This window comes from Apium graveolens, chromosome 6 (genome assembly GCF_009905375.1).
Source record: "Apium graveolens cultivar Ventura chromosome 6, ASM990537v1, whole genome shotgun sequence".
Classification (NCBI taxonomy): domain Eukaryota; kingdom Viridiplantae; phylum Streptophyta; class Magnoliopsida; order Apiales; family Apiaceae; genus Apium; species Apium graveolens.
The window spans coordinates 302,749,811-302,821,899 of record NC_133652.1 but is presented as its reverse complement, the minus strand read 5'-3'; the positions used below and the strand labels follow the sequence as shown (position 1 = coordinate 302,821,899).

The following is a 72,089-nucleotide window of genomic DNA, read 5'->3' as shown; positions in this document are numbered from 1 at the left end:
CATTTTTTAAATATTTCTAAATCCCGAATGGGAAATTGTTAAATCATAAAATATTAAATATGGTATATGTTTAAATAATAAAATATTGAATAAATATTTAAATTTTCAATGATAAATACTCCTCTATCAGTGAAGTATCAGTCCTGATATTTATTCAATATGATTTAAATTGTTAAATCATAAAATATTAAAGGGCATCTAAAAAGAGGTATTTTAATCATTTTTCTTAATGCAATGATAAATTATTTTAAATAAAAATGAACAGGAAATTGGGTCTGAAATTAGACCAGACCGAAGACTAGAGTTTTTCAGAATTACAGATCCAGGACTGAACCGGCTATATCCAATCTCGGGACCGGACCAATCATGAACGGACCGGGACCAGACCGATGTAGAACGGTTTAATTTATTTGTATATAAAATTTTAATTTACACAATTTATTTTTTATTTTTCTTTCAAATTTACAGACATAAAATAGTTATGTTACTTGATAAGCCACTACAAATTTAAAAGTAAGTATATAACTTATTTTTAAAGAACTAAATATTAATTTTTAAATAGATAAATATCGATACTTTATCACATGAAGTAGGAAGTTTATTAATTTGGAGTGTAGTGTCGTCTATTTTATTACATTAACTTATGAGCTATTTTGAAAAAATACCCAAGGCCAAAAATATTTATACAAAAATACTAACATTTTTTTAAAAAATTCAGAAATACTATTTTTTTCAATTTTTTTTGTAAAATACGATTTTCTGCAGCTTCATTCAACTAGATGCAACATTTGACGAATTTGTGCAACTACATACAACCTCAAATGCAACCAAAAAACTCAATTCAACTAGACGTAGCTCTTATCCAGTTTTGAGTACATATCAGGGCTTGTACCATAGAAGGACTCAAAGAACTACAAAAAGAATCAAGTACCCTCTCTCCGGTACTAAAAGCAGATTCTGAAGCAACTGTTGAAACATGATTTGCAAGAACATCACGAGCCATCTATGACAATACAGGAAATTTGATCGCATTCATTTTCCATCAGGCCAGAATATCAAAATCCTTGTTCTTCTGATGTGTTACTTTATATCTAACCGCAAACGCACGGTGTCTATTGCTAGTACAAAGTGGCAAGTCCAGGTCGTATCCACAAGGAGATAAAGTTTTAAGAATTTCAATTTAACTGTTATGAATTATTTCCAAGAGAAGAACGAATATTGAAGGTTTTTAACTAGCTTAATAATGCAAATTATATATGTTTTTAAATCAATTAACTAAAGGTCTAGGGCGATGCAGGTTCACCATGTTTACACCAAGCTAATCATAAAAGTATAACAATTCAGCGGGTCAAGTAATTAAAGTAAAAGTTAATCTTTCCCAAGCATTAACACTTTCAGAAATCCAGTGATGCTCCCGCTCTCACTTTCAATTCTGTTATCGTATGTGTGCCTCTAGTGAGTAAAATCTCCCGATCTATTACCCCTATTGCATAAAGATAATCTATGATATTGGCCAATTACACAGATTAAGTATTAAAACATATCAACTAGAATTACTTTTTACCCATTAAACTACTAATCAAATTAAAGCATATTCATAGTGCAAACATGGCTTCCCTTTGCGCCCTAGAATGAAACTACTCACTCATGCCAGATGTAAAAGCAATAAAAATAATGATGAACGCCATATAAAACATATACTAATGAAAACAAGATAATGAGGAATACCTTGAACTTTATACTAATGGAGAATAATGAACCCAAGCTAAAACAAGTGTATCCAATAAAGAGATGAAGAAAAACCCTAGTTCTCTATGTATCTCTCCACGTATATATCTATCTCCCCTAGTTTATAATAAAATCTGATGTCTTGTCTAATAATAAAAGTATTTTTTTATTCTAATCAAATTACAAGTGAGAATTCTAGACCGAGTAGGATTCTGTAATTAAAATTCATAGCCGCCTGTTCTCTGCAGTTTCTGGGATTCTCCAACTGGATTATCCTTATTGGACCATCTCTGAATTAAAGAAAATCTCTAGGCTTCGCGTGGACTATAAAATCATCAAAATCGGACTTCTGGATCTCTATATACGGCCTAATCGGTATTTGCAGCCCGTGTAGTCCAATATTACGAATTTTCTTCTATTTCCACTCCAAAATAGGAATTTTTGCTCCAAATCCTTCCAAGTATAGAATTTTCTTGTAACCTACAATAAAACATCAAAACCTATTAAGTAAATATCCAAATCAGTGCAAAACAGAATTAATGTGAGAATAAAATCATATAAAATATATATAAAAATATACTCTATCATCTTTCTATCCTCATTTCTTTCTAGAAAGTACCTGTCCAACTCATTTTTGGTATCCAAAGCATCATCTTCGTCGCACTCTTTATCAAATTCTGATTCAAACATATTAGAATCATCATCTGAATCAACAATTTTAACAACATCTTGATTAGATACTCAACTTTGAGAATTATTACTCTCTAGATTTTTCAGCTTTTGCTCATTTGAGTAGTGAGCAACAAGCTTTGGCAAACAATCTTTGACATAAGAAATCATACCATCAACTTCTTTCTCGGTATATAATTTATTCAAACATAGGAGTACAAATTTTAGCTTATACCGAGGATCCAAAATGACTGCAACATAAAGCAACATATTCTGTTTTGCAATGTTGCCCCAATATTTGTAAAATTTTAGCTTCATTCGAACAACCATTTCCTGTAAAACTGATTTATCACTTGAACACCATTTTATCAGCTTCCCACGAATTGCACATACTTCATGAAAATATGAATTTGATGTTACAAATAAAGATGCACTGAATCTCAAAGTGGCTTCATAGAATACCCTCAAAAACCTACAAAAAGTGACACACTTCTCCCAATCTATAGTATCGGTGGCCCCACTATACTCTTTCCATTTATATCTTCATCAAGAAAGTACTGCATATAAAAACCATCTTCTTCCTCTAGCAATTTGAAACCCTCAACAAATTTTAGTGCAGGTTCCAACATAAAAAACGTTGAGTTCCACCTTGCCGCCACATCCAAACAAACAAGTGTCTTTTCCTGTTTAGTAGTATTCTTAACACAACTTTGGAATCTTGCTAATTAAGACGGAGATGCTCTAACATATCTGATTGCATTTCGAACAGCTGCAATGGAATCATCTACTTCTTTCAACCCATCATTAACAACTAAATTAAGATTGTGAGCCGAGCACCTCATATGCAAATATTTTCCATTACAAACAGCGGTTTTTCAACTATGCAACCTTTTTTTAATGTGAGAAATAGCCAGGGCATTAGAGGCTGCATTATCCACTGTAATAGTAAACAACTTATCAATACCCCAATCTTTCAAACATGCCTCAATTGTTTTACATATTGTCTCTCCTTTGTGATTAGCAATTTGGATAAAATTCAAAATTCTTTTTGCATTTCCACTCACAATCTATAAAATGTGATGTCAATACCATATAACAAATATTCTGAATAGATGTCCAAGTATCAGTAGTTAATGAAACTCTCTGCGAACTTTTTACAAGATAATCTCTTAATTGCCTCTTCTCATCATAATACAATTTCATGATATCTCTTGCAATTGTAATACGTGAGGGAATAACAAACCTAGAACATGCCACACTGTAAAATAATTTAAAATCCTCTTGCTCTACAAATCTAAAAGATAATTCATCTATGATAATCATTTTTGTGCACGCAAGCCTGCAAGCACTTTGATTAAATCCCACAGCCACCAAATTACTACTCCCCCCACTTTCAGATCCAACACCAGCAGAACTTGTCTTTTTAAAACACAAAATTTTCTGTTTTTTATCCTCTAGCCTATACGGATACTTAGGACATTGAGTCATCAAGTGATTTCTAAGAGTACTGGTTCTCTGTCTCCTAGTACCACCCGTATAATATTTGCCTCAATAATTGCAAGTAGCCCTTGAATTATTTTGATTATTAGTATATTTCGTAAAATGATCCCATACATCAGATATATTTCTACCTGTTTTTTACCCTGTGAAGGCCCTTCTACCGTATTTGAATCCTTGGTAGGCAACTCAGTCTGACCTTTACTCACTGGAGTTGTGTCAGTTCCCACTGACGGAGAGTGTGAATCATGTTTCATCCTAAAAAGAGAAGTCATAAGATGAGAAACAAAAAATAAGAAAGTAATTAAAAGAACCTAATATTCATTCATAATATTTGATTAGTGATTACCTTTCACAATTGATTGAAGCAATTAATCGAACACCAATGAATTGCAAAAGTAGAAAAAAAATCAGTATATATTATTCTATATTATGAAGGGTTTGTGCAAAGATACGAATTTTAGAAGAGGTGGAGTAAGCTAAAGCTACACTTGATAGTTGAGATTAGGGTTAAAAATGAACAGTGATGAAATGGGCTGGCCCAAAACTTACTCAGGGTAAATATAATATATAAATATATTATATATATATAATAATATATATTATAATAATATGCGGTGCGGTGCAGTTTAAACCACTAGAGTAAAGTTTCAAACCGCAAACTGCATCGCACCGTGCGGTTTAGAATAAATGTAAACCACGACCGCGGCACGTACTAATTAAACCGCGAGGGGCGGTGTGGGGCGGGCGGTTTATGCGGGTTGTGCGGTTTGATGAACAACCCTACAACAATTAGTTGCATATCTGCTTGATTTTGGTTGCACCGTATTTTCAAAAATATTTCCAGAATTTAGTAAAATCGCAAAAAAAACTTGGGAAGTTAGTATTTTTGATAATTTCTCTTAATTTAAAACAAATTAGTTTCGATCATTAAAATATGATATGTATAAATGTTTAATTTTTATATATAACCTTTAAATATTTAAAGTAAAGTTTAAATAATAATACATAAAATTTAGGTCTAGACCAGATTTTTTCAAGTATTGTACCGAATCAAACTGAAAACCGGATTTTTTTAACTTTAAAGACCTGAAATCGAATCGGATATATTCAGTTCGATCTAGGTCTTGAATCAGTAAATTCAAACTCTGAGCTAATTTACATGTCCAAACTGAAATTATGTGCACCCAAAAAGTATTAAATTCAAACTCTCAGCTAATTTACATGTCCAAACCAGTATTATGTGCACCCGGAAAGTATCATTCGTTATATTTTAACGTGAGGGTTTAAAAAGAGAATATATAGTAACTTATAAATCTTTCAAATAGTTTTGACCTTTTAGTTTTGGGTCCTCTTACCCGGTAATAGTGAAAAAAAATTTAGTCTTCCTCGAATATTTTCTTTGGAAGGGTTTACTTAAATCTGAACTCTTGAAATAATAATATAAGGATTCACAGTTTGTTAAATATGTCTTATATAAGACACGATTTTTAGGGATTAGCGTCAGTTATTTTTTACACCTGATCCAAGTTTTTGTATAGAAAAACGTTTTTACGTGTTTTTTCAGTTTTTCCGAATCAAAGTTAATCTTCTTCTTTTTCTTTTTCTTTTTGGACAAAAGTGAATCTTCTGTTTAACTAAAGATTATCTTGGATTTGGATATAATCATGTATATAATTGTTTATTATATATCTGTGTGCCTTCCCTCTTTAGGGTTATCAGATATAAAAAACGATCACCGCGAATCTGGTATCAGAGTTAGAAAATAGGCCGGAAAAAATGAACAGTAAATTACTGTAGCAAAATTTCGGAATGAATAGCAACCGATGAATAGTAAAAAATGAATAGTAATTATGAATAGTAAAAATTAAAAATTAAATGAGACCTCCAGCAAAATTACTAAAAAATAAGAATAAAAGTTATAAATCTAAAATAATAGCAAATCTATTAATTTATTTTATAGTAGAGAATAAAGAAACAAAACAAATGTGTAAGAAAAATCTGTATAGACAATTAATATATTTATATAAATAAAATAAATATTATATGGAAGACTATAAGTTAGAAAGTATTAAACTAATAGCAGATAAAAACTTTACTTTTAATAAAGATATAAATCAACATATTGAAAGTTGTAAAATAAGTATGCAAATAATAAATGAAAAATTAGATATTATAGATAGGTTACGAACAATGTTGAAAGAGAGAGATGAAAAAATTAGAAGACTGGAAGAAGAAAAACTTTTAATAAAACGAGAAAAATTTATTAAAGAAACTAATTTAGAAATTCAAATAAAAGAATTAAAAGAAGTATTAACTGAACAATATAAATTAATAGATGATTTAAGGCAAAAAAATTTAAAAAAAAATGAATTGGATAGATCCAAATGCAATAACTAGAAATAATAGAAAAATAAAAGAATTAATAAAAAATCAAGAAAAACTAGAAATAGAACTAGATAAATTGCAAGAAAGAAAAAATGAAATTGAATGGACAAGAGAAAATACGGATGAAATAATAAGATGTTATCAACAACTTGGAAATATGATAATAACATTTAGAAATAATAAACTAAGAATTCAAGGACTTAAAAGAATAATTTTATCGAGTAATATAACTGGATAATAATACAGTTTGAAAAAATGTCATTAGAGAAATCAAGTGAAACACAAGATGTATATTATCAAATGGATGAATACGAAGAAGGAACATCACAAACTCTAAGTTTTAAACCAGATATATATAATCAAATCCAAGGTGAAACAGAAGAACTAACAATAAAAAAGATATTCAAAACATCATATTTTGAAAGAAATAAAGAAGTTAGATATATAGCTCAAAAACATGAAAATATAATAGACATAGATACAATAAATGGAAAAGCAAAAATAAATTTAATAACAGATGGTTTGATAAAAAAAGAACTGTCTAAATTAAAACAAAAAGAAGCAAATAAACTAAAAAATATTTATTTTGGAGCAATAGAATTTACAATAAAAGCATATTTTCAGAAAAATATTGATACTCCCATACAAATATATGTACTAGACGATAGAATAATAGGAAATATACAAGATTCATTAATAGCAGTAGTAAAAGGAAACTTAATATATCAGAAATTAAAATTTATAATACAACCTGATTTCAGCATATCATTAAGAGATGAAAATAAAGAAAGATCTTTAACATTATATTATAAATTAGATGGAATAAAAATGCAAAAGGGAAGTAAGGTAATTAGTATAGAAACTAAAATAGTATATGCTATGACTGGAAACCATCATGTAAAGAAACAAACGGAATTAGGAATAATAGTACCAAAATTATATAATGATATATTAGAAAAAATTGAACATAAAGAAGAATCTCAAATAACAATCCCAGAAGAATTTACAATAGACTTTAGTAATAGACAAATAATTCCAACACAAAGAATTAAACCAATATTAGAAGGATCTAGATTAAGTTTTAGAAGAGAACACAACCCTATAAATTTAGTTAGATCAATGAGTATGACCAGTAGAAAATTAGATTTAATAAAATTACCGTGTTACGAATCAGATAAATTAAGAATAAAAACAATAATATTTAATGGAATATTTGCCAAAGAAGTTATAACAGAAATAAATACCGGAGCAACAAAAAGTCAAATACATATAACTGAAGTTGACTCAAACAAATGTGAGGAAATAGAACCTCAAATAATAACTGAACCAAATAGCTCGAGAGAAACAATAATAACAAAAAGTATAAAATTGAGATTAAAAATTTTAGACTTAGAATATAATATAAGCCTAGGAGTAATAGAAAATAACGTTAGTTATCAACTATTATTAGGAATGGATTTCTTAAATGAAATAAAATATAATATAACCAATGAAGGAATAGAAATAAATGATCAGAATAAATTAAGATTTATAGACAGAATATGAACCCTGAAAAGGAAATAAATGAAAAGAAAGATGAAATAGAAACTATTAATAGGATAATAAAAGAAACATTAATTATGTCTCAGAAAAAAGAACTACAATACTTAAAAGAAAAAGAAAAACTAGAGGAAGAAATAAAAGAATTAGAGAAAATAAAAGGTAAGAAAAGAAAAATATGGATAATTAAAGGAGAATGGAGAAAACGAGCCTATAAATATGAATAATACTGAAAACCAAATAAAAGATATTTGGAACGAAATATTTATAAAGGAAAGTTTAAACGCTATATTAAAAAAGATGGAAGAAAATCAAGAAATTAGTAGAAAGATAATTAAGGAAGAAATAACAGCGTTATGGAATATATCAGAAATCCCAATCTTTAAACAAATATTAGATAAATTAACCATTATACAAAATAGTTTAGAACAAAATAAAGAAAAGAAAGTAATTAAAGATGAAACAGAAGAACCAGAACTAGTACCTATAACAGTAATAGGAAGAACTAAAGAACCTATATTAATGGATATAAGCAAAGCAAAACCGAAAATAACTATAGGCGTTAAAAGAACAATAAATGGTTTAGCAGAGCTTCATAAATCAGGAAAATTTTAGGAAAATGTCTATAACAGAACATAGTGCTATAACATTTCTTAAAAAACATGGAAAAGAGTTACTGGAAAAAGAAAGACAAAAATATGAACCTATAAAACAAGAAATAAGAGAAGATGAACTAAAAGAATTAAGAAAAGAAAATGCTAAATTAAAAACTAAAACTAATATAGAATGGTTAAATAAATATAAATTTTATAAAAAAAATATAAAACCCAAAAGAAAGAATTAAAAGAAACAAAGTTAGAAGTAATAAGTGTATTAAAAGAAATAGATAATTTAAAAAATGAGATTAATCAATTAAAAATAGAATTAAAAGGAAAGGAAATTATTAAGTCTGACGATAGTAATCCAGAAACGAACAAAGAACAAGATGAGAGCAGTAATACAAGTACATCAGATAGTAATCTAGGAGAAGAAGGATTAATTTACTTAGAGGAATCAGATAATGAGGAAAAGGAAATAGTAATAAAAGAAAATAAAGAAATATTAGAAGCCCTCGGAAAAACCGTAAATGCAATAATAACAAATGAAGAGAAAAGCGATGAAAGTGATATAGAAGAAAGAGAAACTTCACATAAACAAACAAATTATGAAACCGAATCAGATAATATAATGGATAACGATGCATACCCAGAAGAAGAAATAGAAGATCATATAATAACTAAAAATAATATTAAAATGCCAGGAAATATACCTATAGGACAACAAAATGAAGTACAAGATTTCATAGGATCAATACACCAAGGAATAAATATAAATGGATATTTTCTAGATTTAGATAATGTCTACGACGATCAAGAAATAGGTAGAAGAATAAAAGACTGGAATTTAGGGATGTATATAGCCTTAATGAATTCAAAAAATATAGAAGATCTGGATTATGTTTTTGAACTAATATCAAAAACAATTATAGGAAAAGCAGCATTTTGGTTAGAAAATATTATTTATGAATTAAAGGGACAAGTAAGAACGTATGCTAGAAGCTGGAAAGATACGTTAAACGCATTTGATATATTATTAAAAAGAGAATTTCTAGGAGAAAGATGGTTTGTAGCTCAAGAAAATATAGCAGTAGAAAGAAAATTAGAAATAACAATGTATCTAAATAATATGAAATGTTGTAGGATTAGTAAATTACCAGAATATACTATAAGTTTTACTAAATTCTTTTATGAAGCTAAGTTTTTACCTAATGAAAGCTTAGTATATCAACAACTGTATTATGATCATCTACCTTCACCTTATAATACCGAAATAACTAAAGAATATAATAATCTAGAACCTAAAGAAAATACATTAGGAGAAAGAATTAGATTATTAAGAGTATATTTAACTCGAAAATGTGAAGAATATAGAATTCAACAGAAAATTAAAAAGGATAAAAAACAAGGATTAAGAGAAATCTGTAATTTTACGGAGAAAAAATTAATATTTGGATGTGATAATCAAAATTATAAAACTAGAAAGAAGTATAGGAAATATAGGAAACTAGATTATAATAATCAAAATGAATATTATAGAAAACAAAATAAAACCTATAGACCTTATAAACCATTTAATCGAAGATTTAAAAGAAGAAAATTTAAAAAATATAGAAATACTCCTGAAAATAGAAAGAGATTTAGATATAAGAGAAAGTTTAGAAAAAGAAATAAAACAAAAATAGCAGATTGTAAATGTTGGAATTGTAATGAAAAGGGACATTATGCAAATAAGTGTCCTAAATTACAGCAAAAAGGAGTAAAATACATAGATACCACCGAATTAATAATGAAACTAGAATACATAAGAGAAGATAATAATAATTGGTATGATGAAGAAGTATTCTATATAAGTGAAACAGAACCAGAAGAAATAAATTATATAAATGAAAATGATAGTAATAATGAAAGTTTAACTACTGAATAGAATAAAATGGTAGCTATATATATTGAAGCACAGGTAGAATATAAACCTACGAAATATATAAAACAAAAGATATTTATAGATAGTGGAGCAGATATTTGTTTAGCTAAAGAAGAAGTATTTACTCAACACAAATGGAAGCATACAAAAAATAGAATAATAGTAACAGGATTCAATAACCATAAAAAAGAGATAGATATAATAGCAGAAAATGTAAGATTTATATTAGGAAAAATAAGATTTAGGTTACCTATAATATACCAAGAAAATAATATGAAACAACAAATGTTACTAGGAAATAACTTTTTAGATTCTTTTAAAACTCAAATAATAAAACAAGATAGGATAAGTTTGTTAACACCTTGCGAAAAATGGATAGTATTAAAAAGAATAATACCTGTAAAATCAATAGAAATAAGTAAAATTAAAGCAGAAAGAAAAATAAATTTAGAACTATTAAAACAAAAATATTTAAAGGCCTTAAAGATAAATTTTGGAGAACATCCAATGAAGTTATGGGAAAAAGAAAAAATATATGCTGAAATAAAACTAATAAACCCTAATGATATAATTAGAAACAGACCAATAAGATATAGTCCAACAGATCAAAAGGAGTTAGGAGTTCAAATAAAAGAATTATTAGACTTAGGACTAATACAAGAAAGTAAAAGTCCGCATAGTAGCCCAGCGTTTTTAGTAAGAAATCATAATGAAGTAAAAAGAGGAAAAGCTAGAATGGTAATAGACTATCGGGAACTAAATAAAAAGACTATATTTGATGGATATTTTTTACCATATAAAAGAAATTTAATCAACCAAACAAGTAATAAAAAATGGTTTAGTAAATTTGATTGTAAAAGTGGATACTGGCAAATAAAATTAACTAAGGAATCTAGATGTTTAACAGCATTTAGCGTTCCACAAGGACATTATGAATGGATAGTACTACCATTTGGATTAAGAACAGCTCCACAAATATTCCAAAGAAGAATGGATAAAATATTTAGAGAAATGAATGATTTTATTCTAGTATATATAGATGATATATTAATATTTAGTGATAATTTAACAGATCATTCAAAACATCTAGATATATTTATTCAGACTATTAGAAAACATGGAATATTATTATCAGAAAAGAAATCAGAAATATTTAAACACAAAATAGAATATTTAGGATATATTATAGACTCTGAAGGAATTCAATTACAAGAACATATATCAACAAAAATAAAGAATTTTAAAGAAATTTTAGAAAATAAAAAAGAAGTACAACAATTCTTAGGAATAGTAAATTACGCTTCAGATTATATAAAAGATTTACCAAAATTAAGAAAACCACTACAAGATTTAATAAAGAAAAATAAAACTTTTGAGTGGAAGGAAGATCATACAAATGCAATAAGAGCATTAAAAACAAAGGTAGAAAATTTACATAAACTACGATTACCCAAAGATAGTGATCAGTTAGAACTATTTACAGATGCTAGTGATATAGGATGGGGAGCAGTATTAGTAGCTTTTGAAAAAGATGATATTGATAAAGAAAACCCTTTAATATGTGGATATGCAGCTGGAACATGGAAACCCAATGAAAAGAATTATCATATTAATGAAAAGGAACTATTAGCTGTAAAATTAGGGATTAAAAGATTTCATTATCATTTACTACCTGTAAAATTTGTTGTTAGAACAGATAATACTCAAGTAAGATCATTTATATTCAATAAAATTGACCCTTTACCAGAATTAAATAAAAGAAGAAATTGGCAAGCATTTTTTAGTTATTATGATTTTATTGTAAAAAACATATCAGGTACTAAAAATATTCTTGCAGACTATCTTAGCAGGGAAAATGGAAAGTATTAGCAGTATTATGATACAGGTGGGAGAAGTAATTCAGAAGATAAAGGAAAAGAATGACCAGATAAACTTTATTAACGAGGAAATCAGCCAACTCACTACTACTTTAGAAGGAAAACTCAGAATATTAAACAACCTACAAAAAACCCCAGAAACCTTTGTATCAAGATTAGCCAATACTCCTACTATCAAAACAATAACCATACCAGAAAATACTATCAACACCATTACCCTAAAAGATCGTGTAACCTTTACCAAAGAATATACCGAGTCCTTTGAAAAAATACAAAAGTACTATGATTATAAAACCAATACTACAATCCTGAGAAATGGGAAATTTGGAAAATACCCAAGGTATATCTGTAGGGAAAACGCAGATTCAACTGTAGTAAAAAACCTATTACTCTTAGGATTTATTGACAAAATAATGGTAGATGAAACCTTATCAAGTATAGCACAACTACCATCAACTATAACACAAAGCCTTCAATCTTACATGAATTCATACGGACCAGGAGGAATTTATGGTATACAGGTTTTTGATGCCTGTACTGACTTAACAGGAAAACCCATATTACTCTGTCAAATATTTAAGTATGGCAGGAATACTACTATAGAAGGTGAAAATACTAGCCTAAAGACGGACATGGCATGTACAATAGAGCAATTTGGCGACTGGTTGTGTAACAAAAGAGCAATCGGCATAGCAACATTGAAGTCTAAACTTGAAGATATGATACGAGGAGGAAAGGCATGTGTCATTGGCACAAGTAAAGGTGGATTAGCAGAAGAAATACTAACCATTTATTATAATAATGATATAATTAGCAGGGATACTACAGCTTTGAACGAAATGCATGCAAGATTATCAGATTTAAAGCACAATCATGCTCAGAAGACAAAGGAAATTTATCAGAATTTATTATCAGGCCAAAGACGGAGACCAGTGGCAACTCTAAAGAATATAGCAACAAAAGAAGAAGGATGTTCTGATCCCTTTGCATAAATATTTGTTAGGCCCTGAAAGGGTGACCTAACCATATAATACAATGTAATACTATTTGATGAAAGTTAGGCCCAATAGAATTTGGTGACCTAACAATGTAATAATAACGATGAATTGATAGGCCCAATAAGAATTGGTGACCTATGGATATTACAAATGATATTTCGGCCCAATGAGAATTGGTGACTGAAAGCATATTACAAATGATATTTCGGCCCAATAAGAATTGGTGACTGAAAACATATTACAAATGACGCTACGGCCCAAATTATATTGGTGACTGTAAAAAATAAAAAAAAAAAAAAAAATAATAATAATAATAATAATAATAATAATAATAATTTTCAGGAAAAAGAAAAAGACAGCAGCAACAAAGAAGAAAGGTTACTAGAAGAAAAAGACAGCAGCAGAAAAGACAAGGACATTTACCAGAAATTTTATTTCTAAAGTCAAAAAGAAGGTGGAATGGCAGACAAATTACAGAAAGTGGATTCAGCTTTTGAAAAAGAGGAAAGAAAAAGAACGGAGGAAATTAAAAGGGAATCTTAGAAATAGAAATTAGTAGAATCAACAGAGATTGAAAAACTCTATAAAAGCCATCTTGTAAATCATTAAGAGATATCAAAAATTTTCATCAATGGAAATAGTTGTTTATAAATTTTCTATGAGTAGCTAAACCTTTCTCTCTACAATCTCTATACAAGAAAATATTGTGAGATCGAAGTAAATATTATACTATGTCTATGTTTAGTAATTGTTAAGACATATATAATATTTTATTAAGTATTTTAGAGGATATCCCAGGCGATCCCAAGGTCAGGCTATATCCCAAAGCAAGGAAGCGAGAAGGGAAGGAGAGCCAAGACAGGTTGACAGCCATAGGTGATCTAGGATACTTATAAGGTATTATTCTGAATTTATGATTGCTAAATTATGATATTAGTAGAATGTTTATGGAACAGATCACAATATGAGTATTGTTATGAGGTTGTAGACATTTAAATGAAATATGCTGATATTTGGATATAATCATGTATATAATTGTTTATTATATATCTGTGTGTCTTCCCTCTTTAGGGTTATCAGATATAAAAAACGATCCCCGCGAATCTGGATCAAGAAATAGATAAAGTCAACTATCAGTCTATCATTACAAATGATATCCTCCTTGTCTTGTAGATCATCCTCACTCGCCAACTCACTCCACTTCTCACCAAAAAAACATCAAAGCCATGGCTGGTCCGACTCGAAACCCGAAATCCGATCCAGTTTGCGTCACCGGAGCCAACGGCTTCATCGGATCATGGCTAGTCCGAACCCTACTAGAATCCAACTACACCACCATCCATGCAACCATTTTCCCCGGCTCAAACGCCACACACCTCACCACACTCGCCACCACCTCACGCGCTACCGTGATCATCCACGAGGCCAATCTTCTCGACGCAACCGCGATATCGAAGGCCGTAGAAGGATGCATTGGCGTGTTTCACGTAGCATCGCCATGCACGTTGGAGGACCCGGTGGACCCGAAGAAGGAGCTAGTGGAGCCCGCCGTGCATGGGACTTTGAATGTTGTTGAGGCTGCTAAGAGGTTTAATGTGAGGCGCGTGGTGATCACTTCTTCGATATCGGCGATGGTTCCGAATCCGGGGTGGAGGAGTGGTAAGGTTGTTGATGAGGCTTCTTGGACTGATCTTAAGTACTGCATGTCTCATCAGGTATTTTTTTCGCCTTTTTTCGGTCAATAATTTTTTTCCGCAAACCAAATTATAATGATTTATCGGAGGTTTATCGGTCTACGGTTAGGATAAAAATGTTCATATGTTTCAGATACGTTACTCGAGTTGTGAACGATAAATTTATCATATTTTTATATAAAATTAGCAAAAATGACCAATTTCTGAAAAATTGACTAAAACGATGAATACCCAACTGTCAGTGGAATATTCACTTATATGACTAACTGGTAGACTGGTAGACTTTTTAAGTTTTTATTGTTAGTGATGAATATGATGTTGTGTTGTTGTCTTATTTAATACTAGCATTTATTTCTTGGGACCAACAGCAAGATATGCCTACATTCTTGATTGGAAATTAGTTGGGGATTGAGATAAAGACGATTTCTATGTACAGTTGGCCTCTGTCATGAATACTCTCGGAATCGGATAAGTTTATTCATTTATCGAGATTAAAATCATACTGTCTACGTTCATTTGACGAGATTATTTGTCTATCGAATATTAAACGTGGTTCTTCTGTAAATGCTTATTTGTAGTCTTTCATGTTATAAATGTAATTGGTACTACTAATAAAATCTGGATTTGATTAAACCTATAACTAGTTCTTGTTCAAATGATTCATTTGCATAGGCTGATGCCAACTGCTAAGCAATGTCAATAATGCAAGCATTTAAGTTTTTTTTTCTTAATTGTGAAATTTACGGTTTGTACAGAAGTGGTATCCAGTGTCGAAAACACTGGCAGAAAAAGCTGCATTTGAATTTGCTGCAGGAAACGAGCTTGATGTTGTGGCAATACATCCAGCTACCTGTCTTGGGCCACTTTTGCAACCTGGTTTAAACGCAAGCTGCGCTGTACTTAAACAGCTTTTGGAAGGATCGACGGATACTCAAGAATATCACTGGTTAGGGGCTGTTCATGTTAGAGATGTTGCAAGGGCACAAGTACTACTCTATGAAACCCCTGATGCTGCTGGTAGATACCTTTGCACTAATGGCATTTATCAGTTTCGCGATTTTGCTGACATGGTTTCCAAGCTCTATCCTGAGTTTCCGGTTCACAGGTCTGTATCTAGTAGTTTACATCAGTTCTTATAGAAAATTCATACTATAGTAATTATCATAGAGCAGATACGTAATCTCTAATACTGCATACTATAGTCGTACTAATTCAGGGGATAATGTAGATTGTAGAACATAATAGTCTAATCAACTAGTAGCTTCATCATGTATAGTGACTTATTAAGTAATGTTCCTTCTCCAGCACTAGACTGCCACAGCAATGAGAAAGACGCGTCTAATCATTCACAATCTAACGAATGTATAATCATACATCTTTGCTGTAGAAAACCATACTCAGCTTGCCTCTTCCCTTATAATAATGCAGTACCATTTCCTGAAACATTTGGTCCATAAGTCGGTGTCAAGCAACTCTCCCTATTTAAAGTGTCAATGGATGGAAGTGTAAAAGGCGCAGACTAGAAGTTGAAACTTTAACAAGTGGAGGAAAATAATTGGAAAAAATGCTTTCTTAGAATAGATGTGATGATTAAGTAGAATGACTTGTAGTAGAAACAGTTAGATGTCACTTGCAATTTTATGCAACCGATAAGTTTTTCTTTCTGTAATTGAGGAGACCCTCAAATCTATGCTCCATATAAGTCATCTATAATTGTATCAGTGGACGATACGTGCTGCACTACTCAACAGGACTCTTTGTTGAGACTAAGCTTTACGGTTAAATGTTAGTCTGGCGTCCCACTAAACTTTTGTGGAAAAAGCATATGTGAAGTGTGCTCATAGGCATCTTTCTTTATTTTTACAAGACTCTGAGATATCTAAAATGCCAGGCTAGTGATGGCAGAATATAAACTTATTTCAAATGATAATGAAATGTAAGAAGTTTTTGCGGGAGTGTAACAATAATGCCTTTTATGCACTAGTAGAAAAGCTATTCTTGGATGCTTTTTTCTATTTCAAGAACTTCAAATAGTTTGAACTTTAGTTAGGCTTTTGGTTATGTCCATCTGTTTGATCATTTTGCTCAGTTCTATTGATGCATTCTCTACACTGAACTATATACAGGTTTACAGAGGAAACACAGCCCGGATTAGTCTCTTGCAAAGATGCTGCGAAGAAATTGATTAATTTGGGACTAGTCTTTACGCCACTTGAGGATGCTATTAAGGAAACAGTGGAGAGTCTCAAGGAGAAAGGCTTCCTTCTGCAGAAAGCTTGAACCTTTTATTAGTTTATGTCTGTATCTGCCCCAAGAAAAAGAGTTTTCATCGATATGTAATTCTATCATAAAAATTCATCTACAGATTTTATGAAATTTTACCTATTTAGCGCAGTTGTAATATAACGTTAACCAGACTTGAGTATTCAAATTCTGAGCATCCATTTGAAGTTGATCTTAATATGAAACTGGAGACTATTTCTTGGCTTGTGTAAGACCATGTTCTGGGACTCGATATTAATTAACAGAATGCTTCAAGGACTCAGGTTATGATTGTTATGTAGATTTTGATCACCAAGTAACAAAATAGATCTTCTCAAAACAAAATCAGGATATGCAGGAGTAGCAGATTTGAATTTGCACTGCACTGGTAATTAGCACGCGATGAGGGACAGAATGCAGATATTCGATTATGTTCTTGTCATCCATAGCAAGACAAGTTTAGGTAACTTTTATGTTCTATAAACTACAATTTGGCTTCAACTATTAGTCTTTCTGTTTTGTAAGATATATTGAATGCAAAGTATTGGAATCCCCTGAGGTATTTTTTTCATTTTAGGCATACAAAAGCAATAAACTCTCGCATAAATTGCATTTGAATACTCACCTTCAAATCACTCTACAACAAGTAACAAATGCTAAAGTGTACTTCAGGTTTCTCACTATCTGTTGATTCATGCACACACATAAAAATCTTACATAATTACAGTAACTAAAGCACGGACAGACGTCTTACTTGGGCTCTAAATTTGAACTGAGATGAGAACCGCTATATGTAAAGAGACTCTCATTGCTGTACAGATTCTTGTCACCTTTTTCGACACCTTCATAACTTGCTGAAGTTGATGCTGATTCAGCATTCGGGTTTATACCAGCAAACTTCATGATGCTCTCGAGTTCTTTAACAGCATCGCTCATGTCTGGCCTGTTGGCTCCTACTTCTTCCACACAATTTAGTGCTAGCTCCACAAACCTCTCCAAACCTTTAAGTTCATGTCCGAAGGCAATTGCAGGATCGATCACTTCAGAAAGGTTGTACAAATCTTTTGTCTTGTCCATTGCTTGTTTCACTTCTCTTACGATATATTTCCCCTTCTCAATCGGGCTTTTTGCAGTCAACAGTTCTAGTAGTACCACTCCATAGCTGTAAACATCACTCTTCTCGGTCAACTGTTGAGTCATGTAGTATTCAGGATCCAAATAGCCCTACAACCAATATATGGAATTGTCAGACTTAATTTGAAATGAGCAGATAAATTGCAGTCCTTGCTTTTCAAAAATTATGCTGATATATTATCTCTACAAGTTTGAATCATCGATTATAAACTAATAGTGAAGTTCAGGACAAAATACGTTTAACAAAGAAGCGTTATTGTACCATTGTCCCTTTGACTTGAGTTGTTACATGACCTTTTTCTGCGTCACTCATTAGCTTGGAGAGTCCAAAATCAGCGACTTTAGCATTTAAGCTTCCGTCAAGTAAAATATTGTTGGTTTTGATGTCCCTGTGTATGATGGGAGGGTCGGCAAGGTCATGGAGATATTGCAAACCTCTAGCTGTTCCAAGTGCTATTCTGAGTCGTCGTGTCCAATCTAACCTGATGCCAGACTTTCCTGCAAAAAATGTTAGTTTCATTTGTTGCTAAGTTTATCTGTCTTTTGAAGTTAGGTTATCTGTACATGTCGAAATGATCTTAATACAGAAAGTAACAATTTTAGTTAATCTATTGAAAGATCTATCCGTCGTTAAGGAATTTGAAATATTTTGTTAAAGAATATGCCTGTTTAGTCTTTTAGCCGAAGTCAGGAATCTATTTAGCACTTCATCAACAGCTTCCACGAATATTTTTTACATTAGATTCTCCATCATGAAACCTCTCTATTTAGTACCGAATCTGTATTTTCATAGACAAACAATGGAGGAAACGCATACCTGAAAGACTTTCCTTTAAAGTTCCATTAGGGATGAACTCGTAGATCAGCATTTGTTCACTTTGCTCAAAACAGAATCCCACGAGGCTGACAACATTCTTGTGATGAACCCTTGAAAGAAGCTCAATCTCCGTCTTAAATTCAAGGCCACCCTGAGTAGATCCTTGTTGAGCTCTTTTTATTGCAACAAGTAGCCCACCGGGAAGAAGTCCTCTGTAAACCTACAAAAGATAATGCAATTTCAGAATTGCAGAACATTTCTTTAGTTTTAGGAATGCCATCTAGTAATATGAGTGACTAATTTGTAGTCTTCATGATACAGCTCAACTTCTGAGTGAGAAACAGAAACAAAATATAGTCACTTGAAACATATTTTGACATCATAAGTGCCTTTAACAAATGATGCCATGGACTCAAATGTAACTGCTACATTGGATTTTTAGAACTGCAGGTAGATAACTAAGACTCTAAGAGAAGTGAGATTGCGTGATTTTTGACAATTAAAAAGAAGGTTCATGATTATTTAAATAAATATTTTCACGCAGAGATTATCGAGTTCCTTACCATTCCATAACCACCGGAGCCAATATTATTGGCTTCAGAAAAGTTGTTTGTGCTTTTCTTAAGCTCTTCATACGAGAAATTTCTTGCTCCTTTTAACTGAGGAGGAACACCACCACTGGATTTATTGGAGTCCCAAGATGCTGAAAATTATCAGAACATTACTTGAGTGAATCTTCAGATGTACCAGGATTAACACAAATGATAGAAGAGTCAATAAGATGTTAAAGATTGCCACGATTACCAAATGGATTGTTCTTTTTGTCGGCTCTTTCAGCTCTTCTCTTTTGACGGTAAGCATAAACTCCTGCAAAGATTAATAAAAGCAGAACGACAGAACCACCAAGCGCTGCTCCAATCAAAATGCCTGTACTTACTGACTTCTTAGAGTCTGTAGAAGATTTACCTGAAATATAAAATACATAAGCATTCTCAAATATACATTTAAGTACTAAAATACCATTATTTAAATGTGAAAGTTGCATATATGTATGAGAAATGCTGCATTACCACTTACCAGGGAAGTACTTATATGCATCAGCACTAAAGTAAAATGGTCCAAACCCGTGAGGGGGTTTAAAAGTTTGGTTGCTAAGCATGAATCCAGTCCTAGAAATTCCTGTTCTGTTGAAACGATCTAAGCCAGATGGGAAAACTTCCAGCCTCAGTACAAGGTAATCGTCTAAATTTTTAGTTGGATTTTTCAGCGAAATGGAATCCACAGGAACCTGATTTGTCTGAAGAACGCGCAACATAGTGTTCTGCAAAGATTCATACATGGTTGCATTTCCTAGGTCTGAGAAAGAAGGAGCTCTGAAATATAGGGTACCCATGTATGGATATGCACATTGACAGTGTGGGCTTGAAATTTGATCAGCTTGACAGGATGTAGGCGTACAATCGATAAATGGTGTTGTATACTGCGCATTAGGTTGAGGAATGCTACAGTAGATTCCAGTTGCTCCTGATTCCTCACAAACTGGGTTACCGACAAGCCTGCAGAACATAGTATTGAATAAAAAAAATTAATAAGCCGACGACAAAAAGTCTGCAGGAATTCTTTGTCTCTTTAAAGAACCATTGTAAAGGAATATAATAAACTAACAAAATATCAAGGACAGATAAATGAGAGGAAAATCTTACACTAGATTATTATCGTGTCCAGGTCTTTGTTTTATTTCAGATATTGAATTGCTCTGCAGATCGACAAGTTTAAGATTACTGCTATAGCTGGTTCCAAGATCCAAGGTTCCGTTAAGCTGGTTGTGCCTTAATATTCTGTCACATTATTGTGATAAAATTTCAAATGCTGAATTCTTTCCCTTAGTCAAACTCAATACATAGAATAGATTTTCAATAAAGTCCAAATTTATTAGCTTACTCACACAGTCTGTAGTTGAGGAGCACTGAAAAGTGCAACTGGTACTTCTCCTTGAAGTTCTGTCCGTTCCATCATTCTGTCATTGAAAACTGGTTATTTATATACAGACCATCAAAAAATGGAAGAGGTAGAGGTAGAGCCGAGTAGTTTTTCTGTAATAATACGCGAGGAAGATATAATTGTATCCAACAGATTCTTGATGCCAAGGCCTTTAGTCAGTAATGAGTAATGCAGCGTAGGGCTACACTGATAGTCAGATAACCCGTAAATTTAATATATAGCGTGTTGTGGTTCAAATAATTTCAAATCTGTTATTTTTTAGTGGTGTAACTGATTCCAGTCATTAGTTATATTTGTTGTCGTATAGTATAAATGCTACGGATTACAGGATGAAGCTCAGAACTTCTTGTATCCATTACAGGACATTGGTTAACTACCTAATTGTACACAGAATAGAGAGAGTCTTACAATGTGGTCAAAGACTGTAATGTTGTAAACCAAGGAGGAACATCGGACGCTGTAAACGAGTTGTTGCTTAGATCCCTGCAATGAGAAGGAATAATACCCCTTAATTACTGACACATTGTATGCCCAACTATCTTTTAAGTGTTGCATTTCTACACTTACACCTACTTTTGTGCTAAATCATTCTCCCAAATAGCAGTGGTGGTTGAAATGTGCTTATATACTATTATTGATGTATTCGTCACTTACAGATAAGTAAGAGAACTTATTTCACTAAGGTCAGGCAAGGGGCCAGTCAATCTATTGTTAGACAAGTGCCTGTGAAATAAATCAAACATTTTGTCAGTGATGAATTAGAAAAAATTTAAACATAGATGGATATGAGTTAATGTTTTACTGATGAGGTTTTACGATTTCTCTCTACTTACAGCTCATTGACTGTGGTAAGGTTACTGATATTTGAAGGAATGCTTCCACTCAGAGAATTCCTGTCCAGGCGTCTGCAATAAATAGTGACAGCATCTTTCAACATATCGACCAAAGTTCATAGGGAAAAAAAGAACGTAAGATTCCAATCAAGTATATGACAAGGTACTCACACCACTTCCAAGGTGCTGACTAGTCCTAGAGTAGAAGGAATACTTCCGGTGAGCTGGTTACTTTCAAAAAGCCTGCTTAGATTCAAGAGCAAAACTGTAAGAACTTTAGTTCTTCTTACTATTTCTTACAAGTGACAGTTTAAGGAAAGTTATGCCCAGAGAGAGTGCTTAATAGATTAGTTTATCTACCTAATATGAACACTGTCATTATCATACTCGTGTTTGACATGTATTTAGTTTACGATTCTTCTCATTCATAGACGATATAATCAAGAACAGGTGGGTAATTTTATAAATTTTAATATTTTAGAAAGCTGTATTAGATAATTCGAGAGGCAAAAGGGGATCAGTCTGCAACTTCCTAAAAGAGTCTGAAAATAAAAAAAGAAGAAGAAATAATGTCATACTATACATGATTTAGAGAGAAAATTGCTCGGAACATACACATGTATCAAGCTCATTTCTGAGCTGAAGAGCTTCGGTGGTATGACACCTGATAGCTGGTTTTTCCCAAAGTGGCTGCAAATGGTTGACAAGCATTAATGGCAAATTGAACAATTATTTCTAAATGAATGAACAACAAAGTAAGAGAGCAAAAATAAAACATACAAATGTTTTGCATGAACCAGCAAATCAAGACCAGGCCTGCTCTCACTGGAGACCGGTATTTCTCCACTGAGTTTATTATCTGCTAGATCCAACCAATAAAGCTTTGACAGATTTCCTATAGAAGCTGGTATATGCCCATTGAAGCTGTTCAGATTTAAAGACCTGCAAAATATGGGGTGCGCAGACGTGCAGTTTAGCAGAAACTTTTAAAATCCTTCTCTGAGATGATATGTGTGTGCAGATCACATCTGTGCAGTGGTATAAAATTTTACTATAGAAGATCATGTGCAAGGAGTTGAACAAGCACAAATTTTGAAAGGCGGCTAATTTCTCATTTCTGTCCGTGGTTTTAAAGAAGTAATGCAGTATTCAGACTTCAATGTCAAATTAGTATACCAGAAGAAGAAACTGCAGTTAAAAACTAAAATGTGTCCTTACAAATAAACCAGCTCCTGCATAGACCCAATGGAATCCGGTATCAGGCCAGTGAAACCGCAGCCAACCAAAATTCTGTTACAAAACCTCGAGAAGTTGAGGAACTTGAAACAATCAAAAGTTAGCAACAATTGTCTACCAATAAATAAAATGCTTACAAGTTTTTCAGATTCTTCAGTTTTCCAATTGTTGAAGGAAGAGGTCCGCTCAATTCCTTATTGTATGACAAATCTCTAAATCAGAAGGATAAGTATCAGATTTAAACATCAAATTTTCTACCAGTACTAAGCCAGCTTCCAGATTCTTCCATAGAACTAAAGGATTCCTGAATAGAGGACTTACAGAATCTTCAGTTCAGAAAGATTCGCGATGTCTCCTGACAGCTCACCTTGCAAGTTTGTGCTTGCTAATGTTCTGAAACCAAAAGAGCATCAAGATAAAATAAATGCATGAAAATGAAAATAGTAAACTTAATTAAGCTAGTACTTGAAGGGCAAATCAAACAAGTTCATACATGGATGTCACGCGAGAATCAGTGCAAACAATTCCTTCCCAGTTGTTTCCACATGGATCCGAGCCTACCCAACTTGGCGGTGTGTTCTTCCACTGATTCTTGATGGATTCTAGAATAGCAGCTGCAACATAAACAGCACCATTAGTCCATTACATACCTGGTTGATTCTCAAAGAATAATATCTGCCAGTTGGTTCAGTGAGTAACTTCCATATTAAGTAAAAACAGACAAAAAAAGCTTCCTGTAATCTTAATATTCCAAGTAGCAGCTTATGTCTCAGTTCTTAATTGTTAGTGCATTTGAACTAAATATTCAAGTTTGAAGTACTTAATCAGGCAAACATAGATAAGTAGAATATCCAATTACAGCCCATCAATAAACAAACATGGCGAATTACAGATCATAATAACTTACAGTCCTCAGACTGTGCTGCGACAACCAGAAAATGAACCAAAAAAACCAGTAGATATGTATAAATAGTCTGATCCATTATACGATAAGCAATCGTATAAAGTCCACAATCCTGTCAGTGGGAGGCTCAAGAACGAAAACCTTATACACTCAAAACTCTCAACCTCAGATAGAAGACATTAAGTTTACAATGTACATGCCAAAGAAAGAGTAGTAAAGCTCTGATGCACAACTTGTCTTAATATCCAAACCTAACCTACCACATCCACAGACCTTAAAAGTAAGTCAACAAATAGATCCATATTATAACTTTTTGCTAGTTTTTACCCCATCTAATAAGTTAAATACATATGATCCAACAAAGTTCCTGTACCAACATCTTTAGGTTTGGAAAGAGTGGCAACTTTATATTAACATGGCATCAGAGCTCGCTCACAAGTTACACGCTATGTTACTCGGACTCGGTTAGAAGTGTCCGACATGGACACGTGTCCAAGTATCAGACTGGGCAAGATTTTGAAAAATATACATGTTTTTTGCCTAAAATAAGTGTCCATGTCTGAGTTCCATGTCCAAGTATCGAATGTCCGACACGGATACTCGAATGTAAAATGAAGAGTCCGAGTAACATAAATCACACGTTTTCTCGAGTTCAATGACCTAAGCTTAAGTGAGACGTGATAGCAATTAAGTCCATATTCTAACACTTTAAGGTTTTACGAGAGCTGGCAACTTAACAAACATCCTATACACGGGATTTAGTTTAGCTTAGATTTAGTTTAGCTTAAGTCTAGTAAAATGAGTTATGGGCAAAGTCCTTATCTAAAAAATTCATAGCCATACACAAGTGGATATTTGCATCATTGATGAACATGTATTAAAGACTTCAAAAATGGTGGGTGGGATATACAGCAAGTTGATATAGACATGTATTATACATTGATACAAAGTATTTAATACCATGCAATAATACATACCTAAATTCCACAAGGTTTATGTATATATCTGTGATTCTGTTTTGTATCATTCATTCCTCCATAATTGTAGTGTTCTTAAAATCGATTAACACGGACTAGAGTACTCGGAGATCGAAGGTCAATCGATTTGATTTAAGCGAGTATCTGGTCAAGTACTAAGATATTGAAAATGAGCCGCCGAGTACAATCCATTTCCTAGTTTTATACCCGTAAAGGATTGTTTGTAAATTATAATTTTAATATGTTGATGACAGAATTCGAATTACTAAGATATTGAAAATGAGCCGCCGAGTACAATCCATTTCCGAGTTTTATATCCGTGCACGATTGTTTGTAAATTATAATTTTAATATGTTGATGACAGAATTCAAACTTTATATCTTTTAAATTATACTAATTTTTAAGACCAAATCTAAAAGTTCTTGTTACTTTGATCTAACGGTTCTGAATTGTGAACAAAGAACTAACCAAACTTTAAATGTTTCGTAAATTATATAATATTACAGATAAATAATTATTTTCTTAGACTTACCGAGGCAAATAGTGAAGTAAAGGTGGCTCCTGATCATTGCTTAATAGATATAATAAATTTCTTGACGAAAAGAAAAAGAAAATTCAAACACCTCCACGTGTGTGTTTTCATTTGTTCTGTATTCCCGAAATATTAATTCAAATTTTAAATTTTACTACCAAATTATTTGATCTACAAATTTCAGAACCCCTAACAAATGATTAATATATTTATGGGACGTTTGGTACGAGAGATTCAACAAAGGGAAAGGGAAAAAATAAGGTTAATTTCCTTTGTTGATGTTTGTTTAGTAAAAATATTTATTCTTTTTCCCCTTTTTTAGTTGTAGATTTACCCTAAATTCCTTAAACTACATTCCTCATCTCTCACCAGGTATTTGAACTCCATTTCCCATTTTTATATTCTTGTTTCAGTTATAATTTAAATCTTGGACCCAAAAAATAGATCAGCATGAAAAATTAATTTTAAAAATTAAAATGATTTATAATTTAGTTTATATAAATTAAAAATAATTTTGATATAAATTTATATGTTAATTTATTAAAAAAATTAATGGTTCTATTGAATAATTAAATATGTTTGTTTATTATAATGCTAATATATTATACTGTTGCCATATAAATATATTTGACTATATTGAGATTACTTAATTTTAAAAAATCAAAAATAAATAAAATGATGTAAATTTTCATTCCGTTTCCGAATCTGAACCAAACACGTAAAACAATTCCGGATCATTACTTTACTTTCTCCTCATTTCCCTTTCTCAATTTCATTCCGTTTCTCCATCATGAACCAAACGCCCCTATATATTTGCAGTTTTTTATCACCGAAAAATATTGAATTAAAATAAATTAGCTTTTTAAAATAAATTAGTTAGTAGTTTAATTTTTGAAATAGTTGTTGATTCCAAAAAGCTTATTTTTAAAAAGCTAATTAAGCTCGTGTATAGAAAAAACTAATTAAACAATCTATTTACCAAACTGTTTTGTCCAAAACAACTAAACGTCAAAACAGGTTACTCAATCAGCTAGTTAAAACAGTCAATTCAAACCGCTAACCGGTAATTGACAAATAGGGTCAATCTTTAATTAAGCAATTCCAAATATCTTAAATTTTACAAAAATGTAAATTTAACATAGTATATATTATCAAACATTACAAAAAAAAATCCAAAAATTATTGAAATAAAAGATAAAACAGGGAGCAAGTCACGAGTGCGATCTGGAAAGTTCATCGTATAGCTTTAGATCATTAGATTACAAGCTCACCAGGACCCCACACTACTTGCCCTCCCTGGTATGGCAAACTCGGGTCCCGAACATACGTCCGTAATTCAAATCGAATCGATATTTGTAGAGAATTTTGATTATGACTACCCATTGCGAAAACCATTAGTGACATTTCATCTAGTCCCCATATATATATAAGGTAGCATTCCATTGAGTACGCTCTTATATAGAAGAGAGAATCGTGGAGAATTATTAGTTAAAAAATATAAAATATATAATTTATTATATTTTTTATTATATACAGTTATGACTTTTAATTATCAAGTTAAAAATCGAAGTTATACAATTTTTTTTGAAATTATTAAAAAAGTTTAAATCGGTTCTATAGCAGAATCACAATTATTAAAAATTATTTCACTGTAGAATAAAATTTAAAATCAAGTAATTTTATCAAATTTTAATTGTTAGATTTTTTATTATATTTATTATTCTAGATTAGCATCAAATTATATATTTTTTAAAATAAAATTTTACAATTTGTGTTGAGATTCTATAATAAAAATAATGGTCCTCCACGATTCTCCATATAAGATGATTCTCCACGGAGTAAATGTCTATATATATATATATATATATATGTTAGGAATATATGTGCATTAGTTTGATGATATGTTTAACAAAACACTTAAGTAGAAATCTAGTGTTTGTAGCATCAACGGATAAGACCATTTTGGCTATCCGTTGATGGTGTAGCTTTACTTAGAAATAAGTCTAGTGTTGTAGCACATTTCAGTCTCTGAATTTGAGATATAATTCTTAAATGTTGAGGGAAATTATAAGTCATGTTGACTACTAGAGGATATGCAGATAGGAAGGCCAATTGTAAATATTTCATGCCTTGTAATTTTATATAAATGAAATGGTGTCAACGGATAACTTAAAGACCTTCAACGGATGAGAAACAAAACTTCAACGGATGTCTCTAAAGCTTCAACGGATAACATCCTTCAACGGATGAGTGCATCAACGGATAGAGCTTCAACTGTTAACACATCAACGGATAAAGTCATCAACGGATGAAGGTTTCAACGGATGTTCTGTTAAATAGCAGTTGATAAGTGGTAGTTGTACCTACAAACAGAGGCACATGGGTTGACAGAGACAACTGAGATGTGGTAGCCTATTTCAGGAACATCAGAAAAAGCAGTCGTTCTACTCTAGTATAAAGAGGCAATAGTCAACAATACACTGGAGTAAAATGGAGAAGAAACAAGTGGAGAACTTATTTTATTATTGTACTTTTTATCTTTGTCTTCACTTGTAAACTTGGTAATATATAAACCAAGTAGCAGCTAGTAATTAAAAAAAGAATTTTTTCAGAGCTGTTTAGAAAAATCTTGAGAGAAAAATTATCTAGTTTGTACTAGGACGCAGCTGTGATCAACTTCTTGAATCACAGATTTTCTGAAATACCATCTCTGGTGGAACAACAATCCACCAGAAAAGTTTTTAAGGTCTGTTGTGTTCTTTACATTAGTGTTTGAATATATATCTTTCTGTATTAGCTTAAAGCAATTCATACACTTGTTTGTCTTAAACACATAGCCTTTGAAACTGCTCAAAACTAGAAAAAGTTTTGAGATTTACATTCAACCCCCCTTATGTAAATCTCATTGTTAGTCCACTAGGAATAACAATATAATTATGCACAAACATTGATAGTGAAGAGGAGATTTATGGAGATGACACTTCAAAAGGGATTCAAGATATGCCCTTGGATAATGCACAAAATACTGCATCCGTTGAAAGTCAGAATTCTGCATCCGTTGAAAGAAGCAATGCAGTATCCGTTGAAAGATATAGTGCATCATCCGTTGAAGTACATAATGAAGCATCCGTTGATCATAGTTCATCAACGGATAATCGATTTACATCATCAGTTGATAGAACTCCAAGTTCCCTGCAAAGGACCAACAACTCAAGGGGAGTTTCAACTGATCAACACTCTGTCTCACATCACGACAATACTGAGGCCACCTCATCTAGAGCACATCTTCCACCTCAAAGGAAATGGACCAAGAATCATCCCTTTGAACTGATCATTGGTGATGCATCATCTAAAGTGCAAACAAGAAGAGCTACTCAAAATGAATGTCTGTATAGTAGTTTTCTATCTCAGGAGGAACCTAAGAAAGTGGAAGAAGCCTTAATGGATCCAGATTGGATATTAGCTATGCAGGAAGAGCTGAACCAATTTGAGAGAAACAAAGTTTGGAAGCTGGTACCCAAGCCAAAGAACAAGAATTCCATTGACACAAAATGGGTATTCAGAAACAAGATGGATGAAAATGGCATTGTCATAAGGAATAAAGCCAGATTGGTTGCTAAAGGCTATTCTCAACAAGAGGGAATAGATTTTGATAAAACATTTGCTCCAGTTGCAAGACTTGAAGCCATCAGAATCTTTCTAGCCTATGCAGCTAATGCCAATTTCAAAGTCTATCAGATGGATGTCAAGAGTGCATTTCTAAATGGGGAATTGGAGGAAGAAGTTTATGTAAGCCAACCTCCAGGTTTTGAAGATCAAAATTTTCCAGACCATGTGTATTATCTGTTGAAAGCACTCTATGGACTAAAGCAAGCACCTAGAGCCTGGTATGAGACTTTGTCAAAGTTCCTTCTAGATAATCATTTCACAAGAGGTACTGTTGACAAAACTCTCTTCTTTAGAAATGTTAATGGCTCTAAGATACTTGTACAAATTTATGTAGATGATATTATATTTGGATCTACAGATGATAAGCTTTGTAAAAAGTTTGCTAAATTAATGCAAAGTAAATATGAAATGAGCATGATGGGAGAGCTAACTTACTTTCTTGGGTTACAAGTTAAACAAGTTAGTGGTGGAATTTTCATTAGTCAAACTAAATATATTTATGATCTTTTAAAGAAGTTTGACTTAATGGATTATTCACCTGCAAAAACTCTCATGGCCACTGCCACTAAACTTGAATTAAACAAGGCTGAAAAGTCTGTGGATATTACAAGTTATAGAGGCATGGTTGGCTCACTTTTATATTTAACTGCTAGTAGACCTGATATAATATTTTCTACATGTCTCTGTGCTAGATTTCAAGCTGACCCTAAAGAATCTCACTTAGTGGCTATTAAAAGAATTTTCAGATATCTCAAGGGGACTCCAAATCTAGGAATTTGGTACCCTAGAGAGTCTGGTTTTGATCTAATTGGCTACTCAGATGCAGATTATGCAGGTTGCAAAATAGACAGGAAAAGCACAACAGGCACCTGTCAATTTCTAGGGAACAAGCTTGTATCATGGTTCAGCAAGAAGCAGAATTCTGTTTCCACATCAACAGCTGAAGCTGAGTACATTGCAGCTGGTAGTTGCTGTGCACAAATACTATGGATAAGGAACCAGTTATTTGACTATGGTATGACTGTTGACAAAATTCCAATATTTTGTGACAACACAAGTGCCATTGCCATTACTGAAAATCCAGTGCAGCACTCAAGAACCAAGCACATTGATATCAAGTACCACTTCATTAGGGAACAAGTGATGAAAGGTACAGTGGAACTTCATTTTGTTCAAAGTGAACAACAAATTGCAGACATATTTACCAAGCCACTTGATGAATCAACATTCACAAGATTGGTAAGTGAGCTAGGTATGCTTAATTACTCTTAAAATTCATGTCCTTATTGCAATCTGTATTGAAGCCTGAAATGTATTAGCTGCTAGAACAAATTTGATTTTTTAACACAGATTATTCCATCAACGGATATTCCCTATCCGTTGAAAGTCAAAATTGTTCTGTCAACGGATGTTCATTATCCGTTGAAAGACATATACATTTCTGAATTTTTTTTTTATCCGTCAACGGATAAAACTGAAGTGCTCTTCAACGGATGACAGTTTACTTTATCCGTTGAAATATCACATCAGTCGATTCAGGTGTTTCACAGCCGTTGATTCTATTGTCTTAACCGTTGATACTCATACATACAGCTGTATGTATTTGTTTTAAAGGTAGTTTTTAGAATACTTACAGTTTATTCTTAAACGGCTGAAATTCACTTACATATATTTATTGTTTAATCTTTTATTTATGCTTTTTAATTTGAGAAAGTATATAAGCCCTTCTGATTTTTCATTTTTACTTTACGCTTTCTTGAAATTTCAAAGTTTTTACCATTTTCTCTCTGCAAAACCTTCAAGTTATTCTCTGCAATTTCTACTCACAACAATGACACCAGTAGTAAAGATTATGTCTCAATCTGGGTTCATCTATGAGAAGAACAATTTCATAGCTTTGGTAGAAAAGAATGAAGCCCACTCCGATTATCACAAAATGATGGACTTCATCAAAAACTGTAAACTTAGCTATGCAATGCTGGAAGCCCCAACGATTTACTGTGAGGTAGTTGAGGAGCTTTGGACAACTGCTGAGTTCAACTCAATAGATATGACTATCTCCTTCACCCTCAAAGGTAAAAATCACTGTGTTAACTGTGATGATTTACTAGCATGTTTTAAATTACCTGAGAACAATGCCATGACACCACACACTGATAATGATGTATCCAGCATGTTAGATTCCATAGGTTATTCTCTTAACTCTGCTAGTTTAGGGAGTATTAAAAGAAAAGGCCTTAGGAAAGAATGGAGTTTTCTTGGGGATGCCTTTATCAAGGTTTTCTCTGGGAAAATTAGCAATTTTGATGCCATAATTTCATCTCTTGTTAATATGCTCTATATGCTTGTTTCTGATAGGTATTTTAATTTTAGCAACTATGTTATGCTAGAATTGGGTACTAGATTAGGTAACAAAGCTAATAGATCTAATAACATCTATTATGCTAGATTCTTTATGTTATTGGCTAACCATGTTGCTGAAGGTTTGGTCATAACCAATGAGAATAATAAACTCAAGTGCTGGGCACAAGAGAAAAGAGTTCTTGCAGATTTATTGAGAATGGATCTCAACAGCAGTGTGCCATTGGTATATTTACCAATCATGAATGCACCTCAGGTAAGTGAGGTAATTGCTTCTACAACTCCTACTTCTTCCAACCCCTCTATTTCTTTATCTTATAGTGTGGCCATGGAATCTGTGACAATGCCCCAACAGATTCCTACCAAGGTCACCAAAACTAAACTTTCAAAATCAAAGACAAAGAAAACTACCTCTGTTGTTTCTCAAAAGACAACAGTTGTAACATCTACCATTAACCCTGAGGGGAGTGAACAGGGTGTGAGTGGTGAGGGGAGGGGTGAACATCAAAGAAACCCCCAGGATAAGGAAGGAGAGATAAGTGCTTCCCAAGCTAGCCAAGCCACAGTTTCTCAAAAAGCTGTGGTGGTTGAAAGGGTTACTAGCATATCCCTAGTTGCATCCTCCCAAAAGGATGTAACTATTGAAAATAGTTCCCAACCGGGAACACAGAACAAACGAGGGAGGGACACTAAAGCCAAACACTCACCAACAAAAGCCTTTATTAGAAGAAAGAGAGCAAGAACCCAATCTTCTACACAGGGTGCACACATTGCACAGATACATCCATCTGTATCTATGCCTTCTCAAACTCAGTTTGATTTGGCTCCAACAAATGTGGAGTCACAGCCCCATTCTCTCACAATTAACACACATCAATCACCACACACTTCATCACCATCTCTAGATGTGGATATGTTATTCCCATCAATTCCTGATTCTCCCTCTTTACAACTCAGGGAGGAGCCCCACTCAAATACAGGTGATCATCATCTTTTAGATGATTTGTTGGATCACCCGCAAATTCTTTCAGATGTAATTGAAGGATCTGTGTCACCAAAACTCATATCAATCTACACAGATTCAACAGTTATATCACTTTCAATTTCTACTTCTTTTCCTTCTTCAACGGATATCACTCATCCGTTGACAAGTGGTTGTTCTTCAACGGATAAGTTTAACAGCAGTTATCCGTTGATACCATCAGTTTCACCTTCAACGGCTATTCCTCATCCGTTGATAGTTTCTACACACACAACTGAAACAATTCCAAGTGTAGAAGACTTGATTACAGTACAATCACTTCTAGGACTGAGGGAAGGGAGTGACAATTTGAGTGAGAGGCTGGGTTGCTCCCAGGCAAAAGGAGAGATTGAGAGCTCAAACATGCATGCTATTTTTCCAGCATGGCAAAAGTAAGTGAGAGGAGTACCACCTTAGTAGGTGAAGGTGAGGGAGTGAGTTGTGTGAGCCAGGGGGAGCCCCTGATGCAAGAACATAGAGAAAATGAGAGAAAGGCAGGTACAGCGAATATAAGGATGGATCCAGCCATTGCTAGTGAGTCAATGATTGTGAATGATGCTGAAAAGGAAAGACAATTTCAGCAACATTACAAAGCTGTTATTGATAACATTTCCTTGGATGCTGACACTTTTACTCATCCTGTTTCAGCCTATCAATTATTGGCTGCACAGGGCAATGTGGAGGCAGAAAAGACACTACATCTAGTACATACATCAGCATCTCTTCAAAGGGACAAAGCTGCTATTAACAAGATGCCTTCAACAGCTGGTGAGTCATTTGAATAATTTGGAGTAAATTCTGATGATGATGACTTTGTTTCTTCTGATGGAAGCATGAACTTAGGGGGAGATGAAGGCCCTAGTTCTATTCCAAATCTACCTGAATGGGCCTTAACAAAGGAGTCTACAACAGGGCAATTCAATGTCTCCTTAGTCAAACAAATCAGTACTATCAAACAGGCCATTCAGAAAACTTCTCATGCTGGTATAAATGCTATCCTTACAGCTCACTTGGACTCACTGCATCTCATGAAGTTGCAGCAAGTAAGATAAAATCTGAGTGTGGATGAACTCAGAAAGGATATTGCTGACTTGAAATCCTACAATTCTGAAAAGTTGGATTCAGTCATGCCCTATGGTACAATGCAGGACATTTTGTTGAGATTGAAAAAGGAATCTCATACTGAAAAGAGGCTGACCAAATTGGAAGACAGAGTTCAAGTTATTGAAGATTCTGTGGCCACCATTCTTCACAACCGACAATCTCAAACAAATCTACTTATGCAGCTGGCAAAAGCACAGGGCTTGACCCCTCTCCTTGATGATAACAAAAAGGGGGAGAGTAAAAGGGAAGGGGAAGGAGAGCCATCTACAAAAATCCAAATATCTAAAGTGCTAGTTCCTGCCATCACTACTTCTCCAATCATTCAAATCAAAGGAAAGCCTGATGGAATTGATTTAATCCAGCTAGCAGCAGCTAAAATTCAAGTGAAAGAGCAAAGGAAGAGAATTGATGAAAGGATGCAACAATTGTTTGGCTCTACACAAGATAAATCAATATCTGTGAAACATAGCACAAAGGTTGAACCAATCAATATGAAGCACAAGCCAGAAAGGAGAAATAAGGTTGGAGAGACTTCTTTCAAGAATCTAATACCTATGGTTCTCAAGCCCAACACTAGATCCAGCAAGGACTCCACAAAGAACCCTCTAGACTTTGCTCAAATGGAAGAAGTGGACTTTCCTCTTCCAAAGCCTGATGAAGACAAAGTTTTGGGTGCTAGCATCATAAAACACAAGGAGACCATGGATGAGGCAGTAAGGAGAAATATGGCTATTATCTTTAAAGAGGGAAAGAGCATATGTGTGATGCAAGGACATCCCGAATTCTCAATAGCTAAGAGGGAAGAAACCAAAAGGTTAAAGAAAGAAGCTGAAAAACTCAAGGCTGACAAAAGAGCACAAGCAAAGCTTGAACAAAAGCTAAAGTCAAGTCTAGTTGAAAATGAGAAAGGAATTGAAGTCTGGGGTGAAGACAAGATTGCAAACTTAGATGAGGTTTTTGGGAGTATATTTGGTGAAAGTATGGAGGAAAAAGAGGAATGGCAGAAGGGAAACAGAAGAAAGGCCAAGGCACATAGAAGGAGTGAAGACAACACTGAAGAAACTAAATCTTTACCTTCCATACATGAACCCTTTGTTGCTGATCCCACTATAAACATTCATGGTGAACCAATCATCCCAAAAGAGGAACCTATTGATTGGGACACCATCAATTTGCCTACTTTTTTAACCACTCTTCCACTACCAAAGAAACAGAAAAGAAAATCCAAATCTACACCTCCCCTAAACTCTAAGAAATTCACTCAAAAACATAAACCTAACCCTAAGCCACCCATTTCTAAAGATGATTATGTTCACATCTGTGACATAAAAGAAATTTCAGACATTGAACTCTATCTGGATGAGCTGGAGGATGTAAGGGGAATTACTGCCTACAGACAGCTACCAGAGAGATTGGTGTTCAGATACAAATGAGCTGGGGAAAGAACATGGCCTCTCTACAGGATTCTGAATGAAGGCTACTCTACCTTGATCAGAGTCTTTTCAGCCATACAAAAGGATTCTGGCTTTACCAGAACTGCCAAGACTGAAATTCTCAACAAGATTTCCAACATAAGGAAAACTTGGAGGGAGCCCAATGCTTTGCCCAGAACCTTACTCATTCAAGAAAGGGGAACTACAATTCACAAATCACCTCATTGGTTGATGGAATTCAGAGATGATAAAGGAGTCAGAAGATTTTTCAGACTTGAAGACCAACTCAAGATTGCCAGCAATAAAACTCTCAAAGAAATGCAATCTAAGTTGGATATCAGTGATGAAGATGAAGCTGAATTCTTCAGACAACTCCAACTCCAAATTGAGGAAAATGACAAAGGGCTAGGAAAGAAAACCAGGGAACAAAGAAGAAAAAGATGATTTGCTCAGGCTAGAGGAGCACCCTTGGAAATACTGTAAATCTTCAATTACCTTCTAGTACATACACTTTTGCAGCACTTTTAAATTTCTACTTAGTTTCAGTTCATATATTTGTTAAGTGTTTTGTTATCATCAAGTTAACCTTGAATTTATGTCTACAATTCTTATAGACATAAATAGGGGGAGATTGTTAGGAATATATGTGCATTAGTTTGATGATATGTTTAACAAAACACTTAAGTAAAAATCTAGTGTTTGTAGCCTCAACGGATAAGACCATTTTGGCTATCCGTTGATGGTGTAGCTTTACTTAGAAATAAGTCTAGTGTTGTAGCACATTTCAGTCTCTGAATTTGAGATATAATTCTTAAATATTGAGGGAAATTATAAGTCATGTTGACTACTAGAGGATATGCAGATAGGAAGGCCAATTGTAAATATTTCATGCCTTGTAATTTTGTATAAATGAAATGGTGTCAACGGATAACTTAAAGACCTTCAACAGATGAGAAACAAAGCTTCAACGGATGTCTCTAAAGCTTCAACGGATAACATCCTTCAACGGATGAGTGCATCAACAGATAGAGCTTCAACTGCTAACACATCAACGGATAAAGCCATCAACGGATGAAGGCTTCAACGGATGTTCTGTTAAATAGCAGTTGACAAGTGGTAGTTGTACCTACAAACAGAGGCACATGGGTTGACAGAGACAACTGAGATGTGGTAGCCTATTTCAGGAACATCAGAAAAAGCAGTCGTTCTACTCTAGTATAAAGAGGCAATAGTCAACAATACACTGGAGTAAAATGGAGAAGAAACAAGTGGAGAACTTATTTTATTATTGTACTTTTTATCTTTGTCTTCACTTGTAAACTTGGTAATATATAAACCAAGTAGCAGCTAGTAATTAAAAAAAGAATTTTTCCAGAGCTGTTTAGAAAAATCTTGAGAGAAAAATTATCTAGTTTGTACTAGGACGCAGCTGTGATCAACTTCTTGAATCACAGATTTTCTGAAATACCATCTCTGGTGGAACAACAATCCACCAGAAAAGTTTTTAAGGTCTGTTGTGTTCTTTACATTAGTGTTTGAATATATATCTGTCTGTATTAGCTTAAAGCAATTCATACACTTGTTTGTCTTAAACACATAGCCTTTGAAACTGCTCAAAACTAGAAAAAATTTTGAGATTTACATTCAACCCCCCTTCTGTAAATCTCATTGTTAGTCCACTAGGAATAACAATATAATTATATATATATATATATAATTAGTTCAAAATTTTACTAATTTAATATGTTAGAGATTGTGGAACATGAGAATATCAGAAATTTTCACAATACTTTTCATATTCATGACAACTACGTTATATGTTGATAATTTTAAAAATAAATAATATCTGAAGATTTATTTTAGAAGAGTGCACCAAACGAGTATGAGCACGGTTGGATAACTCAGTGATACTCACTCACCCCTGAAAATTTATAAGAACATATACTTATTTATAAGGTTATAAGTCATATTTATAAAAAAAACGGACATTACATTGCATATCATATTAGGAAAGAATCCATGAGATCATTCTCATGTCCTTTTTCTCTTACATGTTTTTTTATTTCGAATCACTATAAGGTATAACTTAATTTTACTAAGTGTTATAAATTAAGAGCTTTTTTACGTCTCTCAGAATTTCTATTTCCACATGACTCTCCCCTCTCAAAGAAGTAGAATATCTGTTAAAGATACTAGGTGATTTTGAAAAAATTTCACTGGGATCTTTACTTAGTCCGAAGTAGGACAGTAAGTTGTAGATTCCTAGTAAACATCTTCCTGTAATCTGGTTAAAATTATTCGTTGAAAAAATAATAGTGTTAAGGTTATTACTTCCTACAACACCACTGAAGACGTACTTCCTTGATTTAAGGTCTATCCCTTCATTTAATTTCTTAAATTCTAGATTTTTTTCCTTTTTTATAAATATTCGGGTGCATATTAGTATTTAAAACGACTACAGATGATTCAGTTTCTGACATAAATCATCAACTCTTCTGGACATGCTATGAAATAATTCTTTATTAGAGGTATTATAAGATTCACCAACCTCTAAGGTTCTTCCTCTAAAACTCGTTCTAGGTTTTTGTCCTATAATTGACTTATTCTTTGCAATATCAATTACCCAAGAATTATCTAAAGGACTGATATCTGAAAATTGCTTTTCTTCTACATATCCTATTTCTGAGAATACATCGTCCAATTCGATATATTCATTTTTCTTATGGTCGATGCTATGATGACTATTAGTTAAAGCATAAGCAACAACATAAGTCAAGCTAAATACTTTATCACCTGCATTCATGATATTATGTCTCTTAAAGTCATGCACGAAAGATAATATCTGATCAATATTTTTAGTTTCTAAACTAAAACCAAATTTATGATAGACAGTAAACTAATTTGGAACCCATGCGATTCACGTATTTATGCTAATAATTAATATTTTTAGAAAAAAAATTTGAAAGAAAATTTTAAGATGCGAAATTTGTTTATTCAAAACTTTTATATGATATAATTTAATAATAATTATCTATATACACGTATGCAAATTTGATATTTTTATTTAAAGGTGTTTAAAATTGAAAATATAATATTACTAATTGAAAATAAATTATTATTATTATTATTATTATGTGAGTTTATGTAATATTATTATATTTTAATTTAAATGATAAATTTTAGCCATGTTCAATAGTATATGAATCACATTTGACATACATAAAAAATAATATCGTGTATCATATAAATGAAAGTAAGGTACTGGCTCAATAACCACCAAATTTTTAATATTTGGGCGTTTAATGCATGAATGTTTAAATTTTTTATTTAACAAATATTCATAAATTTTAAATAGTTAAAAATAAATCAAATTAAAGTTTAATCAAATAAAAAAAATACCGACTTTCTTATGATTTTATTTCAGTTCTATCTTGAATCAGATTTTGGCGATTTTACAGCCAAAACGAAACTCACGAAAAATGTATACTTTTTTTAGGTTCAAATCATTGAAAATGTGGAATATTATATTCAATTTATAATACGTACTTATCGTTCGTTATATGATATTTCTTTATTTTTGATTCAACGGCTATGATTAATTTGTTTAAATATCTAACGATCCTGATTAAATTGATAATCCAGGAAACATAATTATCAAAATTTTGGCCCTTTCTACATTATACTAAAAGAAAGTATAGGACATCGTAACTTATCTATCAAATTCTCCTTTAAGAGTTTATATCATCAAATCCAATGTATCAAACTCTCATTAATTTTGCTGATGTCATCTTCCACACTAATTTAATTTACCTTTCATCTCTCTCGTTCATTTATTACCTCCACTAATTCTCTCTCTTGGAGCATCTTCAACCACATAAAACCCTTAGCTAATAATCATTAATATAGACTATAAATAAAAATATAGAGATTATGTATAAAAAAAAATTCATCTCCAATGGTACATTCATCTTATTTATAAATATAGTCAACATCTTGATATTGACTATATTTGTTGAACCACTACAGACCTATAAGAAATTTGTAAAAAATAATTTAATCATTTATGACCATATTGAAGTAATATATTCTATTTATAGTAACATAAAATTTTAATAGAATATTATTTTTAAAATATAGTTAACCAGTATAGTTAATACCATCGAAATACAATGTATTATAGGTTCAACAAATTTTACATATTGTCATACAAGTCCAATTTAGCCAACCAATTGTAGTTAATACCATTGGAGATGCTCAGACCCATTTCTCATTTCTCATTTTTCTCTTGCTCCTTTCTCATTCTCTTTCTCTCTTTTTATATTTTTAAATAAATAATTTTAAATAATTTAATTTTCTTCACTAATTTTATTTTATTCAAAATTAATTTTATTTACATAAATATTCATTATTATATTTTTGTATTTAATAAAAAATTGATAATCAATATTTTTAGTTTGGGTAATATTATTTTTTAAATTTGTATTTATATATTTTATTCTATTCTCATTAATATGTAATAAAAATATTATATTAATATATATTATTCAAATTAAGCTATTTGCAAATAAATTTATAAAAAATAATTGTAATATAACCGGATATCGGCCCGAGAATTAATCTAGTTACATACTTTATATAATAAGTATATAACGGTTGTTTCTAAAAATCGATGTCAATATTTTTGTTCAAAGAAAGATGTAATTTTTTTGACCGACTGAGATATAAAAACCTGGTACAATTTATGAGGTTAAAGTAATTATTGACGGATGTGTGATTTAATTAATTAAAATATAAGATTTAGGCTAATTTTTAAACTTTGGTATCAAATTTAAGTTGTTACAAATAGAAAATTTTGAAGGAACTTCAGTTATACGAATCCATAGACTGTGATCTAATACTGGACTAAAGCCCAATGGGTAACACATTTCTTGGCCCAAAATGATTACAGTCAATATTATTAATATCGGTTATGTTCTGCAAGTAAAATATAACTTGAATTGTTGCAAAACGTATTATTTTTCGAATAATATTTTACAAATATCACAATTTTATTGAAAATCTCGCAGATTGCATATATTTTACAAGTAGAATGTTGCAAAATATATTATTCTACAAAACATGTTTAGTTTACAGAACATAAATGTTCATGTTGCAGAATTTACATATTGTACTTGTAAATATACGAGATTTTGCATGATTTTATTGAAGTGATGATATTTGTGAAACATGTTTTGCAAGATAATACGTTTTAGAAAATATTTTATTTGCATAACATAGATGGACTCCGAGAATTTCAATTAAAAGGTGGACTCCATAGAACTTTAGTCTATTAATATCTATATACTAAAGGCTTAGTGACAAACATAACCATCAGACTATTAATTCAAAATCACGTTTATAAAAATCGGTCGATTTTAAAAAATTATCGGTAAATTGGTCAAAAATATTTTTCTGATTTAACCGATTCTCGATAAATCGTCGATAAATTATCCGATTCTTTTAAAATCGTCTAATAAATCACAAATCGACACATCAACCGAATAGTTCCGATTTTCAAAATTTGTAACCACGTTCAAAATAAATATTCTGCTGTACCTCCATCGTCAAATCATTCTGCACAAAATTTTTTAATTATGCAAAAGTCTTATATAAACATTAAAACGTGAAAATCGAGAACCCAAATATTTTCTTTCCTTCTGTTTTCCAACTAAACACTTATCTAATCTTATCCATAATTTATTTTTTCTTAATGTAAACAAACCTAAATAACGGTACAAATTACGAAGGGTGGGCGAAAGTCGAACACATAACCTATTGTATAGAAAGTGAATATCGAAAATATGACATATCGTACACATAACCTCGGGTTTGTTGAAGAAATTTATTGTCTCATATGATTTGCAGACTATTGCGTGAGCCCGTAACCCTAAAGGTAGCGGCTGCGGATTACCTACGATAAAAATAAGTCCTAGTCAAGTCAATTCACACCCATAAGTATAAAAAATTTCTATGCGTGGGATAAAAGGAATCCACACACATTTCATTGTCCTACAGCTTCATCATGTTCAAATGAACCCTACAAAAAATTGCGTTCTAGCTTTACCACAAAGTGATTGAATCAATTTCTAATACTTGTATACACTGTTCACCACTTGTTTTGTTTTTAGAAGGGGATATTAAAGCATCTCCGACCACATAGAATCCTTAGTTAAAAATCATTAATAGATATTATAAATAAAAAAAAATATAGAGATTATGTAAAAAAATTCATCTCCAATAGTACATTCCCCTTATTTATAAATATAGTCAACCTCTTGATGTTGACTATATTTGTTGAACCACTACAGACCTATAAGAAATCTGTAAAAAAAAATTAATCATTTATTATCATATTGAAATAATATATTATATTTATAACAACATAAAATTTTAATAATATACTATTTTTAAAATATAGCTAACCAATATAGCCAATACCATCGAAATAGAATGTCAGGTTCAACAAATTTTACATATTATCCTACATGTTCAATTTTGCCGACCAATTATACCTAAAACCATTCAAGATGCTTTACATGTAATGGGATATTAGTCTTTATTTTTGATGTACTAGTTTGTTGAATTTAAGAAGCAATGTGACATGATGCTGACATCGAGCGGTGCAGAAAAGGAGGTTTCTTATAATTTTTTATTTATTTATTGTTTTACGGTAAAAGAGAACCATGTTGATAGATAATTAGTATATTTAAGAATAAATATAAAAATTGCAATGTTATACAATATATCAGCATACTTTAAGATTTTTTTTAAAATTTTTAAGGTTATATATAAGAGAATAATATGTAACTTGTAATCAAAATTAGATCAATTTAATCGTAAAAGATAAACAAGACAAAATATAAAAAAACAGAAAGTATATTACTATTTATGTTTAACTTTAGGGAATAAAATAATACAATTGTTTTCACAAGAAAAAATTTACACAAGTTTACGAGTTAAACGAGTTTAGCGTAATATCTCGTTAAATAAAAAATCCTATCTTACAAAAAATATTATGCCTACAGTTATAATATTTTTTATTTATAATATTTCGCACCCTGCCTAGAAACAAAATGTGTCAAAAATAAATGATACTCCCTCCGTCCCCCTCAATTTTTTACATTGGGGGACGGGGGCTCGGCACACACTTTAATATTTTTATTAAATGTAGTTGCATAAACTTTTTTCAATTTTTTTTTCTTCTAAATAAAAATATAATGTTCAAACTTTTATATAAAAAAAATAAAATTTAAAAAATAAATTACGAAAATATATGTTATAGTTATCTTAAAATACGTGTCAGGCATGCGAAAAAAAAACGTAAAGAAATGAGAGTGACGGAGATCACGTTTTCTTTGCCCAGCCTTTATATAACTGCCTGTTAACACAACTCAAAGAAGGATGTACGTAAGTACATTTATGATTAGATATAAAATCGGTAACAGAAAGTTTTCATTAATATAACCGTAGAAACCTTAATTATAATTTATTTCGATTTTTCAGTATTATATTTGTCAATATTAAATATGTTTCTCCATTTCACGTTCCATAATGATATCTCTTATATTATATCCAAAATTAATTAATATTATCGTATGACTCGTGCGATACACGGTTAGGGCTGTACAGAATTCCGGTCTGGATGGACCTGTAATCCGGACCAGACCGGGTCCGGTCCAAGACCCGGACCGGACCGAACATACCCGGTCCGGTCCACGGTCATTATAATTGAAAAAATCCGGTATTCGGTCCGGTCCGATCCAAAACCTGAAAAAATCCGGTCCACACCTGAATGGACATGAATTCATGTATATAATTATTTTACCTTTAATTGATGTCTTATAAAATCATATATAAATATTAAACATTCACGCATATGATCCATATTAATAAATAATAAATTCATATAATAAAATAGATCGATACTACACTTTAAATTACTAAATTTCGTATTTCATATAATAAAATATTGATATTCATACACTTAAAAAATTATATTTACTTTTAAAATATTAAAATATATATTTACTTTTAAATTTTTATTGACGTACCAAGTAACAAAATTTTTAATATATATAATTTCGAAAGACAAATTAAAATAAAATTATATAAATAATTTCTTTATATAAATATTAATTAAACCGGTCCAAACCGGTCCGGTCCCGGTCCAATCCGGGTTTTTCCGGTCTGGTCCGGTCCCAAAACCAGATAGAGCCGATCCGGCTCTCGGTCCGTAATTCTGAAAAAATCCGGTCTTCGGTTCGGTCTGGTCCGGATCGGTCCGGTCCGGTTTTTAACCTTTGTGCAGCCCTATACACACACGATTTATTTTTAACATTTGAATGATTTTTAATAATATATTTTATTTTAAAATTAATTATATTTTGATATAAATTTCCAATAGTTGAAAAATAAATTGAAGACAAAATAAGTTATAATAATAAATGTTTTGTGATAATTTGAGACTTGATTGAAAATAAATAATATAATATGTTATTCACGGGACTCGAGCCCTGAACCCCTTGAAATTGATAAAATAAAAAATATAAAGGTTTAAATATAATAAGCTGTTGACGGGGTTTGAACCCTGAATACATGAAAGCAGTTTAAATATTAATATAATATTATTTTATTGTTACATCCAATGATTCACATCTATCTGACTTTAGATTTAATGATCGTTATTTGTCGTATATGTACCGAACAACCTACCAACTACCAAATAAAAGGTGTTCTGCTTATAATACTTATAACAAGATAGTATATATTCAAGGTAGTCATGTGTATCTTTATATTTAACCACCTCGTAAAAACATATCTATATATTTTTTTTAAATAATAATATTCTCTTGACATGATTGTAAAATCGTCGATTTCACCGATTAATTGTCCGATTAATGATTTATCGGTAATCGACAAGTTATTGATCAAATTCTCTGAAAATTGTAGGAAAAATATTGCTGGAGAAGTGTTAAAATCGCCTTATTACCGAATAATCCCTAATGAGTAATTTTACAATTAATATCGATTTTCAATCTTTACAACCATGATTATTAACAATTTTCTCATCCTCGAAAAAAGTTGAGCAAATTAGGGTTGTACAGGTAATCCGCTCAATTACACAAATCGCTCGCACCGCTCTTTGCGGATAACTGCAAAATGCGGATAACCGCATATCCGTGAATTGACTGCAAATTTGATTTTTAAATAATCGCAAAAATCGAACTGCAAACCGCTATATATAATATATATCATACAATGCATAAATAACCACATATAAGAATAAAAAAAATAAAGAGTTTGGGGCTCTAGAATGTTGGACTTTATGTTTTATAAGTTATAAATAAACTATTGAAAGAACAAAAATTTGATCCCAAACCCAATAACCACTTGTAATGATCTATTTTTATTTATCATTTATCGTACAAGTCGATGGTTGAACCGCAAGTCGATCCGCACCAACCGCAATCGCGCGGTTGAAAAAGTCGCGATTAACCACACAAGCGCAAATGCGACTCAGATCGGAGATTTAAGAAAACCACTATAAATGGTTTGCTGCGATTTTGACCTTTGAACTACACTAAATCTAACCATGTAGGCCCCGGAGCAAATAGATGGTGCCCAATAGCCATAAAAATAATATTTTCGCAGGAATAGTAAATCAACAAAAACTCTTATATATTGTCCAGATATCTTAGATTCCTGGTACCACAAACTTGGCTGATAAAACAACAGTTCAGTTTATGAACAGAATAAAGTTTCAATATTTGTGGACTCAAATTTCTGAACAAACATTTGGACTCGATCACTCTGTATAAATAGCCCTACAATTATATGAGTTTTTATTCACGTACGCTAAACAGTGAGTGTAGTGTACGCAACAAGTGTGAATTGTGTGGTGAGATGAGAAGTGAGAACTTCTTTTCTTGATCATAAACACACAAAGTACATATAACTATTGAAGGAAAGCCCTTTGTTTTGTATTTGAAAAATGGCTGAGAAATCAGCTTATGAGCCTCTTCTTTTAGGTGACAATGTGAGAAAAAGTAATAAGAGAATACCCTTGTTTTTATTTTCTGTGAAATGGGCTCTCAAGATTTTGATGTGGGTGATTTTTGTTCTGTGGGTTGGTTTACTATTTATTTTCCCTTTGGAACTTGGAGATCAGGTGCTTGTGATATGGTCTAATGCTACTTCTCACAGTTTGTATGGAGTTACAGGTTTGTTTGCAGCTCAATTGTACTACAATCTCTCTCTCTCTCTCTCTCTCTCTCTCTCTCTCTCCCCCCACTCCCTCTCCCTCCCTCTCTCTCTTTCTCTCTCCCTAGTCCCCCTCTCTCTCCCACTCCCTCTCTCTCTCCCACTCTCTCTCTCTCTCCCTCTCCCTCCCTCTCTCCCTCTCTCTCTCTCTCACTCACTCTCCCCCCTCTCTCTCTCCCTCTCCCTTTCTCTCCCTCCCTTCCTCTCTCTCTCACACACACAAGACATATTGTAATTGTAATATGTTTAATAACTGAAGTGTTGATCATTATGTTGCAGGAAGTATATTCTTGTTATTTGGTGGTCCAGTTTTTTTGATTGCTTTTCTTGCTATACTGCAAGTTGCAATTTCTAAAGAAGCGGAGGTTCAGGAGTAAGTAACTTGTCAGTTGTATTATATACTAATAAGAAATGTTTGTCATGTATGCTGTTACATTTTTTAATTGGTATTTTAATGCATAATTGAGTAGTTTATGTAGAGTGGTATTTTTATTTTTTTGTGTAGGAAACCTGCACCAAAGAAGGCTCGATTTCGCCTATGGACATTCCCTGTAATTGTAGACGGTCCGTTTGGGGTTGTTTCTGCTGGAGAGTTCATTGGAATTCTTGTGTTTTCTGTGTTTATTATCTGGATTGCTTCTGTTTATATCATACAAGAGAGCAGCAAACTATCCGTGATTCAGTCTTTGTGGGAGAAAAGGTTAAGTTTTAGGCCTTGTTGATATATTGTGAATCTTTAAAGACTATAGCATGGTTAGATTCAATCAATTATCTGCATTCGTATTAAACATTTGTTTGTTCCTTATACCCTACAAATTACAATTATCATGTCATATTGTCATCTCTATGTATTGTTAGAAGCAAGTATCTGAGATTTTTATATGACTGCTTTATTTTTTTCTTTTAACTTTGAATTAAGATATCTTTGTGTTATTATTGATTTTTGATTTAGGTGAGACAGTACTAATTCGGCAAACCTGTTTTAAAGATGACTTCCCCCCCCCCCCCTTCATTGACACATGCATTTAAATCAATTCTGATAAATTTTAGTGATTTCTTTTAATCATAGTCCGGAACTTTGGATGTCTATGTGAGACTGTACTTCAAAATCTTTACAACCAAATTTTTTATGTTTCCACTGATTGAAGTCATCGTTTGAATTCTTCAGCGTATGGATGCTGGAAAAAACGGGACTTCACTTTGGATTGATCGGATTATTTTGCTTGGCGTTTTTGTTTCTGCCAGTTTCAAGAGGATCTGTACTTCTTAGACTCGTAGACATCCCTTTTGAGCATGCAGCCCGGTACCATGTATGGTTGGGACATCTGACTATGCTGATCTTCAGTCTTCATGGCCTATTTTATCTGACTGCCTGGACAATGAAGGGAGAACTTATTAAAGAAGTGAGTCCGGCTCAGATTTTACTTCCATTTGCATATAGAGCTGCTTATGTTTAAGAAAACCTTTAAAATTATGAATTCAACTAAGAATTCTTTACATTCCATATTTTTTCAGTTTTAGTTACGTTAAAACAAAAACTTGATCTCACTATTGATTGCAGTAAAGCATGACAAAAAGTTTGTAAAAATGTCAATGTCTCTGACCATGTAATTCTAAAATATTGGAAAAAACAAGCATGTCTTGGTAGATAAACTAATATGATGCTAATTGGTTTTGCTAGTTACTTGACTGGAAAAATATTGGAATTGCCAATCTTCCTGGAGTTATTAGTCTTTCAGCTGGTCTGTTGATGTGGGTGACATCTCTTCCTCCAGTTAGGAGGGTACAATTTGAGTTGTTCTTCTACACGCATCAACTATATGTAGTCTTTGTTATCTTCTTGGCATTGCATGTTGGAGATTTCGTATTCAGTATAGCTGCTGCAGGGATTTTCCTTTTCATGCTTGATCGTTTTCTTAGATTCTTTCAATCCCGAAGTACAGTTGACATAGTTTCTGCCAAATGCCTGCCTTGTGGAACAGTGGAGCTGATTCTTTCAAAGCCTGCGAGTATTGATACTTTTCTTGGATTACTTGAAATCTCTTTATTAATCTTAATCATAGTATATATAATGTCTATCCTTCACATGTAGGTCTCCACTACAATGCGCTCAGTTGGATTTTTGTCCAAGTTCGAGAACTATCCTGGCTGCAGTGGCATCCTTTTAGTGTTTCCTCGAGTCCTCTAGACGGTAAATATCACATAGCTGTTCTCATAAAGGTCCTCGGGGATTGGACAGAAAAACTCAGAGAACGTATCATGAATATATCCGATCAAGACTATCTAAAAGATCCACTCTTGCAGCCTAATTATAACATCACAGCTTCTGTAGAGGGACCTTATGGTCATGAATCGCCATACCATTTGACGTGAGCACTCATTCTTGGTAGATTAGCTTTTAATCATTACAATATGGTGGACTCCTATTCATTGGTTGGTGTGGCCTGTGATAGTTTGTGTGTGAGTAAGGAGTATTTCTTCTAAATTTTTCCTAGTGAATTGACAGATATGTATTTCTTCAGGTATTCAAACCTTATTTTGGTAGCAGGTGGAATCGGAATATCACCATTTCTGGCTATCTTGAATGATATTCTTCACCGTATCAACAAGAATAAACCTTGTTCACCAAGAAAAATCTTGATAGTTTGGGCTGTGAAAAAATCAAACGAGCTTCCGCTTCTCCACTCAGTTGATATGGCCTCGATCTGTCCACGTTTCACTGATATGCTAAATCTTGAAATTCAAACTTATGTTACTCGTGAATCAGGACCTTCTCTGGTGTGTCTACTTGTCTATACTACTGAAAGATGTAACCAATTCAGAACTTATCTAACTTTTTCGTGCTTTCTGTTTGTCATTAAAAATGAAACTGCAGGAAGAGGGTGAAGTTCATAAGTTGGGGGGCTCTTCCGTCTTTCCGATACCTAATGGAAGCGCAATGTCTGTGTTGGTTGGCACTGGACATATCATATGGTCTGGAATTTACGTTATAGTGCCTACAATCGGCTTGGTGATTACGTTGGGATTATTAAATATCTTTTACATTAATCCTTTCGGTATAACTTACTGGTGGTACAAAGGGCTTTTGTTCTTAGCATGCATGGTTGCAAGTGTTGTTATCTTTGGAGGTCTTGTTGTTGGTTTCTGGAATTATTGGGGCAAAAAAGTGTCAAAAACAGAGGTACCGGAGGATTTTGAAAAGGAAATCACACAGTCTCCTCTGACTGAAAACAACGAGAATTCGGATCATGAAAGTTTTACCAGTACTATCCGATATGGCGAAAGACCAAACTTCAAAGGTATATTTTCTTTTCTTTGCAAATCACATATAGAAACTGCCTTGATCTGTAAGTGAAAACAATATATATAAATTTTTGAGGTAATAATCCGCAAATGCACATTTTGCACTCCTCGAATCTAACAATCCTGAACATCGTTTTGGTTTCAGAAATTTTTGGATCCATATCGGAGAAATGGGGAGATGTTGACATTGGTGTAATTGTCTGTGGCCCTCCAACTCTTCAGACAAGTATCGCGAGAGAATGCAGGGGACAAAATATCAGTAGGCGAAACAATCATCCGATTTTCCATTTTAACAGCCACAGTTTCGACCTATAACTGCACATCAGCACCATAATATTGTAAGATCTTGTTCTCCTCTTCAACATACCAAGAAATCTGTATATATCAAATGCTTTACATTGTAATGGAGCATAAAACAAATCTGCCAAAAGCTGTTACTATTATGATACATATGAAGCCTGCTTGCTATAATCATGTAATCAGCTAATGAAATTTCTTTATAAGCACAACTATTAACTACATTTCTCTAGGTACTTGGCCTTCATACATGTTTCAGTACTCTGTCCCCCCAGGTAGTATACATCGGGGGACGGAGGCTCGACACACATTTTAAGGCTCCTTTAAAGTATAATTCCGTATATAGTTTTTTTTTTTTTTATTTTATTTTCTTTTGAATACAAATTTGGTGTTTAAAGTTTAATACAAAAAAGAAAAATTCAAAAATAAGTTATGAAATTATACTATAAATTCATCTTAAAATGTGTGTCGAGTATTGAAAAAAAAAAGCGTATACAAATGGATGGGACAGAAGGAGTATCAACTTTCATTCTACGGACAAATAAAACCTAAACACATTTTGATCAAACATAAAAGATTATCAGCATCTCCAAGAAGAAAAACTCCAGAAACAAATATAATCATAAACAGATTTTGATTCAGTAGAATTCTCAGATAAGCAACCAATGTGGATAAGTTTAGGTATGTGTACACCATGATTTTCCTTTCAAACACCTGAAAACAACCATAAAACCAACATTGAGAGAAATGCATTAGTAATGCTTCTGTTGTTAACTTAAAACATAAGGAAGACTTGAAATAGAGCCATCGAAAACTGCAACCCTTACAAGAAAGGCAATCACAATATAAAGGAGATGATATAGCATATTACAAGTTAAACTTTGGGTACAAAAGAAAGAACATGAACTACTTCTCTGGAGTTACCAACATCGAAAATGACATAGTTGTTAACAAAAGTCGCATACCTGAACGCAAGCACTTCTGCTGCATTGCAAGGAGAGTTGGATACAGTGCTTCTGTAGCCAGTGTAACAAAATGCCGTGTGTTTCAACTGTGGGTTTCAGACCTTCACGTGCCATGTTTCGATAAAGATCCATAGCTATGTTCAGTTTCATCTGCCTGCAGTATGCATCCAACAGAATGTTATATGTATAGCAGCTGGGAACCATCATCTCAGTTTTAATCATACATAGCACAGCCAATGCTCCATCCATTTGGTCTTGTGTGCAATATGCCTGCAAGAGAGTGGTGTACGCGACTATATCAGGATATTCACCCCTCTCATTCATCATCTCAATTAACCGCTTTCCATCGTCCAACTTCTCAGACTTAGTGACCTGTTCCCATTGTTTAAGCAACATAGTGACCTCTTCCAAATGTCTGGTGAAATGCCTTTCTCAGACATTTCAGAATGAAGGTTCAGAGCATCATCAACACGACCGTCCTTGCATTATTTTACGAGTGACAATATCAGGTTTGCAGTCGGTCCTCCATGAATTTAAACAACAGGGCCATATCCAGGTGATATGTTTTACAAAGGCCATTAATCATGATGTGGAAAGTAAAGACACCAGGTTGAACTTATCTGAATTTGATAAGGTTAGCGATCAAAAGCCTAGCCTCAGCAGACACTAAGTGTATGTTTGGAAAATTTAAAATAAGTAACTTATGAATTAAAATAAACAAGTGACTTATAAGCGATAAGTGGATAAATACTTATAAGTTATATAAGTGTTTGGATAATTTTATTTATAAGTCAAAAAAAAAAATTCTTAAATGAACTAAAATAAACAAATTTTAAATAAATTTATCTTAATTCCTGAATTTTAAATTAGAAATATATTTAAAAACATATATTTTAAAATTACACATAATAAAATATAAAAAATCAAAATAAGTTAAGAAAAAGTACGTTATTACTAACATTCAACTTATCAGCTTATAAGTTGTAAATTCAACTTATAAGTTGGGTCGACAAACAATCACCGTAAGTTGTTTAGAACTTTTAAGTCATAAGCTAACTTATAAGTGAATGAAACTGAATTCATATCTATTTTTTTTTGACGAAAAGCTGGGAATTTTATTAATGATTCAAATCCAACTCAATACAATGTTTAACCGAACTCGGAATTGAGTCCCTATCAAAACTACGACCTGGATAACTATATGATTCCCTAGCAAGTTGATGGGCAACCATATTAGCAGATCGTTTAACATGAAACAAATTAACTTTGTTCAATCTCCGAAGAAAACTCCGACACTCCTCTATAATACCTCCAAACTGAGATCTCATAGGAGTCTTACTCCTGATCGCTTGTACCACGACCAAGCAATCAGAAACCAGCACAACCTCAGGCCACTGCATCTCATCGATCCAACTCAGGGCTTCCTTCAATGCTATGGCTTCTGCTAGAACCGGAGTAACTGGGCCTGACCAAGCCTTTGTCTTTGCTTGAATAATATCACCCTTATCATCTCTGGCAACCAGCCCCAATCCTGCTTCATCTTTGTCTTCAAAAACAGCTGCGTCAACTGATACCTTAACTGAATTCTGTTGAGGATTAACCCAAATACACTCATCATCTCCTTCGAAAGCAGGTTGAAGGAGGGTAGTAGTAGACCTATTTTGGGCTATTGACCATTGTGTAAGGTACTGCTTCGCTGCAGCTACTGTTCTATTAACTGATGAAAACCGTTGGTTCCACACTATATCATTACGGTTACGCCATATTGCCCAGCAGAGTGTGATAATTTCAGCTTGGCCCTTTGCACTTGCAGACGACAAAACACTCTCCAGCCAGCTAGCAAAATCTGAAAGCCGTGTTCCCTGAATATCAACTTTGAGCAAAAACCAACATTGTTGAGCAAACGAACACATTACCAGGCTGTGAAAAATCGTTTCATTCTCTTGCTGACAGATTGGACACAAAGCTTGAACTTGCACCCTTTTAAACTGAAGTTGAATAAGAGTAGGGAGATAATTCGTAAGCGCACGCCATACCACATTGAGAGTTTTTTGAGGTGCTCTGATTTTCCATAATTTTGCAAAGATACTCATCCTATCTGCATTACTCCAAGCTTCCTTCCTTTGTTGCAACCATCTGTACGCACTTTTTACCGAGTAAACACCTGTAACTTCATGGCTCCAATATAACACATCTTCTCTAGCGTTTTCAGCAACCACTGTATCTAGAATAAACTACTGGTCTCTGTCATTAAACTCCGACTTGATGATATCAAGATCCCACCTTTTACTACCATCTTGAAACAGAGACGACACTGTCCTACCTTCCAAAACTTGAGACTCAGTAGTGATATACGGGCTGTCTTTACTGGCTAACCATGGCTGGCCAATGATGCTGATCTGTTCTCCTGTACCAATGTTCCATCGAACACCCCCCATGATCAACTGCTTGGCCTCACATATGCTGCACCAAATAAAACTGGGATTGTTCCCCAGATCTGAGTTCAAGAAGTCACTTTTTGTAAAATATCTGGCCTTATACAACTTTGTGACTAGACTGTTTGGATTAGAAATGAACCTCCACCCTTGTTTACCTAGCATTGCAATGTTGAAGTCACGGAAATCCCTAAAACCCATGCCACCCGAAGATTTATGCTTAGACAGTCGCTCCCAATTCATCCAAATTAAGCAATTATTTTTTGCCTGGGACGTTTTCCACCAGAAATTTGATAGCATTTTTTCGATATGCTTTGTAATTTCAATGGGCAAAAGAAACACATTCATAGCATACGTAGGGAGAGCTTGAGCCACTGACTTGATTAGAATTTCTTTCCCAGATCTTGAAATGTAACTACTGTCCCAACTTTTAACTCTTGTAGCCGCCTTATCCTTTAGATACCCCAATATAACTGATTTGTTTTTACCCAAGATATTAGGTAAACCCAGATACGTGCTATTATCATTAGCCTCTCCCATCTGCAACACCTGACACACCCTCCGTCTGTTATACTCGATCACATTTGAGCTAAAGAACACCGACGACTTCCCCCTGTTAACTTTTTGCCCAGACGCTTGTTCGTAAGTATCCAACAACTCGATAATCTTCGTGGCTTCCACCTCGTCTGCTTTGCAATAAAAATATGAATCATCAGCAAATAACATATGTGAGATTACAGGAGCTCTACGACAAACCTTAACTCCATGTAACCATTGTTTGGATTCATAATTGTTTATTAAAGCCGACAATCCCTCTGCACAGATTATAAACAAGTAAGGGGACAAAGGGTCCCCTTGTCTGATGCCTCTCTTAAGAAAAATAGGACCCATTTCATACTCACCATGCACAATAGAGTATGACACTGTTGTAATACATTGCATCACTAAATGAACCCACCAATCACTAAATCCAACTCTTTTCAACATGGCCTCCAGAAAACTCCATTCTATCCGATCATAGGCCTTACTCATATCGAGTTTAAGCGCCATAAATCCCTCTTTACCAAATTTCTTTCTCTTCAGGTAATGCATAACCTCATACGAGATCATTATATTATCTGAAATTAATCGACCCGGGATGAAAGCACTTTGAGTATCTGACACCACCACGTCCAACAGCCCCTTCATTCTATTTGCTAACACCTTTGTAATTATCTTAGACAACACATTACAAAGTGCAATCGGACGAAGATCCCCAACCATTGTCGGATTTTTCTTCTTTGGAATAAGGACTATATTTGTTTCATTCAAACCTCGTAACATTACCCCAGTTCTGAAGAATTCTCTTGTCATATTAACCACATCCTCCCCTACAATCTTCCAATGCCTTTGAAAAAATGCAGGTGTCATGCCATCCGGCCCGGGGGCCTTATCTGGGTGCATCTGAAATATAGCATCCTTAACTTCCAAGTCCGTAACCTCCTTCATGAGCTCCAAATTTTGATCCACTGTGATTTTCTGAGACACACAGTTGATCACTTCCTCATTGTTGACACCAGTAGAGCTAAATATATCTTGATAATAACTCGATATCAACGACTGCAATCCATTCTCCCACTCCACCCAATTACCATTGTCATCTTTCAGTTTATGAATATGATTTGTTCGTCTACGTTGACTGCAAGAAGAGTGAAAATACTTCGTGTTTTTATCCCCTGATTGAAGCCAAAGCTGCTTCGATCTCTGTCTCCAAAAAATTTCCTTTTGGTCAAGTATCAAGTGAAGTTGGTTCTTGGCTTCCTTGTATTTCAGAATTGACTGATCGTCTCTTCCATTCCGGAACTGCTTCATCTGAATCTTACAATCTTTTATTCGTTTACTAAAACATCCCGTTATTTCTCTCCCCCATACTTCCAGATTCTCTCCACACTGCTGCACTCTATGCACAATGCTACCATTTCTGTCACACTCCCAGTTGTCTTTAACTATTTATAAACAAAGAGGTTCTGTTAACCATGCATTTTCGAACCGAAATCGCTTTTTTCTTTGATGGTACTGCTTGACTTTAGGCTCCAGAAAGATAGGACTATGATCTGAAATCGAACCTTCTATCGTGTATAGCTTAGCCAGGGGAAAGAGCTCAAACCAACCATTCGTAACCATCGCTCTGTCTAACCTTATTTCTATCCAATCTGCCGTGTTACGACCCCGCTCCAAGGTGAACTGATGACCATGAAGCTCCATATCTTGCAGCCCCGTCTCCTCCAGCACTGCATTAAAACCATCAATTAATTTTTGAGGATAAGCAGCTCCACCTCTTTTGTCTAACTGAGAGACAATGTTATTCATATCACCAATGGTAACCCAAGGCAAGTTCGAATCCCTTGTAAGATGTCTCAACAGATCCCAAGTTCTGCGTCTGTTATTCCGGTTTGGTTCTCCGTAAAAACCTGTTAATCTCCACATAGGCATATCTCCCACCTTAAGCTCCACATCTATATGATTCTGCGATAAGCTAAGCAAATTAACCTGATCATCCTCTTTCCAAAATAATGCTAGACCTCCACTACGACCTTGAGGCTCTACTACTATCATACCTTGATACTTAATCTTTGACCTTATACGTTCCATCTGGATCTTACTACTGAGAGTTTCACATAAAAAGATTACTGAGGGTCTTTCTTGACGAATAACGTCTTGTAGGAACCGAATTTTTCCAGGTGCCCCCAAGCCCTGGCAGTTCCAGCTGATAGTACTCATGGTGAATGGCGGGGCTGCATAACAGCACCCGCCAGATTCAAGTTTTTTTGGTTCTGTGAGTTTACATCCTGTAGTTCCAGCATAGTAACATCAGACTGTTCTTTTTCTTGGCCCAACCCATCTTCTGATATATCCCCAAGTCTCCTTCTTTTCGGGTCCACCTTAACCGTAAGCCCAATTGAGTCCACATCTGTGTCTTTATTTTCCCGCCTCTCGTTTAAACCATCCGTAAAATCTGCTGAATCTATTGACACTGGAGTTACCTTATCCCCTCCTCTAATTTCTCCTGACGTTACTATTGTTCCTGATTGTCTGAGATTACGATTAGCATTAGCGACATTTACATTACCTTCCTTATCTGCATTCCCCATTGCTTCTTTTTCCGATTCCCTTCCGTTTGCCCCTGTCGGACTTAGTAACATTCCATCTGAATTCCTGATCCATTGATTTTCCTTACTTACAACCTGATTTCTGGATGATGCACGAAGAGAACTGTCATATTTCCTTATCTCCTGCCCTTGGTGGTTATCAAACATGGCTTCACAGAACTTCTCCGTATGTCCTATACGACCACAATAAAAACAAAACGATGGGAGGCGCTCATATTTAAACTGTATCCAGATCCAATCTCCCCTTGTTTTTTTTATCTTCATATGTTTCTTCAATGGCCGTTCTACATCAATTGCCACCCTTATACGCATATAACTTCTCGCCATGCTTTTAAAATTCTTTGGGTCTGTCTCCATAAACCGCCCCACATAGTTACCTATGGATTTTAAAATGAACTCAGATTTAAAACCTATAGGAAGATCATACACTTGCACCCACATGTAGAGCTCTGATAACTTGACATCTTTTATCTGTTCATCTATATTCAGCTTCCGAATAAGAAGAGCTTGTTGATTAAAAGTCCATGGCCCATCATCTAAAATTCTTTTCAAATCGAGGTCATGAAAGAATTTGAATAAGAACATATTCCTCTGAACTGTTTCCTCCATGAATACCCCTTTAACTGGCCTCCAAATCGACGACAGAGTATCCTGCATTGACACAAAATTCACCTTCTTGCTGGTTAGAAGCCTACCCACCAGACATCTCTCCAGCCCTTCTATTTTATCTCCTTCCGGTATGTCCTCCAATACTAATCCCTCCTCATCTTCATTGTTAATTGAGAGATCCGCATACGCCTCCTCCAAATTCTTACTACGTGAAGAACTCGCCATGAAAAAACCTTTTACACCAGTTTGATACTGAAAAGCACTGAAGATTTGCGTAAGAAAGGAATAAAACTCACCAATAGATGAGACAGAGAAAACTCACCAATAGATGAGACATACAGCTCCTTAAAATAATGTAATGAATTCATATCTATTAATATTATATAAAAGACGAAACATTCAAAATTTTGGTACGATACATGTTTTTTGGTAAACACTGAATTTACTAAATTACCCTTATTTTACTTAAAAGTTTTATTAGTCTTAGTAATCGAATTATAATAGAAAAAGAAATAAAAATCGTTTCCAACTATAACACATTACCTTTTTTTTATTTCTCTCAATTAAAATAACTTCTCTAAATATCACGGACAAGTTTATTTAACAAAATAGAATAGTAAAAATCGTTTTCAACTATAACACGTTACCTTTTTTTATTTCTCTCAATTAAAATAACTTCTCTAAATATCACGGGCAAGTTTATTTAATTTAATTAAATAGAACAATAATATTATAACCACTAATAACTAATAAACTCTATTCTTCAGCTACTTAATTACTTATTTTATTTAATTATTATTTTAACTTTATTAAGTTTCTTAACTTTAGCAATCCATAAATTCTTAACTGCTTTAACTTACCATCATCATCCTTATTCCTCAACAACAACAACAATCTTATCTAACCGTTTAAAATAATGCAAAAATTCTATGTTCTTAAATCAATGTAAAAATCAAAACCATTTGTAGCTCTAACCAGGAGCTATCGCGGACATATTTTGTACAAGTTATAAATGTTATTATAAAACAAATTTAGAGTCGTTGAAATCGCTTGATTATTCTTCTGCTCACCGCATGCAATAAGTTCAAAATGTCATCGATCTGGGCCATCTGCGTCAAGTCTCCTGCCAAAGTTATAAACATTAATAAGGGTGCTGTTACTGTCTCCCCGATCTTCCTTCATATTCGTTCCAATCGGCGGTGTTTAATTTGTGGTTTAATTATTCATGCTTTTATATGTTTGACAATTTGGGGGATATTCTACATAATTATTTTTAATTTAGTTTGGTTGAAATCTTGGTAGCTTAATTAATAACTTTTACTTAATAATTTTATTGCTTTACTTCATTATTTTTACTTACTCAGTTAATACAATAAGAAAAATTAAATAATTATAATTAGTTAATACAACTAATTATATTTACTTTGTTTTAAATTTTATTATATCGCGGGTTAATAATATAGTTTTATTTTAAATACGAATAAAAAGTGCAAAATATTTTATCTTATCTAGAGGTAATAATTATCTTATGACTGTATAGATATATATATATATAATATCTAATAGATATTAATATCTACTTTATAGTTTGTTAGGTCACACACACACTGTAGAAGGGGTGAATACAGTGTATAGTACACTCAAATCGAACTTTAAGAACTTAAGTAACAGAAAACAAACTTTATTGAAACAATAAACTCTGTTACAGTATGGAACTGTTACCTCTCAGTGATGAACAAATATCACGAGAGCTGCAAGGGTTACAATGAATAATCTTTTCTAAATAACGATAACACTTGTAGTGTAAACCCTATGTCCGTGTTTATATACTACACAGTTACAAGATAATCGCTAATTGATATGAAATATAATTCTGCTTCCTAAAATATATCAATCAGATATCTTTTCTTCCAAGTATTCCATTCTTCACGGAATTCCTTCTTCATGCATATCTCTTCTTATGTTTATCTCAATCTTCTTTTCTTTAATCAGCTACTGTCCTTATCTGATTGTCCTTCAGCACTTAAGTTCTGATATCTATCTTCTGATGATTATCTCCTGATAATATAAGTACTGATATCCTTAAGTCCTGACTTTCAGTATAAGTACTGATCAACAGTTAAGTACTGATTTATCCTGTTCACATAAGATTCTAAAAGCTAAACATAAAACATATTAGCCATGACATTATCAAATATATCTAACAATCTCCCCCAACTTGTAAATTAACAAAATATACAAGTTTAACAGATATTTGATGATGTCAAAAACATTAAGTACAAATGCATGAGAAATAAACTAGATAACTACAACTTACAGTCCTTAAAGTTTTTACCAATTTCAACTTCTGATAACAACTTCAATCTGTATAAATATCAGAATTTAAGCAGTTGTAGATCTTCGACTTGGCTTCTTTATTTTCTGATCTCTCTGATGTCAGGAGTTGTTCTGAGATAGTTCTTCAACAAACATTTTTCAGCATATCTTAGTTCATCAATCATTCTCCTTTTAACATCTTTAAGCTCTGCAGTATCTTCACCAGTTTGAAAGATTGCAGCTCTGAGATCATTAATCTTTGCTTTTCTCAACTCCTGATCTAGTCTTATGACATAAGCTTTGTCAGACTCAAGATTGAATTCAAGTCCCTTAATACCAAGACACGTTCTGATCTGTGCAGTATTAGGCTTCATATCAACAATATTACCATTGTGATCTCTGTACTTTGGAACATATATGCTGTCAGACCTAACAGAATAAAGCCTTTTCTGTCTCTGAATCTGTTCTTTAAGTAGTTTGCAGCAGTCTCTGTTATTCTGTCATCCACTTGAAGTAAGAAAAGTACATGCTCCAATTCTTCAAAATACTTCAAAGGAATGGCATTTTGTCTTATATGATAAACCCTACCATCTGTCATGAAATACAACATGATGTATTCTTTCAAGTAGGTATGGTAAACCATCTGTACAGATTCCAGTTGATTCAATCTCTCAGGAGTTGCTCCAATACCTGGTTCACTCAAGGAAGTTGGATCATTGGTAGTGTTGTGTACTCTTCTTTCATCAGCACTTCCCAATCCAGTTTTATCTCTAGCTTCCTTTCCAGTAACTACTCTTGCTTCAAAACCACTTGCAGTAGTCTTCAAAGATTGAGTCTGTTTTGCTTTAGTGAATCCTGGTAGGAGTGTCTTTGATCTATTTTCTGATATCAAGTTAACTTGAGGTCTGTCAGAGGTTACTTGCTTCTTCTGAATATCAGAACTTACAATTTCTTGGCTCTGAACAACTTGAGCCATGTCAGAGGTTGTTTTAAGAACTTTTCTTGAAGTAAGAGCAAGATCATCTTTTTCATCAGCAATTTCTTCTTCCTCAAGAGGTACATAACCCTTGATAGGTTCACCAACCTTTTCTTTACCCTTGGATCTTGGATCTATCTGTGGTTGTGATCTAGCCAATGTTGCTTCAGTATGTGTCCTTTCTTTGATCACAATGCCTTTAAGTTTTGGAAGTGACTTTTTATCAGAAGCTTCAGATTTAGATGTGACTTTCTCTGATTTAAGTCTGGCTTCTTCTTCCTTTAAACTTTCCAAGTCCATTCCTGGATTTTCTTGAAGAAATAACTGTCTTGACATTTCCTCATCAAGATCTAGAAGTTCATCAGAACTTATCCTTTTACCAGCAGCAGAACTTATTCTTTTCCCAGTATCAGAACTTGTTCTGTGACTAGCTTGTCTTGATGTAAACCTTCTACCTTGACTATGACCGCTACCCATTCCAGAGTTTCCTTGGTCATCTTTTCCATCATCCTTTCCTTGCAGTGTCTTGTTGGTTTTGCATTTGGACTTAATTACCTTCTCCCCCTTTTTGGCATCAGCAGGTAGTAAAAGAGAGATAAGTAGTTCCACTGAGGTCTGGATTTCAGTAAGTTGCGATTGCTGAGAAGCTTGATTTGTCAGAATTTGATCAATCTGAGCTTGTTGTTTCTCTTGAGTTTTCTCAATATAAGCAATCCTGTCAATGGTAGGTTGAAAGAACTTTTTCTTATCAATTTCCAAACTTGTTCCTGTTTGATAAAGTTCTCCTGAATCTTGTGTAGCTCTGCATGAGTAGTTGAATGAAGACCTTGTAGATGTTTAGTACTCAATGCAGTGACTCTAAGCTGGGTTTTAAAATCATCAGAATTTAACATTTCATCAGCTTTAGTCAAGTGCTCAGCAAGATGTAAAACATTTGGAACACATGAAACTGAGTTCCATTCCTTAGTCCACTCCTGACCTGCAGGAGTTTCACTCCAAGGCACTGGTGCATCCCTGATAACAAACTCCTTTACCAGTTCAGACTTAGGAAGAGTCGGTGGAGGAGTATATCCTGAAGGACCTGCTTCATCAGCATCTACAGTTGGAGCAGCTTCACCAGTATCTCCAACATTTGCAGCATCAGAACTTAAAGAATCAGTATCTTCTGATAAGACAACAGTGTGAGTAGCAATAGAGGCTTCAGCATCCTCTAATTGCTGATCTGATACTAAGTTCTGATCAACAGCCATATCCTGATGCTCACCTAAAATCTGATCATCAGCATCTTGATGCAGAGAAGGTGTTGTTGATAACTCTGGAGTTTGAACAACATCAGTAACAGGTGTTGTGGAAGGATTATTTGTTGTTGGAGCTTCTAAGAAAAGTATTTCAGGCACAACCAGGTTCTGAATATCAATTTCAGCACTTGTGCCTGGATCAACAAGAGACACAGATGGTGAGTTAGCCTTGTCAGATACAACTTCCTGAGATGGAGTTGATGGAGAAACTGATGTGAAGTGGTTGCTTATATAGGCAAGAGAATGCCAAGAGACGCAAAGATATTTAATGCTGACAGGTAGAATTAATTCTACCTCGTCTCCCTAGACTTTGAAAAAGAATAACAGTCATTGGAAAGAGGAATCATGGTCTAGACCGCACAAGACACAAGAAACAGTGGACTGTTCAAGTACGAATACCATTAATCCTAATCATAGTGACTATTAATCTTCCACTTCAACATATTCTAGTTCGAACTGAGACCGTTATCAAATTTTATTCACAGATAAGCCAAGTAAAGGGTTAGACTGAGAAATCAGAACTTAGACCTATACCAGAACTTAACAGTCATCAGAACATAATTTCTTAACTCGAAAAAGGAATGCCCATCTTAGTAAATACTCATACAAGTTCTGAGTTATGGACGTCAGAACTTAATCATCAGAACGTGTAACTTAGAACTTGTCCTCAGAATTTGTGCAATAATGACACTATGACTGTTTATCTAAAATAACATAGACCACCACAGAAATTTTCATCATTCAGATGGAGTCATTAGTGTGTTCATTAAGCTAAAAATAGACAAAGAGTAAAGTCTGATTCACTTCAGTACATCTTAGAAATAAGGCATAACTAAAATTTTGCTAAAGATCTGTCATTGTCCTGAAACCTATTGATGAATGAGTTCATGCTTGAGTCCATCTCAAATGTTTTGTGCTAATTTTATGCATCTTTTGCAATTCTATTTTACAGTGGCTTCTCAGTGTAAGTGAGTCACGACTGTTTATCAGAATTTATGCTATTTTCAGAGTATTTCTCCAGTAATCATAGAGTGTGAAAAGTCACCAAGAAAATATTTTGCTTTTCTAATGCATATTTACTTAATACCAGCAATGCACTTGGGTCGTCCCTTCCATATTTTTACTCTAGATCTCAAAGGAGTACCTGATTTTGTTCTTTGATCTTTTTACTTTTTCTTTTGATAAGAGAGGTTTATCAGTACTTAGTACATTCAGCAGTTTTACTAGTATCAGAACTTAACAGATGAGTAGCATTATTCTAATTTGTGACTTAGTAATAAGATATACAGAGTAAACTTAACTAAGCTCAATTATCAGAATTTGCTAGTGTCATAAGATTTCCACCAAAATAATTACTTCTTACATGGAATCATTTATTTATTGAAGACTACTAGGTCAGTTATCTAGCACAGTTATCCTCATAGGATTGAATAGGTACTAGAACAAACATATCACTTATCAGAGTTTAGAAACATATATCAGACAACAGTCAGTACTTAAAGACATTTATCAATTAAGCACAGAATATACAATGAGATTAATTCTGTAAATACTGAGCATAAAGTCTGATAACATAGAACAAGACTAAGCAGATTTAGAGAAAGAACCTGAAACCATTCCAAGTTCATTTACCAATCTTGTAAAAGTAGCTTCACATAATGGTTTTGTGAAGATATCTGCCAATTGTTGATTTGTGGGAACAAAATGCAATTCCACTGTACCTTCATCCACATGTTCCCTGATGAAGTGGTACCTGATGCTGATGTGCTTTGTTATTGAGTGTTGAACTGGATTACCTGTCATAGCAATATCACTTTGATTATCACAGTAAATAGGGATTTTGAAATATGTTAACCCATAATCCAGTAACTGATTCTTCATCCAAAGAATCTGTTCACAACAGCTTCCGGCAGCAATATACTCTGCTTCTGCAGTTGATGTGGAAATTGACTTTTGTTTCTTGTTGTACCAAGAAACCAATCTGCCTCCAAGAAATTGGCAGCTTCCACTTGTGCTTTTCCTGTCAATTTTGCAACCTGCAAAATCTGCATCTGAGTAACCTATTAGTTTAAAATCTGATTCTCTAGGATACCATAATCCCAGAGCAGCTGTTCCTTTAAGATACTTAAGGATTCTTTTTACAGCTGTTAAGTGAGTTTCTCTTGGATCTGCTTGAAATCTTGCACAAAGACAGGTAGCATACATGATATCAGGTCTACTAGCAGTTAGATAGAGTAGAGAGCCAATCATACCTCTGTAGTCAGTAATATATACTGATTTACCGGTATCCTTATCCAGTTTTGTCGCAGTGGCCATTGGAGTGGATGCACTTGAACAATCTTGCATTCCAAATTTCTTTAGCAAGTTTCTGGTGTACTTGGTTTGACAAATAAAAGTGCCTTCCTCATTCTGCTTGACTTGAAGGCCCAGAAAATAGCTAAGTTCCCCCATCATACTCATCTGATATCTTGACTGCATTAGTTTGGCAAACTTCTTGCAAAGTTTGTCATTTGTAGATCCAAAAATGATATCATCAACATAAATCTGGACCAGAAGTAAGTCCTTTCCATGGTTGAGGTAGAACAGTGTTTTGTCTATTGTCCCTCTGTTGAATCCACTTTCCAGAAGAAACTGAGCTAAAGTCTCATACCATGCTCTAGGAGCTTGCTTAAGTCCATAAAGTGCTTTATCAAGCCTGTAGACATAATCTGAATGTTTGGTATCTACAAAACCTGGAGGTTGTTCAACATATACCTCTTCCTCCAATTCTCCATTGAGAAAAGCACTTTTCACATCCATTTGAAAGACAGTAAACTTTTTGTGAGCAGCATAAGCCAAAAATATCCTTATGGCTTCTAACCTAGCAACTGGTGCAAATGTTTCATCATAATCAATTCCCTCCTGTTGAGAATATCCTTTTGCAACCAGCCTTGCCTTATTCCTTGTAATTATGCCATCACTGTCAGTTTTGTTTCTGAATACCCACTTTATACCAACAACAGATCTATTCTTTGGTCTTGGCACTAGGGTCCAGACTTTGTTTCTTTCAAATTCATTCAACTCTTCCTGCATTGCTTGCACCCAATCAGCATCTTGAAGAGCTTCTTCCACTTTCTTTGGCTCAGTCTGAGAGAGAAAAGAATTGTAAAGACACTCATTTGAAGTACCTGTTCTAGTTCTAACACCTGCATCAGGATTTCCAATTATCAAATCAGGTGTATGTGATTTTGTCCACTTCCTTGCAGATGGAAGGTTTTCTCTAGAACTGGATGCTCCCCCATGATCCATGCTATCTTCATTTTCATTTTCTGATGCTCCCCCTGAAACTATGCTCTCCGAGTTGGATTCTTCAGTATTTAGATTTTCAGCAATATCAGAACTTGGCTTATCAGAACTTGACGAATCAGAACTTGAAGAGCCAGATGCATGTTCTGATGTTTCTTGAGATGTGGTAGGATCTTGAGTATGCTCCCCCTGCATAGGTGCATCTTCCTTTAACGTAGTCACCACAGTTTCAATAACATCAGAGTTTAAATTATCAGAGTTTGCAGTATCAGGACTTAGACTGTCAGGATTTTCAGTATCAGAATATGAGTCTTCATTTTCAAATCTCAGCTGATCATGGTCAATGAAATCTTTAAGACCAGTGATCTTCTTGTCATCAAAAGAGACATTGATAGATTCCATGACCACTTTTGTTATCAAATTATAGACTCTGAAGGCTTTTGTGGAAAGTGGATATCCAACAAAGATTCCTTCATCAGCTTTTAGATCAAACTTTGATAGCTGTTCAGGATGAGTCTTGAGAACAAAACACTTGCATCCAAATACATGAAAATATTTCAGATTTGGCTTCTTTTTCTTCACCATCTCATATGGTGTTTTTCCATGCTTGTTAATGAGTGTTGCATTTTGAGTAAAACAAGCAGTCTGCACAGCTTCAGCCCAGAAATAGGTTGGAAGCTTTGCTTCTTCAAGCATTGTACGTGCAGCTTCAATGAGAGTTCTATTCTTCCTTTCAACAACTCCATTTTACTGTGGAGTTCCAGGAGCAGAAAATTCCTGCTTTATTCCATGGCTTTTGCAGAACTCTTCCATTATCAAATTCTTGAACTCAGTGCCATTATCACTCCTTAAAATTTTCACAGAATCTTTGACCATTTTATCCAGCTGTTTAACATGATCAATCAAGATAGATGCAGTTTCACTTTTTGTGTGCAAGAAATACACCCATGTGTATCTGGTGAACTCATCCACTATGACCAACGCATACTTCTTCTTTGCAATAGATATGACATTTACTGGACCAAATAGATCAACATGTATAAGATGATAAGGCTCAAGAATTGATGATTCAGTCTTGCTCTTGAATGAAGATTTTCTTTGTTTGGCTTTCTGACATGAATCACAAAGACCATCAGGAGCAAATACTGTGTTTGGCAATCTTCTCACAAGATCTTTCTTGACCAGTTCATTTATATTGTTGAAATTTAAATGAGAGAGTTTCTTATGCCAATTCCAGCTTTCTTCAATTGATGCTCTACTTAACAGACAAATTGCAGAACCATCAGTACTTGTTGAAAGCTTAGCTTCATAAATGTTACCACATCTGTATCCTTTCAGAACAACTTTGCCTTTAGATTTACTCACAATTTCACAGTGTTCTTCAAAGAAATCAACATGATAACCTCTGTCACAGATTTGACTTATACTCAGTAGGTTGTGTTTAAGTCCTGAGATCAGAGCTACTTGTTTAATTATGACATTTCCAAGATTGATATTGCCATATCCCAAAGTTTTTCCAATGTTGCCATCTCCATAAGAAACACTTGGGCCAGCTTTCTTCACAAAGTCTGATAGCAGGGCCTTATTTCCAGTCATATGTCCTGAACATCCACTGTCCAGAACTAGAATATTTTTCCTGTTGCCCTGCAATCACAAAGACCACTAATTATTAGTTTTAAGGACCCAGACTTGCTTGGATCCTTTGGCCTTATTAAGTTTGTTAACATTTGCAGCGGATTTAGCATCAGAGTTTATGTTAACATTTTTCTTGTCAGAACTTACACTATCAGACTTTGAATCAGAATTTACACTAGAAGGAACAATGGAAACTTTCTTCAAAGAAGGTTTTATTTGATAATAATCATAGTACAAACTATGATATTCCTTACAAGTATAAATGGAATGCCACAAACTACCACAATGAAAACAAGGATTTTGTGGTTCGTATCTAACAGATTGACTCTTAACTCCTGATTTTGAAGGTAAGGAGTTAATATTCTTATTCTTCCTGCAAAAAGAAGCCAGATGGTTAGAACTTCCACAGTTATGACATGTTTTCCTAGGAGCATCAGGAACAGGTTTATAATCATTGCTTTTATTCACACCTTCCTTTCCATTCCTATTTTTCCTAGGTGATTTTACCTTGTTTGCATTCTTGACATCTTTCAGCTTATGCTTAAGCTGCTTCTTTGTCATTAAGCCTATGTTCACTTCAGCTGTCTTTTCCTGTTTTAGTTTGTCAGAAGTTAATTCCTCTTTAACTTCTGATTTCTCATTTTCAGACTTTACAGTTACAAACTTAACAGGTTTAAACTTTGGCTTTTGCTTAACAACAGGCTTAATTTCTTCAGTTCCTTTATCATTCTTATCTTCTCCATAACCTAAGCCCTCTTTCCAGTTTCCACTACTTAGCAAATTTTGAGTTGTTTTGCCAGAGTTAGTCCAAGTCCTGATAATCTCTCTTTCCTTTTCTAACTCAATTTTTAGAGATTTATTTAATTTTAGCACTTCATTCCTAACATAAAAAGCATCATCTCTATTCTTCTGAGTTTGATGGAACATGACTAACTCTTTTTCTAAGAAATCATTCCTTTTCTTAAATGCAAGATTTTCAGAAGTTAATCTTTCACATGTTAAAGTTTGATCTCTATAGCTAACAAACATGGTTTTAAGATATCTTCTCAACTCATTAATATCATCAGTATGAAAAGCATAAGTAGTCTGAGGTACCTTTGTTTCAGCAGCTTCAGAACTGCTTTCAGCACTTTCTTTATCAGCATTTGCCATCAATGCATAGTTCTCCTCACTTTCAGAGTCTGAGGTGTCTGTCCAGCTTTTCTGCTTTGTGACAAGAGCCTTGCCTTTGTCACCCTTTACCTTCTTGCAGTCAGGAGATATGTGGCCTTTCTCACCACAGTTATAGCATTTAACATTGGTGTAATCTCCTCTGTCAGACTTTCCTCCTCTGCCTTCAGATCTTCTGAAATTCTTCTTATCAGAAATTATGCTTTTCCTGGAAAACTTCTTTCCCTTCCCGAACTTCCTGTATGCAATCTTTGTGATTCCTTTCACCATAAGAGCACACAGCTTCATCATCTCCTCATCAGCATCAGTCTCAGGCAAGCTTTCAGAATCTGAGTCATCATCACTCTCAGAACTTGATGACTCAGTATCAGATTTTATGAAAAGAGCTTTACCCTTGTCTTTCTTTGAGGAAGCTGCTTTGGGGAATTCTTCTTCAGCCTTAAGAGCAACTGTCCTTGACTTTCCTCCTTTCCTCTTGCTTCTTTGTTCCATCTCCAGCTCATGAGTCTTGAGCATTCCATAGATTTCGTCAAGAGTTGTTTCATCAAGATTGTAGTTGTCTCTTATTGTCGTTGCCTTCAAATCCCAGCATTCAGGAAGAGCTAACAGGAACTTAAGGTTTGAATCTTCAAGATCGTACTCTTTATCAACCAATGACAAATCATTCAAAAGTTTGACAAATCTATCATATAAATCATTCAATGACTCATTAGTCTTTGAGTCAAAGTGTTCATACTCTTGAGTGAGTATTGTCTTCCTGTTCTTCTTAATTGTGTCAGTTCCCTGACACCTTGTTTCCAGAGCATCCCATATCTCCTTAGCAGTCTTGCAGTTGATTACCCTGTTTGACATTACATTATCAATGGCACTATGCAGTAAGTGTCGTACCTTAGCATCCTTAGCAATTGATGCTATGTCCTCAGCAGTATAATCACTCTTCTCCTTTGGTACGGTCTTTGCTGCTTCACCTGCAACTGCAACAACGAGTTTGGTTGGTTTGTGAGGACCTTCCTTGATTCTATCAAGGTATTCTGGATCTGTTGCTTCCAGGAACATGGTCATCCTTACCTTCCATATGGGATATTCAGATGGTCTCAGTATGGGGACTCTGACGGTCTCATACCGACTCTGAATTTGTGTCTTTGGTGGTTCCTCAGTTGTGGTAGGCTTAGTTGGAGTTTCTGTGTCCGACATGATTGTGTTTGGATCTTTAACTGTATGTATGTTAACAGATAGGCTCTGATACCAATTGTTAGGTCACACACACACTGTAGAGGGGGTGAATACAGTGTATAGTACACTCAAATCGAACTTTAAGAACTTAAGTAACAGAAAACAAACTTTATTGAAACAATAAACTCTGTTACAGTATGGAACTGTTACCTCTCAGTGATGAACAAATATCACGAGAGCTGCAAGGGTTACAATGAATAATCTTTTCTAAATAACGATAACACTTGTAGTGTAAACCCTATGTCTGTGTTTATATACTACACAGTTACAAGATAATCGCTAATTGATATGGAATATAATTCTGCTTCCTAAAATATATCAATCAGATATCTTTTCTTCCAAGTATTCCATTCTTCACGGAATTCCTTCTTCATGCATATCTCTTCTTATGTTTATCTCGATCTTCTTTCCTTTAATCAGCTACTGTCCTTATCTGATTGTCCTTCAGCACTTAAGTTCTGATATCTATCTTCTGATGATTATCTCCTGATAATATAAGTACTGATATCCTTAAGTTCTGACTTCCAGTATAAGTACTGATCAACAGTTAAGTACTGATTTATCATGTTCACATAAGATTCTGAAAGTTAAACATAAAACATATTAGCCATGACATTATCAAATATATCTAACATAGTTTAGTTAAATATTAATTAAATTGGCTGTTATAATAAAGATTTTTTAAGAATTTAATTAAATAAAAATTATATTTAGAGAGTAAATTGAATTCAATATCAATTAAAATAATACAGAGTTTAATATCAATTAAAATTTAAATTGGTTATTAAAAAATGACTTAAAAATCAATTATATTATATATAATTCAATATGAGAATTTAAATTGATAGACAAAATTAAATTCAATATCATATATAATTAAAAAGTGACAATTAATAAATGTTGAAATATAAGCTATGAGGTACAATATATTTTTACCGAACCTTTATTCTTCATTGAAAGTGGAGGGGTTAAAAGTGAAAAAATGACAAAAATAACCGATTTTTTAAAAAAATTAACAAAAATAACCATTATGGAAGGTATCGCAATTATATAAAATACTCCATTAAGGGCCTTTTGTTTACGACTGAAACTAGCAGAATGGGCTTTATCTGACCGATTCAGATTTAGTGCCTTCCATTTTTCTCATCATAAATGGGCTAAAGCCCATTCCAGCAAAACTTGGATCGTTTGGCAAATTTTGAAAATGATCATATATTTCATGATAATTGATTAAATGTTTTTTGCTCATTATTTCATGTGTTTTAAATGTACAGTTAAAATAATTATTTTTAATTAAAGTGCCCGTTTGGGAAATCTTAAAATAAGTAATTAATGACTTAAAATGAATAAGAGAGTTATAAGTAATAATTAGAAATATACTTATAAGTTAAATAGGTGTTTGGTTAAAACTTAAATGCCAGATTTTTTTTCACTTAACTGAGTTAAAATAAATAAATTTTAAATATATTTATCTTAATTCGTAAATTTTAAATTAGAAAGACATATAAAAATATAAATTTTAAAACAAAAAATAATAAAAAAGCGAAAAATCAAAATAAGCTGAGAAAAAGTACGTCGTTGCTAACATTCAACTTATCAGCTTATAAGTTGTAAAGAGAGGAAAATTGGTTAAAGAGAGGAAAATTGTCCTCTTGGTCACAGGTTCGAATCCCACGGGAGGAGAATTTATGATTATGCCTCCTGAGTCAGAGCCTGTCGCTTAAACGCGGTTTACCTTGGTTCACGTGGTTTACAGGCTATTGCGTGAGCCCGTAGGGTTTACCCAGTGCGCACCCGAAGGGTAGCGACTGCGGGTTACCTACAAATAAAAAAAAAAGTTGTAAATCTAGGTTGACAAACACTCGTCAATAAGTATTTACGGGCTTATAAGCGAATAAGTAACTTATTCCCGGCAGCCAAACATGCCCAAAATATATATGTTATATTTTATATTTCTGTTTTTAAAAATATTCATTATTCTTGTTTTTAAATTTTCTATTTTAAATTTTATATTCTTTCAAAATATTAATTCACGTAATTTGTAACTTACATTTTAATTTTATTTGTATGATGTTCATATCACACTTATGTGTGAGACATTCCGACTTTAATTTATAAGTTACGTTTTTTAAGAAATCCCGAAACCGCTTATTTGGGCTCCTGCTCCTCGGACCTCAGCTGAGCGAATCTTTTTTCTCCCCGAATCATTCATAACTAAGATCACACATCTGAACTCTGAAGCCATTCATATATATACGTATTACATACATAAACCCAATTCGAAGAACACCTCTGCACACCGAACAAGGTAAAATCAATACATTAGCTATACAATTTTACTTGATTTTCAAGTTTTTATCATCTGCTTGATTAATTTTCTGGGTTCTTTAGTATCATTAATTTTCTGGGTTCTTTAGTAAATCAATACATCATTAATTTACTTGATTAACTAAATTTTGATTAATTTAGTTTTGAATGCTTTGTTTGTGTGGGTTGTTTAATTAGTTGATGATGTATTAATTCTTGTACTTTTAATATTCTCGTTCTTGTGCTTTGGGGGAAAACTTGGTAGTTGGTTCCAGAATTACATGTTGATTGGAGGTGGGATTGACTCTAGTACCGGATGTTATTGATTTCAGTTTTCCCTTAATTTTGGTCCCCTCGGTGAAAAGGCGAACTATGAATCAGAGAATATCATCCCTAGTTTCTCGCAAGTAGCAAAATCCTTTTCAATTGCTTTGCCACAGAGCATTGTGTTCCCTCTATGTTTCAGTAGAAGAAAAATTATTGCGTAAGCAGTTTACGACATTTAACACATATTATAAGGAAACATTGGTGGCTAGTCTGGTCTGTAATATATGTAAGCATAGGGGTCTTGGCAATCTAAGGCTGGGAGGATCACATGAGATATTAACAATCTCTAGTTAAGTCACTTCCAATCTAAATTTACCCTTGAAACAATGTTTTTTTTACAAATTAAGTCATATTCCTGCACAAGACTAGAGCTTAGATAAGTAAATTACTAATTACCAAAAGATGAGATATATTTGATCAAGGTTCCAAAAAAGAATATTGATCTTTCTATTGACCAAAAGGATATCTTGAAGCATTGTATTCCTTTAATCTTGAAGCCCCATCTCTTGCAAGTGAACCTTCAACATCTCCAATGATTCTGGCCAACCATATCTCCAAGTTTCTCTGGATTTCTCTGAGGTTGTTTTTTATCGAACCTATTGACCGACTTGTGGCCAATTTTGCCTGGCTTTCCAGTGCGTCCCCAAAACAACTCTTTCCTGTCTCAGTTTGGAGTGCCATAAGCTTTTGCGCAGTTTCTGATCCACGTTGCTGGAGTCGAAATGCTTCCAGCAAGAACTCAGTCTGCCTTCGTGTCCGGAATTCTGGACTGAGGTCGGCTTCACATTGATCAGTTGCCTGCTTATAAACTTCTTTTTAGGAAAATAACTAATTCAAATATCAAAGTAAAAACAATTAAGGCAGTTTGATAGAATTCATGCTCATAAACATAAAGCTATTATCTTGTTATTGATACAGAAAACATAAAGCTCAAACACATATTTATACACTCCAGAGAGACTCTCTTTAGAGAGATCAAAATATCAATGTTTAGAATGATAATGAGACTTAGTTACAACACTGACTTCCTTGATCTATATATCTCGCCTTTTCTGTTTCACACACTTTTAGCGGGGAAAGTAGTTATTACATAATTTATAGGAGATTATATAACACAATACTGGTAATTAGTAATTACCAGTATTGTGTTATATAAAAATACTGGCCTTTTCATTTCTGGTGTACGAAGAGATCAAATTTGCCGAAATTAGTAATTTTGTTAATTTTATATAAAAATAGGCTAAATTTATCATTTAAATTTGAAGTTTCTGATAAAGAATTAAATTTACAG

At 33.5% G+C, this 72,089-nt stretch overlaps 4 protein-coding genes and 1 long non-coding RNA gene across 5 annotated transcripts in view; 3 read left to right on the top strand and 2 right to left on the bottom strand.

Moving 5' to 3' along the window:
• The first annotated feature begins 14,363 nt into the window (after positions 1-14,363).
• LOC141668621 (cinnamoyl-CoA reductase 1) lies at positions 14,364-17,451 on the top strand. The gene is made up of 3 exons (XM_074475573.1): positions 14,364-14,931; positions 15,666-16,015; positions 17,037-17,451. The coding sequence occupies exons 1-3, from the start codon at positions 14,443-14,445 to the stop codon at positions 17,188-17,190; spliced, it is 993 nt and encodes a 330-aa protein (XP_074331674.1). The 5' UTR covers positions 14,364-14,442; the 3' UTR covers positions 17,191-17,451.
• A 305-nt stretch (positions 17,452-17,756) lies between these two features.
• On the bottom strand, positions 17,757-24,374 carry LOC141668619 (leucine-rich repeat receptor protein kinase HPCA1-like). The gene is made up of 19 exons (XM_074475572.1): positions 24,101-24,374; positions 23,687-23,807; positions 23,515-23,586; positions 23,331-23,405; positions 23,176-23,247; positions 22,738-22,899; positions 22,573-22,647; positions 22,129-22,200; positions 21,958-22,029; positions 21,779-21,847; positions 21,533-21,607; positions 21,069-21,140; positions 20,827-20,961; positions 20,201-20,679; positions 19,928-20,089; positions 19,687-19,826; positions 19,124-19,343; positions 18,569-18,804; positions 17,757-18,396 (listed from the first exon to the last, which is right to left on the bottom strand). Exons 1-19 carry the CDS (start codon positions 24,174-24,176, stop codon positions 17,923-17,925), a joined length of 2,859 nt encoding a protein of 952 aa, XP_074331673.1. The 5' UTR covers positions 24,177-24,374; the 3' UTR covers positions 17,757-17,922.
• Positions 24,375-45,068: 20,694 nt separating this feature from the next.
• LOC141668617 (ferric reduction oxidase 7, chloroplastic-like) lies at positions 45,069-49,244 on the top strand. The gene is made up of 9 exons (XM_074475570.1): positions 45,069-45,453; positions 45,773-45,866; positions 45,999-46,193; positions 46,662-46,896; positions 47,175-47,502; positions 47,586-47,862; positions 48,016-48,271; positions 48,369-48,792; positions 48,942-49,244. Exons 1-9 carry the CDS (start codon positions 45,225-45,227, stop codon positions 49,109-49,111), a joined length of 2,208 nt encoding a protein of 735 aa, XP_074331671.1. The 5' UTR covers positions 45,069-45,224; the 3' UTR covers positions 49,112-49,244.
• Positions 49,245-49,442: 198 nt separating this feature from the next.
• LOC141668618 (uncharacterized) lies at positions 49,443-50,608 on the bottom strand. Its single transcript, XM_074475571.1, has 2 exons — positions 50,059-50,608; positions 49,443-49,807 (listed from the first exon to the last, which is right to left on the bottom strand). Exons 1-2 carry the CDS (start codon positions 50,452-50,454, stop codon positions 49,625-49,627), a joined length of 579 nt encoding a protein of 192 aa, XP_074331672.1. The 5' UTR covers positions 50,455-50,608; the 3' UTR covers positions 49,443-49,624.
• Positions 50,609-70,314: 19,706 nt separating this feature from the next.
• The window catches only part of LOC141668616 (uncharacterized), a 7,533-nt gene continuing 5,758 nt past the window's right edge, over positions 70,315-72,089 (top strand). The window contains exon 1 of the long non-coding RNA XR_012553117.1: positions 70,315-70,472. This is a non-coding gene — a long non-coding RNA (uncharacterized LOC141668616). The remainder of the gene's footprint in view (positions 70,473-72,089) is intronic.

Excerpts from the sequence above, each read along its gene's own strand:
- LOC141668617 (XM_074475570.1), top strand. The coding sequence starts at position 45,225 with ATGGCTGAGAAATCAGCTTATGAGCCTCTTCTTTTAGGTGACAATGTG. Across the intron at positions 46,194-46,661 it reads CAGTCTTTGTGGGAGAAAAG|CGTATGGATGCTGGAAAAAA; the intron begins GTTAAGTTTTAG and ends TGAATTCTTCAG. Across the intron at positions 48,272-48,368 it reads GTGAATCAGGACCTTCTCTG|GAAGAGGGTGAAGTTCATAA; the intron begins GTGTGTCTACTT and ends ATGAAACTGCAG.
- LOC141668618 (XM_074475571.1), bottom strand. The coding sequence starts at position 50,454 with ATGTTGCTTAAACAATGGGAACAGGTCACTAAGTCTGAGAAGTTGGAC. Across the intron at positions 49,808-50,058 it reads GCAGAAGTGCTTGCGTTCAG|GTGTTTGAAAGGAAAATCAT; the intron begins GTATGCGACTTT and ends GGTTGTTTTCAG.
- LOC141668619 (XM_074475572.1), bottom strand. The coding sequence starts at position 24,176 with ATGGATCAGACTATTTATACATATCTACTGGTTTTTTTGGTTCATTTT. Across the intron at positions 20,090-20,200 it reads TGCATATAAGTACTTCCCTG|GTAAATCTTCTACAGACTCT; the intron begins GTAAGTGGTAAT and ends TTTATATTTCAG. Across the intron at positions 19,344-19,686 it reads GCTCCGGTGGTTATGGAATG|GTTTACAGAGGACTTCTTCC; the intron begins GTAAGGAACTCG and ends TATCTTTTGTAG.
- LOC141668621 (XM_074475573.1), top strand. The coding sequence starts at position 14,443 with ATGGCTGGTCCGACTCGAAACCCGAAATCCGATCCAGTTTGCGTCACC. Across the intron at positions 14,932-15,665 it reads AGTACTGCATGTCTCATCAG|AAGTGGTATCCAGTGTCGAA; the intron begins GTATTTTTTTCG and ends CGGTTTGTACAG. Across the intron at positions 16,016-17,036 it reads CCTGAGTTTCCGGTTCACAG|GTTTACAGAGGAAACACAGC; the intron begins GTCTGTATCTAG and ends AACTATATACAG.